Source organism: Orbicella franksi, chromosome 13 (assembly GCF_964199315.1).
Source record: "Orbicella franksi chromosome 13, jaOrbFran1.1, whole genome shotgun sequence".
NCBI lineage: Eukaryota > Metazoa > Cnidaria > Anthozoa > Scleractinia > Merulinidae > Orbicella > Orbicella franksi.
The window spans coordinates 21799108-21871196 of NC_138157.1; the positions used below are offsets into that span (position 1 = coordinate 21799108).

Here is a 72089-nt window from a genome sequence, read left to right on the forward strand (position 1 = left end):
TTTAATGTGAGGGGAACACATTTTGAAAACGGAGCTTTTCGAAAACTTTCAAGTGTGCACATAGACGTTTCTGTCGCCGTTGATTTTTGCGCGCGTTTTCAAATTTCTCCGGCGTAGCGTGGAAGGCAAATATTTGTTGCGTCAGTTTCACAGTGAAAAAGCCTTTTTCTCTAATTTCTCCGGCGTAGTATGGCCGGGCCTTATATCCACCCTACGATGAAAAAAAGAAAGTCAAGAAAATAAACAGTGGGAAGATTTCCCCGAAAGCTAAAATCTTCTTGTCCGACAATATAAATAGATGCAGCTAATATGACCAGCCTTGACTTTTTAAATTTGCTATGTATTTAGTGATTTAAATTCTAAATGCCGACTCAAACCCACAGGGTAGAAAACCCAAGAAAACAGCTTGAATAGACAATGTTTTAATGGATTTTCCTTCAAAAGTTAGTCTAGACAGCAATTTTTCAAAGACGGTGTTTTTCAAATCTAGAGTCAACATTCGAGATGTTTCTTCATCGGTCAAGGGCACTCAACAATGGTTTTCTTTCAAAAACTTTAAAACGCTGTTTTGGGCTATCGGGATTGCTTTCAATGCTCTGAAGACTAATTTTGGGCTGTACTATAAAATGTTTATCTGTTTGGTCATTCTGCAGGGCATACTTGGGTCTTCTCAAATTTATTAGGGCCTCAGTTGTCTTTAGTTTTCCGAAAACCTTGCCTCTTATGTTACACTTTTTGCCTTTCCGAAAATCATAGCTGACCTTTTTTCGGTACCCAAAATGACGTCCTTATCAATCCGAGGCATAAATTTTCCAGTCGATAGATTTTTCTTTTAATTTTTTACTGCAGTCAAATAATGAGTTACTTGTGTCAGAAATGCGTACGCGCCAACGAGCAATACGTACCGCTAGCCATGATAACTATGAGAAAATCAACTCATGGGTTTCCTTTTCTTTCCTATATGAGTATGAGGCTCCGCTTGGCGGCCCGTGATTGCTTGAATAGATATCCGCAACTAAAGTAAAATATGTGAGTAAAAATATGTGAGACGTGTTGCGTAAATGGACGCCACAGGAAGAACATTTTAAATATCAAAAAAGCCTTTCACACTTTTGTTTGTCCGTCCGTTTCTCTTCTTATTTGACCCAAATAAATAATTGCTTTAAGGACGGTGTTTTTGTCAGTGCACACACGTTCTACGAGTTGCGCAAGTCATGGTTTAAGCGCCACGCCCGCGCTGGGGTTGACATTGACGCAATCAACTACGCTACCAACTACACAACTAAAATGAAGGCGAAATTTTTCTGCTGTGACCAAATAAACCTGTACTTAAACCAGGAACACCAGAATAGCAGTATATCGCTAACCACTAACTGTTAACGTCTTCTAGCTGAAAACCTAGCTGTTATCTGCCAAAAATTATACTGAAATCCAACTGTAAACATGTACCTGCAGATGGCGTAGTGCGCACGCAAAACAAGTGCGAGATATACAAATGTGTTACTTACTAGGGAGGTCCCAGGGAAAAATGTAATGGGCACCGTGGGAGTTTTCAAAAAAGATCAATAACTTTAAAAAAACGTGTGGTTACCCCAACATTTTATGTTATCAAATAGAAGTGGCAAGACTATTCAACACGAGATTAGTTTCTGGTTGTGAGCAAAAGATATTTAGACTGTATTTTAGCTGAACCAGAGGAAGGCTGTCAGAGACGCTAAAAGCGCTGCTGCAACGATTTTGTTATTAAAAACATACCAAAAATGGTTTTTATGTTACCGCTTACCATGCAGTTTTAAGATCTTTTTAAGTGTGTTTGTTTTTCCGTACGTAAAGGCAAATTCTAAGGAAATCTATGAAGAAATATCCTTTCCTTTTTTTTTTCAGAAAAATGCTGATGTCAGCATTTTTGTTGAGATACAAGGCTAATTGTCTCAAGAAAAAATGCGCGGCTACCCCTATTTTTCTTTGTGGATTCCAATAGCCCTTGCAAAGATCTCCATTTTCCTCATGGTCCTAACCTGGTGCAAAGACCTTTGTATTAAGCAGACACCGTCCTTAAATCCCTAAGGATGGCTGTTCAGTCTCATTAGCTATTAAGGTTATTTCGGGCAGCCATGTACTCTTTTTATTTTAACTTATTTTTGTTCATTTCATTTCTAGCTGAGTACAATTAAAGTTGTTGTTGTTGTTTTTGTTGTTCCTAGAATGTTTTGGTCAAATTTCAAGAAAATCCGTCAACGTCATAACGTTGCTATGATAACTCAGATCTTTATAAAACGTACCTCATTTGAAACTTAATGATGACGTTTCTTCCAATGAGCGCGCAGATAGTTGACGGGTAATGACAACGTTCCATCCAGTAATGGCCGAACGTAGGTAACGAAGGTAGTCAGGCCTGTGATATAGTGACGTAGTTCGAAAGTTGAACGGAGTCATGGGCAATGATGATGTATACAGGACACTTGATCTCGTGAAGTATATATGAAATAATTCATATTTGAACTGCGGTAGTAGATGAAAGTGAAGTATGATCATCGCAGTAAATTTTCCAATTTAAGCAACTGGAAAGAAGAAGCCTGAAAAAAATCAGGGAAAAAAATTCGCATGAATTATTTCATATATACTTCACATCATTTCACTGACGGGGAGATATGAACTCAATTAATTGACCTCGCTCCCAATGTGTGGCTTCATAGCTCAGTTGGTAGAGCATCGCACCGGTATCGCGGAGGTCACGGGTTCGAATCCCGTTGAAGCCCTGATTTTTTTCAGGCTTCTTCTTTCCAGTTGCTTAAATTGGAAAATTTACTGCGATGATCATACTTCACTTTCATACACTTGATCTCATTGGTTAATGTCCACGTATCGCTGTTGAGGCATTTGCCAAACCTTGCGACCAACGAGAGCATATGGGTTCCCGAGGTAAGTAACTTTTGATGTTTTAAGTTCTTTTTTGCATCATAATTGCTGGTGTTATCTTGAAAAATAACTGATAGAACGAAATCCGTGAAAAATTCGACATGGTTTTAGACTGATCAGTTCCACACTACGATTTGTCAGACGCAGATCACTTCCATTGAGTGGAAGACTGTCTAGACTCAAGCTTTGGTGAGACTTGAAGACGCAAGCTTTGGTGGTCTAGGCTAAATTCAAACATTCACCACTTCCAACGACCGAAAGACTCAGTAAACTAACAAGCTTTGGCAGTCCATCGTTGGTTGACAACCGAGCAAAGAAATCGATTTATACCGCTTAACAGTCACGTACCTAAAAGAATAAATTGAGTCATGGCGTTGCTGAGAAAAGCTTCAAAGAATCGAAGCGGACGTATGAGAAGGAGCTAGAAATTACGTTTTTTATCGTTTCAAGAATTTCTCGCATGTTGCAAACATTCGAATCGTTTCATCGTTTCATCGTTAAGTTGGAGTGCATTCTATAATTGCTCCTGAGGTAAATTGTGGTATCTCATAATTTCAGATAGCAAGGCCAAGGGAGTAGACTGTTTGAAGTATCAAAGAGTGATCTTCTTGAAATGAGAAAGACGTTGTTTTCGCCTCCTAAAGGAGAAAATTTAAAACATTAGCGGTAAGCTTAAGCTTATTACTGCGAATTTCATGAATCAGTTCTGTCTTTCATTGTTTTCTGGAGGTTTTAAGATATTTGTATCTTCAACTGATTTTTTTTGTCGAGACGATCTACAAGGAATATATTTTGTGAGCTTTTGTATCCAATGCTCTCTCGAAATTAATCTTTTTAGGTTTTTAATAGAGGGGGTAGTTGCAGTGTCAACTATTCCTAGCCGATTTGGTAACAAAAGAAAAAGGATAAAGTAACTTCACCCTTGGCTACCTCACAATCTGATACGCGTCGCGTGTAGGATCAGCTTAAGGCGTGCTCTTAAGTCAAACATAATAGCGCAAACTCTAGACCATGATGCGCTGCTTCCCCAAAGCGTAACGTGACTGAAATAATCGATTAAGTTTAAAAAAAATTGTCATGACCATGTCCATTAAGGTGTCTGGATACCGCTGATAACAATCATTTTCAATCAGCTTTTCGCCAGTCTTCCCTTATTCGGATCGATATTAAAATTACACCAGTAATTAATATTTGAAATGGGTTGACGTTTGCTGTGATGAATAGGCAATCGATATTTTCCATTAATTTTAGACAAAAAAATCGGTCACGAATTTTGTACGAAACGGAGGTAAGTAAAATATAGACCAATACAAAGAATGAAACACTTCTCAGTGTATATCATTTCAAGTAAATCGCAGGAATATTTCAAATTATACTTTCTGCATAGATAAATCTATGCAAAACAGACAGAGAGAACAGATAACAGTCCTCATTTGGGCGGTGTTTGAATCTGTAATCATTTCTTCAGATGACGAAAATGCACAGGTGACGAATAGCTGCCACCCATAACACGTTGCACGTCTGTACGTGTAGCTGTATATAAATAACTCAGTGGCTTATGGACTGCTCGTCAGAAAGCCAAAGGACATGCTGGAGGAAGTTACATTAACATTGGAGAAGTCAAACTCCCAATTCAATATCCCAATGGTTTTATTTGTAACAAATGAGTACTGTATTGTTAATTAACCAAAAACTCAGCATCTACCTTTCTTTGTTAATTGCGTGCAATTATTGATAGCCGTTGACGTAGTTAGTTGTAAACTGACTTGAAATATGCTTTTTATCATTTCTGTATTAACTTATTGTGATAGCTGGCTGTCTTGTCCAAACTTTAAATGTCTTCCGTAGTCAGCCGAAACGGCGCCTCGTTCAGCAGCTGCCTCCCGCAGCCGAAACGTTCTCTTCCCAGCTCTAAATTTGCTTAATTTTACTACATTTAATCGTATTTATAGTAATCTAAATGATAATTTTTTAGAGAGAATTGTCAAAATAGGTCTGAAACTTTAGTTAGCTATAGCTGTTCTTATATTTCCAAGAATAGAAATAGCCAGAAAGTTTATTAGTGTAGGCGTTTAACTCCGGCTAGGGACAGTCTCTAAATCTGATGCTCAAACTGTCAGGTTGTCTCTAGCATTTCATTCGGGATGCCCAGCCGTTACCATTTTACGAGGCACCAAATTACATTTATGACACGCAAAAGTATTTCTTGCATCTCTCTTCACATTGTCATGACTTAAAGGGATGGTTTCGCTGCTCGGCGCCTACCTTAGCCTGGGATTTGACTGATTCCACTGTTTATGAAACAATCAAAATTAAGCTGATAATTTTTGCGAGAAATGTTTCTTTAAAATTTCGTGGTCAGTCGCGAAAAAGCTGCGATAGAGATGATATTCCTCATTAGAAATTCCTTTTGTATGTACCGACTTCAAGCACCACTCAACAATATTGTTTATGAACCAATCGGATGCGAGCAGGTAACTCTTGCGTGAATCTAGAATAAATCCTTCTGCCCGAATAAGAAATTCAATGTTCAATTCTAAATTCGAGGCTGGTATTTAAATCCGTCTGCTTTCCTTAATTATAGCCTACATATGGTTCAGTCAAAAAGACAAAACGTTAGTTTATTATTCTCCTTTAATTCCGCGTCAATTTATGATTGCATGTTTGCCGTCTGACTGTTGGCAGGGCCTAAAAAACAAGTAATTATCCCTACCAATGAGCAGAAAATCGCCGAAACGTCTAATCGCTTTGTGTCAAAAGTTATACCGACCAAAACTTTTACTTTTCAAGAGAAAATAACGTTCTTAAACGTTGTTAATTAAGGCGGAGTATACGGAAGTGTAGTCATAATATGTTCATGATTAATTCATGATCTTCTTGTTGTCGCTTGGCTATATTTGGGTTCTAAATTTATTAACAAATCAGTTGCAGCCGGAGATCTCCCTGATGTTTCAGAAAATGATGGAGTCTATGTTTCTATTGCTCGTTATTTTTCCTCTAACATGGGTAAGTATAACTTTCGTCTCCAGTGTATGATCTTAAATCTGTCCTTCAAAACGCCGCCGGACACAAAACAGAAAAACAAAATGCTCTCTTACAGATCTCAAGTTTCCCCCTGCGTGATAGCAAACGTGGAGAGGTTTATACAGGTAGGCCGCTGTTTATTTCTTTTACTCATCATCTTTTGCCTTGAACGTATCTTGATGTATTTATTATTTAGAACATATATACCATAGGTAGCGAGACGAAACTGGTATTTTAATAAAGATTCAACAAAACTCTACACTTGATTTTAAATAAACGATTTGTATTTTCATTTGTAATTCATTAAAATCATAAGGTGATATTGGTTCAGCTTAGAGGTCGTACAAAACAAACTAAACCTTTCGATTTCTAGCTTACAAAATGTTGAAGGAAATTTAGAACAGTGAATTTTTATCCATTTTCGCTTTTAAGACGTCGAAGCATAGAGCCTACACAAGAAATAAATTGCGCGGTGTATGAACATTTTCAGGCGGTTTATTACTTACAGTTTTTAAATATTTACCTAGCGGTTTTTCTCTGTTGAAAACTCAAAGCTCGGCGACTTGACTGGCAAGTTTTACGGCTTCTTATACAATGCGGTTCTGCACGTTTAACAACCAGGTCTGGGAAAAAATAATAAGATTTTCCTAGGGTATAAACAAAGCAAGTAACATCAGTGTATGGTGAACTGATAATAGTCGTGATATCAGTCCTGCCGGCTTTCGTCATCCCTAGTCAATCTATTATGTAGACGCATTGACAAACATGAGCAAAACAATGATAGAGTTTTACAGATAACGAAATGAATCCCTCGGAATCAATAATAAGAAATGGTGCTAAAACCAAGTCAAGAATACAAGTACCAGCAATTTCTTTGTTTAAGGGATACAACGTTTTTCAAATCTCCGCTTAGTATTGGAGACAAGGTTCTCTAATAACACAAGTCAACTAATGTCACGGTGTCTTGGTGGTTCAGTTTTATTCAAGTAGTTTAAGACCAGCACTTCCAGACGAAGAAAACAACAAATGGTTCTGTCTTCATTCTTTAATTACAACTCCTCTACACTCACGTTAGCAATCATCTGTCAGTAACAGGAAAAAGTCCAAATGTCAATCACCATGACCTCTTTCTCCTGCGCAATTAATATAGTGTTTGGAGAATAGCGCAGATGTTTGCAGGTGCTCCATTTGCTGTAGCCGTAATAAGTTTTTGCTGTATTATTGGACTTCGACTGTGCATCAAAAATCAATTACGCGGATCGAATAAAATGTGTCCCCTGCCCTCAAAAAGTGCAGCTGAGACAAGATAAAGACCAAGAAAACCACAACAGTTTTCGATCCCTAGTGATGGGTTTCAAATAGATATTCATGTCTATGCAGTAATTTGTTAACAAAAACACTGCGTGTGTTCTAATCAGTTTCTTGTCAGTTTCCGTTGTCTGTTAGTTACGTGACTGAATGGAACCGAGAGAACGATGCCATTGCTTCAGTTGCGTGACATGTAGCGGGCGCATCTTAGTGTACAGTGTAAGTTCTTTCGGCGAAACTTAACAAAGCGTATCCACGCACCTCTATGGGGGTGAAGAAATATGCCTCCAGCTTGATTTACCCCACCACCTGCAGGATGAAACCTTGTAAGTTTACGCTAAGCTTTGCTGAGGAAATTTGGCCTTAATTTGAAATCACTCAGCGTTAAACTCACTTCTGAAATACGATTTTCTGTTTATTTTTCAACAAATTCAGCTCAATAGTTATCTGTTTAGTCAGTGGTGTTAGCAGACGTCAAAATTGTTCTTAACACTTCGGAGACCGCCTAAATTTCATCTCACGTGACCAGAGTCACGTGGACAAGACAGTATGGAGACCTTGCAGCATCTAAGAATTCTTCGCATTCCTAATGTAAAATTCCACATGATCTGTACTTCTTTAGCCTAAACGGGTCTAAGCCTGCATGCCCGCTTGGGATGAAGGCCCAGATTAACCAGTAATAACGCTTTCCCTGTCATTTTGAAAGCAATAGACCAGCTCCCAGTTGTCTTGATAGCTCAGTTGGTACTGAGAGCACTGCACCGGTATCGTAGAGGTCGTGGGTTCGAATCCCGTTCAAGCCGGAATTTCTTCCAGGCTTTAATTTCACAGCTGCTCTAGTTGGTATGTAACTGTGATAATCATTCAAGTTTCAACATCTCTTTTCGCAGTTCATACATATTCACTTACATTATAAGCTTAAAGAAAGCAGTAGGCAAGAAAATTAGAATTGATTAGGACCAAATGCTCCGCCCCAAAATTTGTATCCGTGGAAATTACTAAGAATTATCATTTGGATGGGGCAGTAAGGAACAAAAACACTTTGATAAACACAAGGTAAATTTTTCTACTTTCAGGAATTGAACGTTTAAGTCAAAAGAGTGAAAGAAAGCGCTCAGTTGAGGTAAGTGATTATTTAACTGGACTAAAGTAGAAATTCTTCTCTAATTTCAGGGAGCCTTACATCTTAAGTAAAAAGCTTTCAAGATATTACAGCAGAGATAAAAACAAATTAGTTTTTTCCGCTTTTAAGGAAACCCCAATCCTCTCTCGGAGAAACAGATGACGACTGGTACATTTACCCATAGTTCTTAGCGCAAGAATCATTTAACAACGTTCATGAAAACGTACAGAAAAGTTCTAACAACTTCAAACGTAGTATACAATATGTCGTTAGCATAGGTACAAATGTTGCAAAAATATCGCTTTCCTATTCTATGGGCAGTGTAAGGTTTGCATGGTATTGCCGGTCCATGTGCCGTCATCATTTTCCAAAATTGAAAATTACCAATTCTTCTGAAGATTTAGTTTCAGCGAATGTAAGAACCACTAAGAAATTGACGTTTTACAACGTTTAAGCTCGACAGAGGTTTTCATTTCAAGTTTGTAACAGAGCGCATTTGAATTTCCAAGTTTATGCGTTGCGTGGCATTAAACTGGCGGCCCGAGAAGGCTCTTTCAGTTCTTGCACTAGAATAAGTATTAATTTCAATCTGTCGATGCTCAGTCTACGGTAAATTTTCGTTTCAATGGTAAAACTTGATGAGGTGTGTTTCTGCTACTTTACGACCACCCTGTTGGTGCCCCTCCGAGCTGGGCACGAACATGGGTCTCCAGAAAATTCTCTATAAATTTGGTTAAAAAACTTTTCCAAATAACGCCCAAATGAAAAACCGCAAGAACCTAAATCTTGGCGAGGGTTTTTATATACCAGTCACCTATCATAGCCCAGATTCTTCACCGTATTTATTGAATGAATACAATTTTTGTTGGGGCTTCAGCCTCCACTATGCTACCGTCTGCGGAATTTATTTCTCTACATGTCGCGTATCGCGAGGTCTTCTGGGAGGAATTGATTAGGCTTATATGACTTGATCGTTCGATACGGCGGCCATTGCTGTTTACATGTAATATTTCAGATATTTTTCGACAGTTTACCGTCGCGAGTCAAGGTAAGTTATTTTCCATTTCTAAATTGCTTTTCCTTGTTTTAGTTATATGTTATCTTTCTTCCTGCACTGCCCTCGAGAACTGTGTTCTCTTTGTTATTTCAGTTAGATCTTCGATTGTGAGAAAATTTCTTCGGCGATACAAGATTTGTTTTTTATAACAGGAAAACCGCTGGCACTAAAAACAATTAATAACCTATATACTCGTCAGGGGTTCTTACATAAACTAGTTCGCCTCTTTCACATAGTGAAAACACGATCGATCCGCTATAAGTACTTATCGATGGACACGCTGAGACCAGTGAAATCTCTTCAAAGCCATCTGAATGACCGCTCCACGGATGTTTCCATCGATTCCAGATTTGGCTCTGGTCTTCCTATAGGATTCCACGTGCGAATTAGGACTATTTAAACGCTACGGTTTCCTAGCGCGCCAATCTTTTCAACGTTTTCTATAGCTTCAAGCAGGAGCCATAATCGGGGACGGAGACCGTACGTCTTGGGATCCGCGCGCACCTATGATATGGGACAATTTTTCTATTTTTAGAACAAACTGCGCCATCCTGACGTCATATATCCGCGCGGATCCACGCACATGTCGGGAGCTCTCGCGTGGATGTTGTCACGTTGTCTGATCAAATGGTGAGAGTGGCAAGATTCTCTTGCAGATTTTTCACAGCGATGGCAGGGAATAAGGCAAGGAATAAGATCCAGGGCTCTAACATGTAGTTTTATGCTCTGAGCTAATGGAAAAGGTGAGTTTTTCAGGGTCGAAAGCAAGACTTCAATTTCGCGCTGTGAATGAATAATATCTGCTCGCGCGAGTTGTACGCGTAAGCTTTTGCGTTTGTCACGGTTCTGTAAAGAAAAGTTATGTAAGAAAACTCTTTACTCTGGTATCGAATTAATTTGTGAGTTTCCCAAACAATGCTTAATCATAACCAAACCCTGTTTTTGATAGTTTCTTATTGTTTCTGTTTGTTTGGCGAGTTTGCAAAAGTTTTTGAAAGGAAAGTCTCATTTGCATAGTGCAGCGCGTGCACTTTCAAATCCGAGTCGGTGTTTTCAATTGTCAACAAAGCTTGACAAAGATTTCTTTCGTTGTCTTTTGTGCCGAGATGCAGCAACAATTTTCACCAACGCCAAAAGGCTACTAACATCATGTGTGTTTCTACAACATAGTGAAATTTTACACCGCGAAAATAAAATAGACAAGGAGTTTTGATAATTCAACCAACAAAATCGAAATCGTTATGTGAGTTGATTAAGAAAGCGTCATCGTAATTTTGCTGATTATTTCTGCTGTATTCACCTATTTTCAGCTAAGCTTTTAATATGTTCTCAAACATTTATCAACCTTAAATATGTTTAAAAACTAGAGATATTATATGAGTTCGATGTACCTTTTCACACGAAAGTGGGGAAGTCCAGTTTGTCATGTTTTACTGACTGTACAAAACACGCATCGGCGGGCGCTCTCATTCATCGACAACAGGCAATTCATTGGATTTTTACACAAACAAAACTAAGCAGCATCTACAGACATAAACTTAATTGTCACTTACTGGGCCTTGAAAAAACAGCGTTGCTTACAATTCAGCGAAACTCAAACTTGCAATTATCATTATTATTTTTTTGCTTTTCGTTCGTGATAGACTCTAGGGCGAAATCCTCGCAAGCGTGTGGCAAGAGGAGGGAAACTTTGAAGTCCTAAAACGCTGCTGTATCCAAATATATCTAACTAGTTTTTTTGCTGGGGTTTGGAAAAGCTGTTAATCTTCAACATATGTGAAACTTGGAGTGGAGTAAGGTGGAGCTCTTGTAAAAGAAGCAGCGGAACACAACTTGGTCACAGTGATCTAAAGCGGCACATAACTAAATCCGACACTGGCTTACTTCACTCAAACTGGAGCAGCTTACGACGAAAATACTGACATCCCAGTAAAATTCCAACAGACATGAACGCATTAAGTTGTGGGCCAAAAGCATCAAACATCTGGGGAATTTCGGACGCCATTTTCCCACGCTACATCCGCAAAAATCCTCGCAGCATGTCCGCACGTGTGCCTCACGGGATGGCGCAATTTGTTCTAAAAATAGAACAATTGTCCCATATCATGGGGACAACCCCAATACTAGAAATGGCGCGCGCTTACGATCTCCGTCCCCGATTATGGTTCCTGCTTCAAGTTAATATTGTTGCGGAATCTATACTCTACCTAGCTTCACCATCATCGCTACAGTCAGGAAACAATTGTTAGTCTTTATATTCTGTCCTGTATTTTTCTTATCGCTCGGCTCTTCTTCACATGTATTTTTATTTATTTTTCTAGTCGAACCTCGCTCGATCTTTCAATACTCAAGGGGCTCCTCGAGTCTCTTCAACAGAGCGTGAGTTCGAAATCTCTAGGCGTAGCGTCAACAAGAACTGTAAGCTACACTTCCCTCAAGAACAGAAGATTGCCATCACAAATAAAGCAAATAAATAAAGAAATGAAATAATATAAGATTTTAACCGACGGAATGTACTAGCACAAGCTCAGTGTGCTTTCATTTTGGTATTCACTGAGAAGAAACCAAATTCAGCATATATTTCAGATGATATTTCAGATGTTTCTTCAAAAACAATAATTCATTGCAGGCTTAAAATCATAGGAATATACTCTCCTCCCATCGCTTCGGTGGGTTTGGCACTTAGGTGGAAGCCACCTTTCTGAGCGATTGTAAACAGTCACGGTAAGTCTACCACCTGTACGTTTAAGTGCCAACCTGCAACCTGTAACCTGCAACCTGCGCCCTGCAAAATTTTCCTGCCGCATCAATTGAACAATACCGGTCGAGGAAGCGAAGGATGCCTTATTACATGTTCAACGGGGATGGATTCTTACCATGTCTTAGCTAAATGTGTTTTACTTGACAACATTGAAACAAATTCTGGACATGTACAGAAATGATGGGCTACATTTTGTCTACATTCCGTTGCTTGTAAGGGGAAGTGAATGATGTGGAGAACAATCCAGGCCCTGCAGTATATAATAACACTAATCCAACAACCATTCTGTCTGCTGGCCAAAAGTCAAGGAACTGACAAAAGCACACTTTGGTGAAAACGTCGGTAAGCAGTGTGTTGCAAATTATGTTCACTTGATTATGGTTAAAATTTACAATCAAATAGAAGACACTGTACTCAGAATGTGCTTATTGGATCGAGCCTATACAGTTCTACAAGATATAAATTCTGTACAAAAAGTGCGTATTTGCCGTTAATTGTTACAATGAGGTTAACTAATATTCCAGGAAGAGTTTCGGTTTTTGCGAGAATGTACATTAAATGCAACGTAATGCAATTTAATACATTGTTAATTATTTTTACTCTTGACATCAAACAATGCCCAATATATGTCTCCTAAAAATTCACTTGCAGAAGCATTTTCAAATAATTTTCTCGAACCACAAAGCTTTTGATCTTCCTGAGATTTTACTTAAATGATGTATAAGAGCAGCTGAAAACTAATATTCATACAAATTTTCGCTCCGAATGGGTTCTTGGTTTTGTGATACACTACGCTTGAATTTCTAAGCTTTTGCGTGACGCGGCATTTACATGACGGCCTGGAGGGCTGTCGTGATGGTCAAAAAAGTGACTTATTTCGGGGAATTTGGCTATCTGAACAGTTCGTGTCTTAGAAAAAGTATTATTTTAATGTTTTAGAGTTCCTCGAGGGATAAATTCACGCTTTTGTAGCAAAACTCAGAGACAGATGTTTCTGTTGGTTTCCGGCCGCCATGTTGGTGCCCATATGGATGTGCACCAGCATGGCGTCTCCATACAAATCTCTATAAATTTAGGTAAAAAATTTCTCCGCATATCTCGCATAAGAAAAATTGCTGTGACCAGAATTTTGGCGAGAGTCTTTGGATATTTACCCTCTTTCATTTCCCAGATTCTGGACTTTATCTATTGACCGGTTTTGATTTTTATTTTGATCTATTTTGAATCACGTGACACTGAAAACCAGCAACAGTGTGTCAAACACCGAAGACCACATTCCATCACATTTCCAACACCTCAAATTTTGTCAAAAATTCTCAGCTGTGTGTTATATCTTTAAAACTCTTCTCCATAATTGCAAATGTGGTTAAACACGGTCTTTCATGCTTGAAGTATTACATCATTGTTTCTACAATTGTTGTTTGTTACAGTTTTAAAGACGTCGAAGCACAGCTTTGACATATTTTTAATTTAACTTCGAGGATTTGCATAGGATACCCCTTTCATTTGGGAGATGCACTTTGGTCAGCGTTGAAGAGCTTAAAAACCGATTATATTTGCAATTGTCTTGCTCACAAACATGGACTGGTCCTTTCAAACTGAAAGGTGTACTGCACATGTCTTAATTTGTGGTTGTCGAACTGATAAGCAACACTGAGTTCAACACGACCAGGATTCTGATTACAGTGAATGAATGTGTGCACAAGAAATTCTCCTAAAAAAGCTGATAACAGTTGTATCGTGTTCTTCAAATAACATTTAATTAACTAACTTCCCCTGCGAATAGCATGATAAAAAATATTTTATTATCTTATTGTATTTTAAAACAGATCCAACCGATCAAAGTAGTATTAGGTTTGACAAAACAATTATAACACCTACAATGAGAGACATCTGTACCAGGTCATGTGAGCATAAGAACCTAGTAAACCAGAGTGAAACACACTGAGCAATGTGGAACACAGTTCCTTTAGACATAATTTTTATGTTTGTTGTGTAGCATTTGACTTTTCATCAAGTTTCAGCTGATAAACCTGTACTGTATACTTTTCATGTGAGTCGCTGGAATCCCTTAATTACACAACTCTTTATACAGCTGTATGTTATCAGCCACTTGAAAAATAATATTGAATCCAGAAACAAAAATGGACGCACTCTTCCATCCAGAAATTATTATGCAAACTACTCGTCAATCATCAACATGTACTTTTAACATCCCAAGGATCTTCATGTATCAAAAGAGGCATGCAAACTATATGAAGAATATGTTTTTTATAGTGTTTTTACTGCATTTACAGTAAAATTTTACCACATTTTGCTTCATATTAAAGCTAGCAATCAACAAAAGAACCTGCTTCGTGTATGCAAATTGATTATTGTTATTCCATGTGACATCATTTCTTTCCAGTCATGACAAAACCTGTTCAGAACTTCAGTGGAATCGACACCATTGACAAGGTGTCTATTTGGGACCAACTGTTGAATTCTCAGTTGCTGACGTTAGTAGGTAACTGGCTTAGATATTGCAGCAAACCCTCTTGACAGTACATGAGCAAGTTAATTTGATATCTGTAAACAGTCTTCAATAAAATAAATAACAACTCACCTATGTTGATACCAAATAATCAATATTACTTTATTTATTTAAATTTATACCTTTATCTTTCTAGTGATGGCCTATTCACTTGTATTACTTTAACTCCCGAATACTAACGTTTAAAACTCGCACTCCAACTGAATGGAATAAAAGTAAATATAAGCCCACACGAGTACGCACACACATAGAGACTACTGGTTCTGTGACAGATGTGTAAACAGAACTGATTTCAGCTCCTGAAACGACTCCTATCGTGAAAACCCACCCACCCACCCCCCATTTTAACGGTGGGAGTCGTTTCAGGAGCTGAAATCAGTTCTGTTTACACATGCTGTGCACAGAACCAGTAGTCTCTATGTGTGTGTGACACAACATGAAAAGAAGGGTCACGCGTATAATACAAAGTGTCACAGAAACCGAAGCATAGGAGCGCATTTTTTTTTTATCGACAACCAATTTTTCGACAACCATTTTTGGAGAAAGGACACATCTTTTGGTTGCAAAAAGTACAAGGTCTAGGATCTGCGGACAAATACCGTTTTGTAGATAGCTATTTTTACCTCGCAAGCTTGGTTGTCGAAAGTGCACCCAATACTAGGAGTGCATTTTTTTTCAACAACCAAATTTTCGACAGCCAATTTTCGACAAGGACACAGTTTTTGGTTGCAAAAAAAGTACAAGGTCTTGGATCTGCGAACAAATTTTCGGTTGTCGAAAGGACGCACAATTACACAATACATGCAAAAACAGAACAAACATGGTTTTGCAAGAAAAACTTCTGGATTTCGACAACCAAACAATAGTTCTCCAACCTTCCAATGTTGTTGCTCTATTTTTCCCAAGAGCCAAAGACGCAGCAGAAGCAGTCGAAGACGACGATGCAGCAGCAGACAAAAGCCCAGCAAATACAGCGACAAAACAAGCCTTCGAAAGCGAAGACGCAGCAAAACAAACCTTTGGAAACGCGGACACAGCAGCAGACGAAGACGCGGCAAAACAAACCTTCGGAAGCGCGGACACAGCAGCAGACGAAGACGCGGCAAAACAAAACTTTGGAAGTGCGGACACAGCGGCAGGCGAAGACACAGCAAAACAAGCTTTTGGAAGCGTACACACGGCAAATGCAGCTACAAAACAAACATTCCGAAGCGCAGACACAACAGCAGACGAAGCCGCAGCAGCCACAGCAAATACAGCGACAAAACAAACCTTCCGAAGCATGGGCCTCCGGTGCGAAAAATCCGTCGCAACGCACCTTCTTCTGGAAAACGCGTACCAAAGCAACCTGTTGTCCGACATTTCCAAGGTAGACTATCTGGAAGGGAACCTCGGTAGCACAAATTTGCGCCCGCTGGAGGGTCTGCCGGCATTCGTAGACGACATATTTGTCTTTGTCTACGTTTCTCGAGAGGAGTGCGTCTTCCAGAGAGGAAAACTCCATTGCACAAGTGGGGAGAAGGGGGTCGCAAAACTAGTGGTGGCGAACATCGCGAACGCTTTGGAAAGAGCCCTGGGGAAAAGGGGCTACCTGCAGACGTCCCTCGTGCACACGGTCGTGGTCGGAGAAGCTGCAACCAGCACAATCCGCGCAACAATTGCGAGAATCGAGAAAGACACACTCTACAAGGCGAAAGGAAAATGGAAAGAAATCCACCCGAAAAAAGAGATTGCCGGGTATTTCGTGGCGAAATGCGATGTTTCCGAAATCCCTCTGGAGGATATCCACAGCAGTCTGCGTGTTTTCGAAAAATGTCTGGAGGGCCATGGCTACGGAATCTACAGCATAGACTACACGCAGGATTTTTCAGGAGTTCTGGATCGCGAAGCGCTTGTGGCCCACCTTGATTTTCGAAAGGCGGAGGATTTCTGCACTGCAATCGCCAAAGAACAGCCGACGATTCTAGAAAACACAAAAACCGTCGGGAAGCACGTCTGCACCTGGATAGCCGCAACCGCAGAAGGGCGCACAGCACGCACAAAAATATACAACAAAGTCGTGTCGAATTTCGAGGCAGGAGAAATCCGCGAACCTGTGTGCGGCCATCTGGCAGACTACGCCGACTGCCCCAACCTGCACCTCCGCCAAACCTTCTAACACCCGGACGTGCAAGCCCGAGGGTGCACACGCATCGAAGTCTCTCTGTACGCGCCCCCACTGTACGAACTTTCGAGCAAGAAAGCCACAGAGTACATCGGGAAAGTCTTGGAGCAAGTTTCCACCGAAGACGAGGAGGACGGCGTATTCGTGGTCCAACCACCCAGCAAACAGTGGCAAAACCTTGCCAAAAACCTGGATCGGTGTCTGGTTCTCGCGGACAGACCGCAAGGAAATATCTTTGTTGGCTGGTATGCGCACACAGGAACAGGAAGAATTTCGGGGATCCACGTGCGCCCCACATCAGCGAAAGTGCGAGACCAAGAAAAGTGGGAAAAAGCTGTCTTGTGGGCGGCGGGGGACTTTGGCTTTCGGAAATGTCCAATTTTTCGGGTAGACATCCTGTCCGCAGACGAAGAAGGGGTGGAGCTAGGCCCGCTCCGTTGCTACACGAAAGACGAAAACGCTCGCACAATACTCGCCGCGAGCAAAAAACCAACACAGCTCCACCCAAACGAGGGCGACCCGTCGAAGCCTCTACCGCCAACAGACAAAGTTGTGTGGGAATGGTGGGACAAAAAATGCCACGCAATCGGCAACGATTCTTCGAAATACGAGCTCCAAGAAATACAAGAAATCGCAGAACAGCGCAAAATATCCGCACTTTCGACAAGAAACAGAGAAAAAGTTCTTGCAGAGATTTGGCACGCCCGCACAGCCGAGGAGTGGAGACGAGAGATTTGGCAAAGAGAAGAAAAACAGCGAAAAAAAGAGGAGGAAGCGGCAAAGGCTCGAGTAGCGGAAATTGCCAACCTGCGAAAGTACGCCGAGGCGAAGAAAAAAATCGAAGCAAAAAGCATGGAGATTCGTGCAAAAGTTGTTCGAACTCTGTCTGGGGGGGGGGGGGGGGGGCAAAAAAAGTTTCGGAATTGCTAGCAGGCAGAAAATGGGATGTACTAGGCTTTCGAGGCAAAGACGGCAAATACCGAGTTGTATTGCGGCATGGGGAAGAAGAGGCAGTTGCTGTTTGGGCGCCAAAAGGTTCGCAAAAAATCCTTCTAGAATGTGTGGACAGCTTCCGTTCGGCCGAGGAAGACAACACTGGTCGGAAGCTTTTCTGACTAGTGGCTTTCTCCGGTGTCGAAAAATTTGGAGGGTTGGAGTTGGAAATCGAACCATCTAGAACTTTCAAAAACAGGGAAGGAAAAACCATCGTGTGGAACCCCATACAAGTGCTATCCGCGCCAGACAGCGGAAGACTTGCACTCTTGCAGGCTCTAGGATCAAAATGCGAGGAGTACGAAGCCCTTCGTGTGGAATTGGCCAAAAACTGTCTGCAGAAAATCCCCGCGCCGGGAAACAAAACGACGAAAAAAACAACAGACTTGCCGGAAGGGGAGTACATATGCAAACGTTTCGCTACTACAACCTTTCGAAACGCCTTGCGGACCATTCTGTTCTTGCTCCCGCTCGGAGAAGATGGGGAACCGGCAACAGACGAAGAAACTCCAACACACGGAGTCTTTCTGGAAAAAGAGATAGCGGCGATGGGCGGCATCGAAGCGCTAGAAAAAAGAAAAACCCCATTGCGTTGCTGGCTTGGCGAGGAGAAGACAACACCGAGCAAGAGAAAGTGCCGCAGGGTTGCGATAGCGTAGCCTTCTACACGGGAACAATAGTTCCACCTTCGAAGCAGAAAACAAAGTCTCCATCGCAAGCAACAACAAAGAGTTCTCCAAGATTCCAGTCCAACCATTTTTTCGCTGTCTCCGAGTCGATATGGCCTACAATGTTCACAGATTTGTTTTCCAACGAAGAGACATACTTGCAAAGAGCGGACCAATCCTTCCAACAAACCTTTTCTTCTTCCAGCTGCTGGTATTTTTTCTCGCATGCACGGAATTGTTCGAAGCGGAAACGTGGAAGCTGTCCTTCTTTTCGAACAAGTTCCATTGCGTATATACTTGTGTTGCTTCTCTCCAAACCCCGCGACACTTTCTATTCTACAACATTGCACGAACTTTTCTGGTGGAAGGTACTTTTTTTCGGGTGGCGTGTCGCTCTGTGCAGCCTTCCACTTTTCCAGTTTTTGAGATCCACATAGCCACAGAAGAAGGGCAACACCACCAAGCCCCAAAACAAGTCCAACCACTTCCACGACACCAAAAAACAGCAGACATTGTCGCATTGGCTGCACCAACAATTCTATCGGTTTTTTCGCGCACAGCGTTGCTATTTTTCTCTATGCTCTGCAGGATTCCATCTTTCGTTTCTTCCACACCCACTTCCAACCCACGCAAATCTGCACCGATGTCTTCCACATCTTCGAAATGGCTCTCTTGCAACCCCAACAAAAGATCCATATTTTTTTGCAAGTCGTGCACATTGTCCAAGATCTGGTACAAAAGCTCGCTAGTTTACTCTGTTTTTGTTTCCGCAGCTTGTTTCGGTTCTATTGCAGCGGCTTGTTTCGGAGCGATTGCAGCGGCTTCTTTCCAAATTCTGTATAGCTTTGTTGTGCCAATCCCGAAGCGCTCCCAGATCGATGCGGGCGACTCCTTTCCCCGCGCGGCAACGATTTCTCGAATTTCTTCGGCAGAAAGCTTTTTTGCAGGAGGCATGTTTGCAAATATAGCAGTATGTGCAGAATCCCAAATGGAAACAACTAGTGTCTTGTTTGTGCAGAATTCCAAATGGAAACAACTGGTGTCTTGTTTGTGCAGCAATTCCCCCAATTTTTTTTCTTTGCATTTGCACAGTATTTGCACAGTATTTTCTTAGCATTGCACAACATTTGTATACTAGATGGGGAATTGCTGCACAAACAAGACACCAGTTGTTTCCATTTGGAATTCTGCACAAACAAGACACTAGTTGTTTCCATTTTGGGATTCTGCACATTTTGCTATATTTGCAAACATGCCTCCTGCAAAAAAGCTTTCTGCCGAAGAAATTCGAGAAATCGTTGCCGCGCGGGGAAAGGAGTCGCCCGCATCGATCCGGGAGCGCTTCGAGATTGGCACAACAAAGCTATACAGAATTTGGAAAGAAGCCGCTGCAATCGCTCCGAAACAAGCCGCTGCAATAGAACCGAAACAAGCTGCGGAAACAAAAACAGAGTAAACTAGCGAGCTTTTGTACCAGATCTTGGACAATGTGCACGACTTGCAAAAAAATATGGATCTTTTGTTGAGGTTACAAGAGAGCCATTTCGAAGATGTGGAAGACATCGGTGCAGATTTGCGTGGGTTGGAAGTGGGTGTGGAAGAAACGAAAGATGGAATCCTGCAGAGCATAGAGAAAAATAGCAACGCTGTGCGCGAAAAAACCGATAGAATTGTTGGTGCAGCCAATGCGACAATGTCTGCTGTTTTTTGGTGTTGTGGAAGTGGTTGGACTTGTTTTGGGGCTTGGTGGTGTTGCCCTTCTTCTGTGGCTATGTGGATCTCAAAAACTGGAAAAGTGGAAGGCTGCACAGAGCGACACGCCACCCGAAAAAAAGTACCTTCCACCAGAAAAGTTCGTGCAATGTTGTAGAATAGAAAGTGTCGCGGGGTTTGGAGAGAAGCAACACAAGTATATACGCAATGGAACTTGTTCGAAAAGAAGGACAGCTTCCACGTTTCCGCTTCGAACAATTCCGTGCATGCGAGAAAAAATACCAGCAGCTGGAAGAAGAAAAGGTTTGTTGGAAGGATTGGTCCGCTCTTTGCAAGTATGTCTCTTCGTTGGAAAACAAATCTGTGAACATTGTAGGCCATATCGACTCGGAGACAGCGAAAAAATGGTTGGACTGGAATCTTGGAGAACTCTTTGTTGTTGCTTGCGATGGAGACTTTGTTTTCTGCTTCGAAGGTGGAACTATTGTTCCCGTGTAGAAGGCTACGCTATCGCAACCCTGCGGCACTTTCTCTTGCTCGGTGTTGTCTTCTCCTCGCCAAGCCAGCAACGCAATGGGGTTTTTCTTTTTTCTAGCGCTTCGATGCCGCCCATCGCCGCTATCTCTTTTTCCAGAAAGACTCCGTGTGTTGGAGTTTCTTCGTCTGTTGCCGGTTCCCCATCTTCTCCGAGCGGGAGCAAGAACAGAATGGTCCGCAAGGCGTTTCGAAAGGTTGTAGTAGCGAAACGTTTGCATATGTACTCCCCTTCCGGCAAGTCTGTTGTTTTTTTCGTCGTTTTGTTTCCCGGCGCGGGGATTTTCTGCAGACAGTTTTTGGCCAATTCCACACGAAGGGCTTCGTACTCCTCGCATTTTGATCCTAGAGCCTGCAAGAGTGCAAGTCTTCCGCTGTCTGGCGCGGATAGCACTTGTATGGGGTTCCACACGATGGTTTTTCCTTCCCTGTTTTTGAAAGTTCTAGATGGTTCGATTTCCAACTCCAACCCTCCAAATTTTTCGACACCGGAGAAAGCCACTAGTCAGAAAAGCTTCCGACCAGTGTTGTCTTCCTCGGCCGAACGGAAGCTGTCCACACATTCTAGAAGGATTTTTTGCGAACCTTTTGGCGCCCAAACAGCAACTGCCTCTTCTTCCCCATGCCGCAATACAACTCGGTATTTGCCGTCTTTGCCTCGAAAGCCTAGTACATCCCATTTTCTGCCTGCTAGCAATTCCGAAACTTTTTTTGCCCCCCCCCCCCCCCCCAGACAGAGTTCGAACAACTTTTGCACGAATCTCCATGCTTTTTGCTTCGATTTTTTTCTTCGCCTCGGCGTACTTTCGCAGGTTGGCAATTTCCGCTACTCGAGCCTTTGCCGCTTCCTCCTCTTTTTTTCGCTGTTTTTCTTCTCTTTGCCAAATCTCTCGTCTCCACTCCTCGGCTGTGCGGGCGTGCCAAATCTCTGCAAGAACTTTTTCTCTGTTTCTTGTCGAAAGTGCGGATATTTTGCGCTGTTCTGCGATTTCTTGTATTTCTTGGAGCTCGTATTTCGAAGAATCGTTGCCGATTGCGTGGCATTTTTTGTCCCACCATTCCCACACAACTTTGTCTGTTGGCGGTAGAGGCTTCGACGGGTCGCCCTCGTTTGGGTGGAGCTGTGTTGGTTTTTTGCTCGCGGCGAGTATTGTGCGAGCGTTTTCGTCTTTCGTGTAGCAACGGAGCGGGCCTAGCTCCACCCCTTCTTCGTCTGCGGACAGGATGTCTACCCGAAAAATTGGACATTTCCGAAAGCCAAAGTCCCCCGCCGCCCACAAGACAGCTTTTTCCCACTTTTCTTGGTCTCGCACTTTCGCTGATGTGGGGCGCACGTGGATCCCCGAAATTCTTCCTGTTCCTGTGTGCGCATACCAGCCAACAAAGATATTTCCTTGCGGTCTGTCCGCGAGAACCAGACACCGATCCAGGTTTTTGGCAAGGTTTTGCCACTGTTTGCTGGGTGGTTGGACCACGAATACGCCGTCCTCCTCGTCTTCGGTGGAAACTTGCTCCAAGACTTTCCCGATGTACTCTGTGGCTTTCTTGCTCGAAAGTTCGTACAGTGGGGGCGCGTACAGAGAGACTTCGATGCGTGTGCACCCTCGGGCTTGCACGTCCGGGTGTTAGAAGGTTTGGCGGAGGTGCGGGTTGGGGCAGTCGGCGTAGTCTGCCAGATGGCCGCACACAGGTTCGCGGATTTCTCCTGCCTCGAAATTCGACACGACTTTGTTGTATATTTTTGTGCGTGCTGTGCGCCCTTCTGCGGTTGCGGCTATCCAGGTGCAGACGTGCTTCCCGACGGTTTTTGTGTTTTCTAGAATCGTCGGCTGTTCTTTGGCGATTGCAGTGCAGAAATCCTCCGCCTTTCGAAAATCAAGGTGGGCCACAAGCGCTTCGCGATCCAGAACTCCTGAAAAATCCTGCGTGTAGTCTATGCTGTAGATTCCGTAGCCATGGCCCTCCAGACATTTTTCGAAAACACGCAGACTGCTGTGGATATCCTCCAGAGGGATTTCGGAAACATCGCATTTCGCCACGAAATACCCGGCAATCTCTTTTTTCGGGTGGATTTCTTTCCATTTTCCTTTCGCCTTGTAGAGTGTGTCTTTCTCGATTCTCGCAATTGTTGCGCGGATTGTGCTGGTTGCAGCTTCTCCGACCACGACCGTGTGCACGAGGGACGTCTGCATGTAGCCCCTTTTCCCCAGGGCTCTTTCCAAAGCGTTCGCGATGCTCGCCACCACTAGTTTTGCGACCCCCTTCTCCCCACTTGTGCAATGGAGTTTTCCTCTCTGGAAGACGCACTCCTCTCGAGAAACGTAGACAAAGACAAATATGTCGTCTACGAATGCCGGCAGACCCTCCAGCGGGCGCAAATTTGTGCTACCGAGGTTCCCTTCCAGATAGTCTACCTTGGAAATGTCGGACAACAGGTTGCTTTGGTACGCGTTTTCCAGAAGAAGGTGCGTTGCGACGGATTTTTCGCACCGGAGGCCCATGCTTCGGAAGGTTTGTTTTGTCGCTGTATTTGCTGTGGCTGCTGCGGCTTCGTCTGCTGTTGTGTCTGCGCTTCGGAATGTTTGTTTTGTAGCTGCATTTGCCGTGTGTACGCTTCCAAAAGCTTGTTTTGCTGTGTCTTCGCCTGCCGCTGTGTCCGCACTTCCAAAGTTTTGTTTTGCCGCGTCTTCGTCTGCTGCTGTGTCCGCGCTTCCGAAGGTTTGTTTTGCCGCGTCTTCGTCTGCTGCTGTGTCCGCGTTTCCAAAGGTTTGTTTTGCTGCGTCTTCGCTTTCGAAGGCTTGTTTTGTCGCTGTATTTGCTGGGCTTTTGTCTGCTGCTGCATCGTCGTCTTCGACTGCTTCTGCTGCGTCTTTGGCTCTTGGGAAAAATAGAGCAACAACATTGGAAGGTTGGCATGACGAGCTTTGCTCAGGAAAAAAATCTATGCAAATTAGGTTAATAATAAGCCATGGGTGTGTTGAATCCACCCATGGCTTATTATTAACTGTAACTGAAGATCGAAGTTCGCAAGTTTTGTACGATCGAGGTGTTATTTGTCACATTTACGGTAACACATAATGACACTAATTTAGTTACAAAGCCCATCCAGCGGCATTATTTTTCTCATGCGGTCCGCAGCTTTGTATATTGTCACGTTTCATGAAATGGCCGTAATAATATCTATTAAAATGTCCTGAAATCTCAAGTTAACATATAAGACTGAGGTAAGATATTTCCAAACTTTCGTGTTCGCGGAACAAATACCGCTAGCAGACCAGTTCCCTATGGAGAAAGAAAAAAAGAGGCAGATATTATGTTAAGCACGAAGATGATTCCTGTCTCAAAATATTGAAACAACTCAAAATACGGACCTCTCAAAGAAGGCAAGAAATGCTGGGGTGCAAGCAAGTGAAATAAATAAAGCAGAAAAGGTTAGCATTATTATTCTGCTCGACAGATAACAACAGTTCAATCAAGAACTGACTACCCAAGTAAGACGGAATTAGCTAAAGTGCGAGGTTAATATTCTGCCCACAGATAACAACAGCTCAGTAAGAACTGACTACCCAAGTAAGACAGAATAAGCTGGCGCGCGAGGTTAATATTCTGCTCGACAGATAACAACAGCTCAATAAGAACTGACTACCCAAGCAAGACAGAATGAGCTAGTGCGTCAGGTTTATATTCTGCTCGACAGATAACAACAGCTCAATAAAGAACTGACTACCCAAGCAAGACAGAACAAGTTAAGCCGAGTTAAGCATGTATTTGGCGCAAAGTGAATCAGATAATTCGCTTCATTGCGACATATGACAACCGTTCTCTACAGAACTCTTTTCTCTGGTTTAGGCTAGATAGGTACGCAAATATGAGAGCTCTCTGATCTGATATCAGCATATTTAATAATTTCAGTGCAACTTACCACTGCAGTCTTTTCCTTGTTCCATGGCATCGTGGATCGGAGGATTGATGGCAATGCCGTGCGGAAATTTCCCGCCAAAAATAATTTAGTCCGACATGAACAATGATCATCGAGACACAAAAACACCAAATGCATGCCTCGTTGTCTTAACCCAAGAAGACGTCATTTATTCCAAGACCTGGCTTTGAGGATTCGCACTCGTCTATACTAGCTATATAGCTAGAAAAAATAATATTGCAAGGTAAACTGCGATATCTTGACATCATTCTAACATAAGAATGTGGCTCAAACAAAACATAGAATGTACTCGAAGTCGTAGTCATCAATCGAAAGTGCCGTGCGCCATGTATCCCCATTTCGCTATGCCAAAATTAAGACTAACGATATAGTAATTACTGATTTCAATCTTGTTCGGCATTCATACATATGTTACCACAGTAGATTTCTACTGGCGGCTTTCGCCATAATTGTTCATAATTATTTTGGTACAAACCGGCTTCCCTTGACGCGACGGTGTTGGCAATGTTTCCACACAGAAAAATGTCATAAAATTATAACCATCTCTTTTAAGCCCCACAGTGAGCTATTCTGGCGGTTTAGCAAGGAAAGTACCGTAACAAAGATGCGACAAACGCATCACTGGCTTCAAGCATGTTCGCAAAGGCAAAACTGCGTGATAAATAAAAGCAAGTATCGGGTCCTGTTTCATGTTACATTTCCTGGCGTGCGATGATAAGTCGTGTACAAGATTAAAAGACCTCCTGGACAGAATTTTTTTAGAGGGTAAAGCTCCTCATGAACTATTGTTTAGTTGTCGAAATCCAGAAGTTTTTCTTGCAAAACCATGTTTGTTCTGTTTTTGTATCTATTGTCTAATTGTGCGTCCTTTCGACAACCGAAAATTTGTTCGCAGATCCAAGACCTTGTACTTTTTTTGCAACCAAAAACTGTGTCCTTGTCGAAAATTGGTTGTCGAAAATTTGGTTGTCGAAAAAAATGCACTCCTAGTATTGGGTGCACTTTCGACAACCAAGCTTGCGAGGTAAAAATAGCTATCTACAAAACGGTATTTGTCCGCAGATCCTAGACCTTGTACTTTTTGCAACCAAAAGATGTGTCCTTTCTCCAAAAATGGTTGTCGAAAAATTGGTTGTCGATAAAAAAAAAAATGCGCTCCTATGCTTCGGTTTCTGTGACACTTTGTATTATACGCGTGACCCTTCTTTTCATGTTGTGTCACACACACATAGAGACTACTGGTTCTGTGCACAGCATGTGTAAACAGAACTGATTTCAGCTCCTGAAACGACTCCCACCGTTAAAATGGGGGGTGGGTGGGTGGGTTTTAACGGTGGGAGTCGTTTCAGGAGCTGAAATCAGTTCTGTTTACACATCTGTCACAGAACCAGTAGTCTTTATGTGTGTTACGCTCTGCCGACCTATTTTTATTTTTGACACTGAAAACCAGCGATTGTGTAAAATGAACACCCGGCATTTCAGCTTTCTTACGGAAGATTCACGTTCGCATTTCTGGTTCTAATACATGTTAAGTATCCGTTTTGAATCAAACAAAGAGCTTTGCGCAAAGATCATGAAATTGATTTTTTGTCGTTTTTGGGCCGTAAAAAATATTATGCGCAATTAGATTTTCAGCTGCTGAAGAATGAGACCAAGAGTGACTTAATTTAAAGCATTTTGATCAAAACAATACAACTAGACAACATAAAGCACGTACTTTGCAAATTAGTGCACTTTAGCGACACAAAAACAAACCGGCGGTTTGGAGTAATTAAAAACTCACTAACCTTCCTGTCAACACTCTCATCAAGTCTTTTAACAATGAATAGCCTGCAAAGGTGAATCAATGCTCCCGGAACTTTGCAAAAAATCAGAAATCAAAATTGCCTGTTATTGGTCAAACAAACGTTTTGAGCTTTTGTTGTGCAAATAACGCAAAGTCGCTAACTGTAATTTCGTAAGCAAGCACAGGACAGCGAATAATGTCGGCGGTCTTTTCAGAAACTTGTACTATTTATTTATTCATTCCTGATGGTGGACGGCGGCTGTTCAAATTATCACGCGGACGTTCCCTCTCATCTATCCACGAGTAGAAAAAAGAGGGAATCTTTCGTCTTGCAGCATAGTTCATTTGCTTGCAAAATGAAAGTCAGCATCAAGCAATCCACTATCAGTTTAACCAAACTGCGCGAATTGAGGGCTTTTGGGCCGCGGCGATAGATATGATTATGGGTGCAGTTAAGTTGCCCTCGAAGGAAATTTAAAATAATCGGCAGCAAGATGTCAATTCCAAATTTTCGTATCAAAAACATTCAAAGGAAAACACAGTTCTATTCTCATCATAAAGAAAGCAAATTAGGCCAAAATGTTCATATCACTAATTGAGAAAAGAGTTCCTTTGTCAGTGAGGTGTGAATGAATCTCGTAGAAGTGTCAATGAATTCTCTTTATAAATGAAAGATAAATTTCAAGAATTCGCATGTATGCCAACAAAAATCCACCTCACGTTGATTTTTATTCTAGGGACATCATCTTGCTGAAAGCTGGCTGGAAGTACTTGCCGTAACTTCATGATTACAGAAGATGCACCCGGCACGCTTAATTCTGACTTGGGCCTGACGGCTAAATTATCGTGCGGGATATTTTTCCACATTCTACGAATATAAAATTAACCACTGGATACGTCGATGATGAAAAGCTAGTTTGTTAATCAAGGATCATCTGTGTTCGTTTTTACCCTCTAAATATAAATGCAGCTACTTTACTCGTATAAAAACGCGGATCAAAGGCGAATCGAGGGCTTTGGTCGCCGCGAAAGTTATTTTACAAATGTGAATTATGAGTGAAGTTGGGTCATAATATAATATTCCACAATGTTTATTAATATAGCAACAATAATGAGCATTTTATCTTAATTGTTATCGGAAATGACAAAGTCTAACTTTGAAAGCTAAATTCTCAGACGTGTTAAACTTCTGTTTCCTTTAATTTAGAAAGATCGACAGCCTATAAACTTATAATTTTAAAACTGCAAGGTTTTCAACCTCATCTGATCGGCATGAACAATTCATTCAATTGTCACAGCAATTTACTTGTCATATATTCTGCGCATTAACTAGGTAAACAAAACATAAGATTAGAATGGACCAGCTCATGAATGCATAAATTGTTGAATGCTCTGACAGATGTTAAGTTCTTTTAAAAATCTGAATTAAAATGTGTCTCGCCACGGGAAGCGTTTATTAGTGCTTTTTCGTATGGCGAGGAGGAGCGTTTCCATTCCTGTATTTGGGACGAAATGAGCCTCGACATCGAAGTAAACGTTTCACTGGCTCTTTTCGTGTTGCTAGGAGTTAAGGTAGACGTCCTGACACGCTTTCTTGATATTTTCATTTTTCCCTTGGTTGTAATTCCAATATTCTTTTTCAGATTTCAGGTTCACAGGAATGCTCATTAGCCACAGGTAAGGTTTTTACCGGAATATAAAAGACAAACACATTTTTCACTGTTGTTTCCTTTCGATATCTGCATGGAGGCAATTTAACAAACGTAAACAAAAGGCAATATTTCTGCAAGCGTATGCATGAGTTTTCTATAGTCATCGTCTGCAAATATACAACGAAGATTGCCGAAAATTGAACTTCTACTTGCCGCGAATTGAAACGAACAAATAACGTGAGTTGGTTAACGATTGCATTCGGTATATAATAATATATAGAAATATCTAATTTTGTATTTTTATTGCAGATATCTATTTTGACTTGCATGGTCTCCTATTTTGTTATTTTACTTTTTGCCGGAAAGCTCGAGGGGGGTACGAAAGGCGCTTTCTTGTTGTCAAATTTTCATCATAACAAGTTATTTTACCGCACAAGGATCTTAATTTGTTTTCTTTGAAAGACGTGACGAAAACACAATATCAAGAGTAGTTGAAAATTCAGCAGCTGTTACCAGACTTTTTAAGTGAAGCAATACCTGAATTTTTTTCTGTAGCCACAGTAAAGATTAATAAAATTACGTGAAATGAAAAAAGAAAAATGTTCGCATTCAGTCGTTGACTCAGGATCAATGGTCCCTGCATGAGCAGCGACATACTGATGCTTATTTATCATCGTCACTGAATGGGGAAATTCTTCACATAAACTGACAGTTTTCCACATTTGCATATACACAATTTCATCCGTCATTCTGTAGAAAGAGCCAGAATTTTCATTCCGCGGTCCATAATAACATCCACTTATATGAGCACGTGCATAAAATACTTAACAGTTAGTGTGCCAATATGGTGAGTTCAAATTAAACAGCAAGTATAATTAGAATAACAAATTACCAGCGTATGTCTTGTCATTTCACATCCCGAGAAATAATAATCAGCATCTTTTGAACAAGTGTTCAACATCCCTTGAATATCTTTTATTACGAAGGAAATAGTTTCTTTTTTAAAAAAAAAAAAGAAAGAAAGAAAATTTTTTGTTTGGTCGAGAATCTCCTAGAAAAAAGTTTACCATTGTTAGATTGACAGGAAATGTTTCTTTTTTCCTCAATAGATAACCGCTTTGACTGACACTAGTATGGTTCAGTAATGTGATATTCTATTATTAACACTCTAATGCGGAAAGCCAGCTATGAATGAAAGTTAATCCTCCGTATGAAAAAAGATGGTGACTGGTACATTTATCCATAGTTCTTAGCGAACGGAAACCTTAACAACGTTCATAAAAATGTACAGAAAAGTTATAAAATCTTCAAACTTAGGCTACACAATGTCCTTAGTACAGGGACAAATATTGTAAAAATTTGGTTTCCTTTGTGCCTCGTAGGCTGTGTTAGGTTCGCAAGGTATTGTGGTAAAATGTACAGCCGCCATCTTTTTTCCTACGGTGGATTACATTCTCATAATCTCTCTCCACATGGCCTAAGCACCAGGTAAACAGCTTGAACTGGTCGGCATTTCCGTAGATTTTAATATGTAAACAGTCCATGTTAAGGAAGTTCGAGACCAAAATGTTCCCACATACAGGTAGTAAGATAAAGATCAACTTTTGCCGAAAAGTAAAAAAACAAAATGGGGGATCACCGCGCTCGTTTTCGAAATAGGACGCATTGCAGACCATGCGTTATTAGAAGTTTTTATTTCAAGACGATCTTAGCGTACGACTATCAGCAATAAAAAAGTTACATTAATGACATTCAGATCAGGTAAACGGACTCAGTTCAACACAACTAAGCCATAGCAGTACGCCTGGAAAATGAATTCATATAAGCCTTGCCGTCCACTTTCGAAGAAAACTTTGATCACAGGAGAACAGAAATGGCGAAATATTTGTAACTTCTCACGTAGATAGTTTGTCTGTTTTATTTTAAAATGGAGAAAATCAGGGAAAGAAGTGATCTATGAAAAGAAAAGAGGACACCTATCATTTAAAAAAGTAAATTGCGTGCAAAGTTAGCGCACCCAGTGCCAAGCATATACTTGCTTATATTTCTTCCTTAGCACGCGCACTTGATGTATTATAACGAGGCGTGACGTTGCGACATGAATTACGTGCGCAGTAAGGATGCGCAGAAACGATGGGCGCGAACGTGCAGCTTCGTGACGAAAAGTTGTAGGATCGAAGTGTCAAGCATACGGGCGCGACGAAACCGAATGGGAGTCTGGCAATTGATTGGAATTTGCTCATTGATAGAAAATTGATATAGCGACGAAGGCAATACATTTGCATTCGGCAACGTTACGACGACGAACAAGAATGGCATACCGGAATGCCAGGCTTTCCTGGCATTCCGGTGGAAGTGTGAAGACTGGTTTGTCATTTTTTTTGTCGTTATTTTGGCCCGGTCAAAAAAGTATAAAGGTAATTTTATTTGATCTCATCCATCGTTTACAACACGGCTGTGTAAATCTAGGGTACACGTTTTTGAATTCTTGTGTAAAAAGACTTCCTACCAGACAATTTAGCTTTTTGATGTAAAAGCTGATTTTAAACTGTCAAAACAGTTTTTGAAATTTTGAATAGCGGTTTGAAATAACGTGAGTCACGATCAGCCTTACGTACATATTGTCTGTAAACTTTAAACCCGGCGTGATATACTATCGACGCTTTTCCTGCCACTGCTCTTGTAAGCGGCCAGCTCCAGTTACGACCACCTTTGTTAAAGATGATTTCCAGTCCGTACTGCGCACTCTCGAGAGTTTGTTTGCTTTTTAGGTTTTGTCTCATGTAAGACATCACAAAATGTAAACATTTCGCAACTACTTACATGAAATAAATTCAAAGTTTCAAAACAATCGCCATTATGGATGCGATGCGGCCGAAGCTTTATGCTTCGTTCTTTCTCATATCACTTGATAAAACAACTTCGCAGCTGTAAAAATCAATGAAGCTGTTGGAAAAACAATTTGGAAGGCCTCAAAGATAAGGTATGTGCTTTGTAACGAATATCGCATTCCATTGAGTGAGCCGTTTATAATGTTTATAAACATTAGGGTGCTGAGACTGCGCAGTACGGACTGGAAATCATCTTTAAACTATGTTTGCACTCTCATTCAAGCTCTGTAAAGAAAAGCTCTCGTGAGCGATCGTTCCCTTGAGTGACCGCGTCCAATTTTGGAAATTACCAACTTGCCGTTTAATTTACTTTTTTTAAGCTCTCGCAAGCGACCATTCCAAGAGTCTGATATATTGACTTATGAGACACAGTACTGAATATGTGATTCCGGGAGGTTTTCAATCCTTGTGGATTAAATGGCTGTACATTTGTGAAATAAAGTGATATTCAATATTAGAGCTACTAGACTATTATTATAACAACTATTTACATTTCGCTTGCTTTATGCTAACTGTACTCGTAAAACAGCTCTCGTCGGTACGACCACTTTTTCGAATTCTCGAGGTAGTCGCTGCTTACGAGAGCTTCGACTGTATTACCCAAACCGAACGTTATCAATTGTATGCTGCCACTAGATAGTTTTTACCTAATAATATTCATTTAACTTTCCCATCTAACAGTAATGTGTACTGAAAACAACAAACTTCGGACCACCAACAGTTTCGAGCTACTCCATGGCAACTTCTCCTGGAAATGCACTCGTCGTTCTCTACAAATTGATTTGAGCTGCAAAGCATCGCAACAAAAGAATGCAACCCGAATGTGCTGTGAAGTTTCTATCCAAAACAAAAACAACACACTCACAAGAAGACCAGGTATTCCTTTTTGTGCTCGTATGTTTATTTGTTTGTTTGACTGCGTCTGAGATTCGGATTCATTCTGCACATATCACTATTGAAGGACATTTTCTGACCATTACTTTGATTTACATTTGTACGATTTCGAGATTTTATTATATACTGGGAGCATACGCTGTGGATGTTTCTAAACATAGTAATAAGCCATTTTCTCACCTATCCATTTCATAACTGAAGACAGGACAATAGCTGTAGGAAAGTGAGAAAACACATATATAGCACAAGAATGGAGACAAGCAACATACTCGGCTGGTGTTTCGTGTTCTACTAACCGTGGGCAAAGCTTGCTATGAACTTGCTTCATTATCGTGCAATGGAAAGGAAAATCCAAAAAGTGTTGAAGGCGAAGAAACATCAGCTAAAAAAAAAAAAAGTTAAAATATTCAAAGTTTTACCAGAACCGAAATTTTAACTTCTTGACATCTTGTCACCAAATCAAATTCAGATTTGATGAACTGCAACCCCCTCCCATCCTCTTAATCCTGTACGTCTTCCTAAAAATAATTGTTTTACTTTGCTTTGAAGAATCTTTTCAATTTATCCCTTATATTTGGTGTCATGCGGCACTAAAATATAGCAATTTCTTTAATCAACCGGGACATTGTCCCTTTAAATGCTAAAACGTTTGTTTGATCGGAATCACCCTACGACTGAAATAGATATAAGATTGGGACACTACTGCAGCGTTTCCAGTAACAGGCATAAATGAAACTCTTGTTTATTTTAATAGCTTCCTGCAAAGGGATTGTTAGAACGAAGAAATTCAACACAGACCACAATCCAGAGGTTCGAATCTTCAATTGTGAATGGGAATGGTCTTCTCTTAACATATCGCTACATATCAACGTCTCACGGAAACATGGCATATATTACCCTTGCACTGCACCGCATAACAATACATATCTTCAAACTTGCCACAGTAAGTTATTGGTTTTGCTTTATTAATTTACCCTTGGCAGCAAAAATCATGATCATGCAATTCTGTATATAAACATCTCCTGTCTTCCTTCACGGTTCTGACCAAATAATCGTCAGAAAGCTTCAGAAGCTGGTAAACAGTTACTAAGAAGTACATATCTCTTGATTAACAACCTTTAATTATAATGGCAGAAGCGTCGCACTTCTCAGCGTTTTTTCTGTAAATTCTATTTTTTTTTTTTTTGTTTGTTTTGTTTTTTTGCTTTCTTGTAGAAAGTAAATTTGACTATTTGGTTAAATGCGTGGGTTTTTCTCATTTTCAGTGACACTAAGCACAACAGCAACTACCTTGACTACTGGTTAGTACGCCCGAAAAAGGGAATAATTTCCTTCACCTTTCTTTTCTAAGCCACGTTTACCTGAGTCAGTTTGCTACAAGTATCAAATAAAGGTTGTTTTCTATCTTGAGGAAGGAATACTGTTCAGGCCTCAATTGATCGAAAAATCTTTATTTGCTTACTTCCAGTGACCCGGAGCACTACAACAAGCTATTTGCCTTCCGGTAAATACACAAGTTGAATGTTTTAAGACATTGGCACAGGTGGTCACAAATTCAAACCACTAATAGATGAAACATAGCTTTAGAGTCATGATTAAGACTCTGAGCTAAAATCCAGTCATCTATATCTACAATTTTGACTTGCAGTCAGGATCAGCCTGAAAACTTCCTGATGGTGAGGTTGTCTCCTGGCTAAAGATATTTTATTATTAGTCATCCATCTGGCCGGACATATACTGGAACCTGGCCTCCGTAACGCTCTATCATACATCTAGTATTTCTGCAACCATAAAAATTCACGCAATATGTGACAATTAGAGCGGCTTAAAATTATTGCTCGAAAACAAACTCTGTGGGTTTTAATTTTCAGAGACACCAAATACCATAAGCTTTTTGTCCTCCCCCGTAAGTAGATAATTGACGTATGGTGAGATGTGCGTCCCTATGGCTTTAATTAATTTGCATCTACGTGCCCGCTGAGCCCACTTAATCTTTCATGAACTGAAGGTTTATTGCCAACGCTAAAAGTTCTGATCGAACGATAATTAGTTACTTGTAAGATTTGTCAGTTTCTTCCCTAGCACCATATTGTTATTTAGAAACTTAACAAAGACAGTCGATGTCATGCATTTGGGGAAGGGATGACGAAGTTAAAGGACATAAATACTGTACATGTTTGCCGTAACAATTATCTTTTCATTCGACAGCTAAACGGACAACTGGTTCCTCTGCCATCAACGAGACATTGACTTCTGTTGTAAGTCCACATTATTTTTGGTTCTTCACTAGTAGTGCAATATCATGTCACATGTTGTCACACGGGCCACAAAGGAGCATGGGATTTTTTGCCAGTAATAAGAAACTTTTTCCATCCTATTTTAATACAACTTGTTTTATTCAGCGGTTTGATATTTGACAAGATTGCGAAGGATTCAGGGGTTTGTGTTATGCTCTCATTGCCGGATGCTTTTCTATTATTTCAATATTTCACCCGACGTCGACATGATTTTCGATGCACTGACGATGCAAGTGTATTTAGACCCATCGAAATATATGAATTCCGCATTTTCTGGGACCGTGTGAACAGCATGTCCGGATTTTGGAGGTGTTTGAAAACAGCGGTTCTATGGCAGCCTCAATTCAAAAATTATCATAGTTTTAGAACCCAAGCTATTACTTTGTGCTTGCCAGGGAAAAACCTTGACCAAATCCGTTCACGGCGAAACAAGTAGGAATTGTTCAGCTACTTTGGTAAGTGGTAACGATGGAGTCCTTCATTAGCTGATTTTCCTTATATAATTATTGTATTGTTAATAATCAGGTATCTTTTTGTTGTTGTTGATTTTAGCTGTTGAAGATTAAATATAGTTAAAGTCAATAGTTCGTTTGTTAATTGTTTTATTACTTTGCTTATCATTTTGAAAATTTCTATGATTTCAAAATTCCTGACCAACGGGAAAACTAAATGCGATTCCAACTTTATTCGCCAGATTCAAGAGTTACTTATGAAAATAGAGGAGACAGTCCGTCTATTCCTGAGTAGAATTCTCAATACTCCTGCTACTGTGCTACCATCATTCGTCGACAGGTTCATAGGTAACAGTGTTCCAACTTTTATGTTTTGTTTTAAAACACCATATATCACTTCATTTCTGAGAGACTATGCGCTCTTCAGTTGCTACCATATACATTTAGGTGCATGTCTCGCGTTCAAGCGATGTAGCACGTCCGGTTTAAACTGTAGATACCTGAACTCCCGTACCATATTAAACCTTATCGGGTTTGCTATTAAACTAAATCAAGAACTTTGAAATAAAACTGATCAATTGTCGAATTTCTCACGATTTCTGAGGTCCGTTCCAAACGCCGCTCCATTCATGCGCCGAACCTAACTTATGAGTTAAGTACGGCAAGAAGAGCGGCGTTTGAATCATTTTCGTTCGGTAGGTTAGGTTTGGTGCAGCAAACAACGTTAAATTCGGCAGGGTCTGTCGCACTATGCGACTTTGGAACGGCAGCTGATTCATACGGCGTTCTCCTCATGTGTCGCACCTAATGCATAAATTACTGTAATGTATTTTTCATATAACGGGATTCGTGATTGGCTCAAAATTGAGTGGCGTGACCAGTCATGCATGAAGCTTGAAGTCGTCGCTAAAAATATTAGGGACCTTAAGGGCCTGATTACATGGCGAATTTCAGCCCGGCTAGGGGGCTGAAATTTTGTTGCGATTACATAACGAATTTCAGCCCGGGCTGAAATATTAGCTTCGGCGCCAAATATGAAATTGTGTGCGAAAAGTCTCCAGAGAATCAAAATGGCGCCGAGAACACGAATCGTGAAAATAGGCGCATTGCTTCTCTCGTAGTTTGACCTTTTGTTGGCGCTCAGTTTTTAACTTTTTGGGATAGTAACACCCTACAATGATGATGGAACTGAAACGAAACCTTAGCCAGAAAGACGTACTTGCGTAGAAAGAAAATATGTCCTCAAGCTTGCCGAGTTCATGTCCTCCCTGACGGCCTCGTGCTGTTTAACCTTGTCTCGATGTTCTTATATTCCATCTAAGCTTTAAAATTAGAGAGATTCTCTATTTTATCGCCTTTATTCTACTGAGATCGCTTCTCCTTCGTAGCGGGCGCCATCTTATTTCCTGCTTTTCAGCCCGGGCTGAAATTCCGTTTCGATTACATGGGATTTATTCAGACTTTTTAGCCCGTTTGCCCGGGCTGAAAATCCTAGCCCGGTTTGTAAAACCGGGCTAGGATTTTCAGCCCGGGCTGAATTGCGGCCCGGGTTGAATCCTTCTCCATGTAATCGCCAATTTGATTTCATGAGAATTTGTTTCAGAAGCCGGGCTGAAATTTCAGCCCGGCTAACCAGGCTGAAATTCCAGCCCGGGCTGAAATTCGCCATGTAATCAGGCCCTAAGATACGAGGACGGGAAGGCCAGGACGGCAACGGCAGTGGACGCGGGAAACTTTCGCGGGTCCCGTCGTGTCGCCAAGAACAAAATGCTTAAGATGTGTACTTTCGCAAAGGACGGCGACGTCAATAATTCGAACTTCGTACAAGCTATTCACAGAAGCAGTGACATCCTTTAGACTATAAAAGAGGTGGTAGAAATCTTGTCTTATTAAGCTTACTTTAAACTATAGTGAACAGCGATGCTGAATTTCTTTTCCTTTATAAGCGAAGCAAACATCGGTCAATATTTTAATAGAGAAACCAGAATTTCCGTATCAAAAAATTAAACGAACAATCTGATCGACCTGCTTCAGATTGCTTGTTACCACCACAGCAATTGAGAATTCTGTCGCCGAAGAACCCTGACTTTTGGTGAACGTTTCAATTTCCATCTGTAATTGCTACAAGCATTAAAAAAATAAAACAAACGCTGCACGAAGTTCCGGGTAGTATGAAAAAACAACAACTAAACGTCAATTTGAAAATGTGTATTTTATTTGCTCGATAGATGCTCCATGGCATTCATTCTTACAACATTTTATCAACTGTACTTACACGGATGTATTCCCAATGAATACAGTTTGTATTGAGCTTGCACACTCTTGATAGCGACGGAACAGTGACTGCAGAAACACAAACGAACAGACGAGGAATATTTTTATTCACATTTTCGTATCTCAACGAGGTATTCTAGACTACAATCACGAAAAATGTGAACCTTATAAACATTCCTATCAATATAACTGAAAATAAGGTCCATTGGAACAGTTATCGGGGCAAAACAAGTGCAAAATACTCACGTTTTTGATACGACGGCTAGTCGAACGAAATTGCGTCCTCGACGAGACGAGGACGGCAGAGGGATGAATCGAGAGTTCTCTGGCGCATGCCCAGTTGAGTTAATTTACTTCCGGTAACCGTCCTAGCTCGTCCCGTCCTGGTATCTTAAGGTGCCTAATAACGACAACAAAATATGCCTTCGATTCATGAGAAACGGGACTGTATAAGCGAGTTTCTTTAGCGCAAATTCATCTTTTGCTTTTTCTTCGTGAGAATAGCCCAGCTTATGAGATTTCCCTTAAACAAGTCGAATTAACCGGGACAAAACCTGTCTAAATACAAATCCTGAACCTTGAATTTGAATTTGCTTCCCTAAATATTGCTATAGCAGCGAAATGTTAGTCACAGCTTTTCTATTTGAACAGAGTTCTTGAATTCAGAAGGCATATTTTCTCGTCGAAAATAGTTACCACCGGCTTCCCGAATTAAGTTCGACGCAAGTACGACGTCTGAAGTAGCCGTCGCTCCAAAGTCGAACTTAATCAAGTTTGGTTCGGCGCGTGAGTGGAGCGGCGTTTGGACCGGGACGATCACTCCACATTTTTGTTTCGTTTCCTCAGAAACGAAACGGTACTGTTTTCAGTTCAGGGGTGACTTTTAATATCCAATCAGAGTAAAGTTCGTAATTGTTAATGTAAATACGGTGGAAATTCGGTCATCGCAACAAAATGTGGCGTTCCGAACATTTCAATTGCTGCTTTATTCGAAAATGGGAAATTACGACTGAAAATCTTGTTTCTCGTTATTAAAATACACAAGGAAACTACACACTTGACTTCTATTCGGATAGTAATAGTGAAAAGGAAGTTTATTTTGGAGGTAGAGAGACCGCCAGACCACGCGATTTGTCAACTAATGCGATGGTCTAAGCCGATCTTTTAAGCCGAGCTGGTTTCCATGAAAACACCGATAGCATTTGTATTTTAACTTCATAATATTCAAGCGAAAGTAGAGGAATAATTGCACAACTATTGTCACACATGAGGCGTCCTTTTTGAAAAGAAAAATATATCGCGTCACTGACAACGAAACGTAGAGTGCCGCATCCATTCGAATCAAGGACTGCCCGGCACAGAAATGAAAAAATTATGCGTCAAATGCTTTTGCCTCTTAACTTTGTTTACCCTCACACACAATACTTTGAATTTCTGAAAAATTTGGCGGGGCTGTGCGGCTCGCTTCCCAAAGCACTTACCCTATTTAAGACCAAAGTCTGCGATTTTTCTAACCTATTTATGGCCTGACCCTTAAATTAATACCCTGTTTCAGACCTGCCGTAGTTTTCTAGTTCAGAATGATGTAAAGGTATTGTGCATGGCTTTAGTTGCTGGTCTTATCGATAATGATGAAAAAAGTTGCTTCTTCTAAAAAACATACCTAATTCAAGACTAGAGTACAAAAACCATACCCAGTTTGAGACCAAAATGAGCAAAATCGATACTCTACTTCTGAATAAAATGTCTTAAAAGAACATGTCCCTCTGAAGCTGGACATACCTATATAGCCGATATAAGGGAGCACCCCCTCCCCTAGGGCAGAGACAAAGTGAAGTATCACAAGTAAATACATTTCGAAGCGCGTTGACTGTAATAACTGATACATGTGTAGACAACTTGAATTAAGTAGCCCTTGTTCTTTTACAATAGGTTAAGTACTAAACCTCACCTGGACGAAAAACCCCAAGCTCCGGCAACTGGGCAGATCAGTGCAGTGCAAAGCGGCGCATTAGCACATCTCCACCTCACCCCAGCACTTCTCATGCACAAGATATCAAAACCCCAGCCTTTCTCGACTTTGAATATCTTTCCGGAAACGAAACACTATTTCTTTCTGAGAAATAGCTTCTTGTCTAAGATATCAGTATACCCCAAAGTTGACCATTTGTCAAAAAAAATGTTTTTCGCTTTTTCAGATAGTTCAAATGTTCAAAATGTTCAAATGTTGTTGTTTATAGTGGTCAATGCGCTTAGCTACACCTAGCTAGTTCACAGGCATGCTACTTTAAATGAAAGAAACAAATATATCAACTAAACGTATTTGGCTTAAAAATCCCAACTGGCGGAAGGCAGACCAGTTGGCTATTTACAAGAATGACCGAGGAGTTGAACTAGGGTCTACCGAGAAACAACCCCAGCTAAGTGGTCAGAGTGGAACTTGAACCCGCGACCTCCGGATTTCAAGTCCGGCGCCCTAACCACTCCGCCACGCTGCCTCCAAAACCTAGTTACTAGTTCTTATTACGATGATGATCTTTCATTTCAAAAGCATTTGTATGAAAAAATATTGATTCTATGCAAAGTTATAAATGAAAAACGTTTCTTTGCATTTATAACTGTCGACGGGTTGTCACGATAAGTAAACTTGCATTAAAAGTTGCGTGACAGATAGCAGCGTATTAACGAATGCCAAAGTTTGTTTGGTATTGTCGATGAGCTAGTCTGGGTGTTCTCCTTTTGTAGATTGTTGATTTAAGGTGGCTGAACACAGTTTTTGATACCTGTGTTTCATTCGACTTTTTCTCTAAAACCCTTGATGTCTCGGTCGCCAAAATGGCAGCAAGCACTGAAGTTAACAACACAAACTTTGGTTTTTCGAAGGTTTAGCTAACGTATGTGCCGTTGCCATGGCAACATGAATAAAAAGAAACAGGCCTTTAAAATCGGTTTTGTTTATTTGTAGAAAATCTGGTCATTAGATTTTCTTTATAATTTGCATGCAACAAGCTTGTAACGATTCTCACAAGTTAACACCTTTTTGTTAATAATTTAACAGAGAGATTTTTAATTATCCCTTGTTGAAGGTTCACTGGAATATCTAGAATTTCCTTTGTTAAAGTTCAATTAGTTTCAATACTCCAGCTACTTATTTCCTGAAAAATTTTCGTGCCAAATTTCGTGAAATTCTAACGAGCGGTTCTCGAGAAATAGGCGTATTTCCGAGTGCAAATTTTCATTCAATCGCAACGTTTTGACTTTACTACGCATGCGCTGCATTTAACTGGGTTCTTTCGGTAACGAAGAAAAAGCTGAGAATTGCCGGGGTTTTGCATCGTTACCCTTTCTAACATATCTCTGTGATAAAAGACTAAAGCCATCAATACACTGCGTTCAGTTATAGAGAAAAATAGCACAGATAGTGTGGGTGTTGAGTAAATAACATGATCGCTCTATTGACGGCGTGTTTGTCTTTTGCAATCCATGTGCGCGCTTCGAATTACCTCAGCAAAAGCGCGCGCGAAAACTGTGTTAGGTCACCTTAAGCTTAAATATGTCGTTGAAGAAACGCAAAAGTTCGTGTCCATTTGCAAGCACGAAGAAAGTATCACAGAAGAAATAGTCGGTGAAAAAGGTTTAAAAAACATTCGATCAGAATTGGGCTGATGCGTTAGCTGCTAGCGACAAAGGTCCCTGCTTCGAGCAGGAGAAGTTGCTTGCACTGGACGAGGAAGACGTTTGACATTTTCTAAGCATTACTTCCCTGGCGCTTTCGCCGTTCGAAGCGGTAAAAGTAATAAACGTAAACATCTCAACTCGTGGGTTTCCTTCTAAGCTAAGGCGTTTTAGTTTAAAATCGACAAGAAGAAGAAACAGAAGCGAAAATTATTTTCTTACTAGCCTGGGCGCACAAGCGGTGGAATTCAGATCTATTGTTGACGTAAAATGAGCCTTCACTTGGTCGATCAACGCTCATTATTTTCACTTGTTTTGTGTAAATCTCTTTACACCGGAAGAACGCCCCAAAGTACTTTCCTTCATATCTGGAAACGAAAATTTCAGTGAGTGAAGCGAACATTTTGAGTTCGTTTCCGGCGAGTTTTCAACGTTTGTCGCTGAAAGTTCAAGAGAATGTTGCCTGATAATCAGGCAAAGAAACAGTGTCGGGAAATTTTTAGTTTTTGCTTCTTTCAAAAGTTACGACTATTGTAGTGAAAAGAATGCATGTTTTATCAAAACTCAAAGTTGAACTACGTGTCATAAACAAACCAGAGAAGTAATCAAAATTTCCCGACACCGCTTTTATAAACCAAGGTGATTAGTGTACCTCCGTACTTTGGGAAATAGGGCGCTATATTCGGAAACCTTAACCTTTTTTATTTTAATAAATATACCTTCGTAATCAACAATTCTTAAGCTTTCAGAAAATGCATACTTTACAGGGGTTTGTGTCAAACGTCCGACTGTAAAGTGGCCCCAACAAATGATGGTCATTTGGGGTACACTGATACCTTAATCTATTTGGAAAATGCTCTACACCTCAGTTCCACCGCAAATATATATGGCAAAAACGTAGGTACATTTGTTTTTTAGCGCTTTGGGTCTTGAAACTGTTCTCTGCCTTTTTCCAATTCAAACACCCATAGGCCAAGGGGAACCTCAGATTCCCTCTTTTTCTAGTGGGTTTTTTCTATTTCCCCTTGATTTATTTTCGGTAGTCGCCATGAATAATCAGCATTTAAGTTCCATATCTAGTGTTTACAAAGGAAACAAGCAAATGGGCTATATTCAGTATAATCGTATCTCTAACACAATTCTCGATCGTGATTGGTTCTCCGCGCGCGATCACGTGGGTGTCCAAATACAGGTATCCGGGGTATCCAATTTGAACTTTTTGTAATTGGATACCTACAATTGGATATCCACGTGATTTTCACGTCAATTACGCTTGCTTTAATGGCTTTCTTCGCAATGTTTCCTACAGTTTTCAAAACTCATGAAAAGCGCTACAGACGTTTTCGCTCAAAAGAACCTCCCAAAAGACATTATAAATTCAGAAATTTATTATAGATAAAATTAATTAGTAGTTGGACCTCGTGTCGTACAATTCAGGGAGTAATCGTGCTCTTATTTTCAAATCTCGCGATTACTCCCTGAATTGTACTCAATTCGGTCCAATTACTATTACAAATTGTTTACGACTTCTTGGAAAGAACAATCTACTTTAGAAACCTGACTGTGTTCGTGTCAACCAATGATACTTCTTCATTAAGAGCATATGTGTACAGTGTGACAATGTTTTATAATCATGTATACATATTTTATTACGTTCCAAAACAGAATTACATGGAATTATTACAACCAACGCCAATGATTCATTGATGGTTCCAGATCCCTTGGAGGAAAAAGAATCACAGGGAACATTTAGTTTACAGCGCGGCTCCATAGATATCGGTAGAGGTTAGGGCGATAACACTGGTGTAACATTTATCTCACACGTTTCTAGTTGAAATTAAACTGTTTTGTTTTTAGCAATTTAGAAACGGAAATATTTCACCTCTCAGTTTTGTGTACTTTGTATTTGGTAGGTCGACTTGGAATAGTAACAGTTGTATTTAAATTCAGCGCGCTTTGCAATGATACACGAGATTTGGGATTGGATTCAGCAGATACAAATAGGCAAGTTGATGGCACTGATTCAACATATCAATAAATTGTTCAAGATACAAATTCTCTCTGCTTGTCTTCATGCATTTCTTGTAGCAGAATCACAGGAAATTTTGTCCTTTGATTGTCCATTAGCGTATCAGTTTCTTCAGCTCTCTTTTAATTTCTGTCCTTTGCGCCCCTCGTGATATTTAATATTTTCATGTGGCTTACACTTTGGATTGAAATAAAGCATTAAAATAGAGCACCGACGAACCATTTTGTTAAAAAGCAAGAGATTTTAGAAGATTGTCATATGTTTTTAATTCCTTACTTCTGTCTTTGGTAAAAACAAAACCACCGTTTCAAGAACTCAAAAGGAACGCCAATGCTGAGATTAACTCAACAAAATTTTTTGTTTTTACAGATCTTCATTATTACAATCTCCGATAGTTTCAGTGTTGGCAATGACTCAGAATGGCAGCGTAGGTGCGCTTCAAAGAAACGCCACTCTCAGGTTTAAGATTAAGGTGAATTAGTGATGAAAGTTTTTGTTATTATAGTTATAAGGTCTTAATAAATCGATTTGTAAGTGCAAATGGTTATGCTGATAATTTAACGAGTGGGGAAATTTCTTATAAATCTGCTGCATTTCAACCATATGCTAGTTGCCGTTTAATATTGTTAATACAATGCCTGCTTTAACTTATTCTTTCCTTTCTCCCTGCCCTTCTGTTTGCTACATTTGCACATTACCTCTTTTACTTAGCTTGGTCCTTTGCATGCTCAAGCAAGTTGTAGAAATAATTATAGTGTGGAATGGTTACTTTCAGAGAACGGAAGGATCGTCTATACGATGCATGTTCCTGAACCATACTTCCACGTAAGATCCTATGTTTTTATGTATCTTTTCTCTAAAAAGCAAACAAAATAAGGAAGGTGTGTCGAGCCTCCCTTGTCATGAAAACAAAAGAACAACAGACAGGCGAAATGGTTAGTATTCCACATAATTACCTTCTTAATCAATCTCTGGAAGATTTACTTAATGCTAGTGCTGTATAATGACTAAAAAAAAAGTCATGGATTTATACGTTAAATATATTATTACAAATATAGTTCATTTTAACGAAAATATTTCATGTTAATCGTTGTTGCTTTCTTTTTTACGTAGCTCTAACAAGTCTTTCTGGTCTGATAACGGTATGACATTTGTAGACAACAGTGAAGACAACTTCACAACATGCTTGACGGATCACCTCACCAGTTTTGCTGTTCTTATTGATTATAACAACGACGACGAGAAAATACAGGTATGAAAGGTACTTGATATGGAACAAACTGCACGAGTATTACATGCAAGATCGGAGCCTGTGTTACATTTTGTAGTTAGCAAAAGGTCGGTCAGATACACATTGCAAGATAAAGGAGACTCTACTAATTAGGGAACTGAAACCTACCCTAAACGATAATGTTCGCAACGAAAAGCTTTATCTTTATTAGTTTGCATCTTTTAACATACAAATTTTTCTCAGCTTCTGTCACTGTTATTGTTAATTAGTTACTTGTCTGAAATTGAAAATTTAATTGTTACTTCTATTCCAAACGGTCACTTCTGAAGATGTATGTCGAAACATACAAAACGTCAACTTAAATGACTTTCGTTTTCCAAGATGCGTGTTATTGTCATGTTTGTCACTGCAGTTTGTGTGTTTTTTCTTATAAAGCTACCAGGCCGAAGAAAAAGAATATTTATGAATTACGGTAGCACTGTATGTAGAAAAAGTCTTTGCGCATCATTTAGATTGACCAGTGAATACTAACTGTCTTTAAATAAATTGTTGCTGTTGTTGTTGTTGTTATTGCTGTTGTTGTTGTTTTGTTGTTATAGCTTATTTGTCGTTGTCATTTTGACAAGCAATAGGGCAATGGTCCAAGTTGATGTCAATTATTTTTTCTCTCTCTTAGCTCAGCGACACAGAAAAACAAGTGTTGGATCTGATCACAAAAACTGGTTCTGGTTTTGCCATTTTTTGTCTCCTTGCATGTATTTTTACTTTCGCTCGTGTCAGGTTTGTAGAATGCTTGTTTATAGTATATTTTCACTTGCTCTATAGAGTTGCACATTGTTCTGCATTATCTCTCACAACGGCACAGAAACGTTTATACCAAGAATAATTAATCTTCCGTGGTTATCTTTCTCACAATTTTCCACTTCGATTTCATATTTTGGATTCAGTAAAATCACAGCACCTTCACTATGATGTGTTCCATAACTACAGAAAAAAATCTCTCACAATGTAAGAGAAACAAAGAATTTTAAAATTCTCTTATTTTTCTCACAACGACTCCTACTTCTTTTTACAGAGGCTTATCAGATATGCGATACCGAATTCATCTCAATCTTTGTGCTGCCTTAGCCGCTGCGCAGTTGGTATTTGTCACTGGTATTGATGCTACTAAAATTAAAGTAGGTGAACCCTTAAAGTTATGCCTAACTGATACAACAAACGGTGGAACAGTTGTCAAACCAACAAAAGAAAAGAAAATGATGAAGAAAGGGGAAGAAAACTGTCTTTTGTTTCTGTATCTTAAGTTCAAAAGACATGAAATATCCAGGGTCCAGTGCAGGCATTAATAATGTTGGTGAATGTTGCGTTGAGATACAAAGTTTCTCCATGCGTTAGCGACTTTAAAGTTGACTGCAGGTTTTCTATTAAGATCTGTAAGGGCGGTGTAGCACACAAGGAACGACATAACTGCGCCATCGAGATTGATCAATTGATAGAGTGAGAGATATTTTCTTTTGCTTTTGCACAGGGTGTCTGTGTTGCTGTCGCTGTTATGCTCCATTACTTTTTCACGGCATCATTTACCTGGATGTTTGTTGAGGCTGTCCACCTGTTCCTAAAAATCGTCTCAGTTTTCAACATACGAATCACTCGCATGCGTTACTACGTGGCAATAGGATGGGGTAAGTTTCGAGATACGTTCTGTTGTGATTTTCACATATATATAATCAAATTGCTTGAATAAACGCAAACGAACAGAGAAGAATCAGATTAGAGTAAATATGGCATGTGACGCCACTTGGTTAATTAACTGAGTGGATAATATCAAGACAAGGGCAAACTCCATGGAATTTCAATTTAGACACTTGATAAAAGCTCTGCTTATCTTAATTCACGTCTCTTTCTTCTCCTCATGGGCATTGTTCTGATCGCAGCAGAAGAACAGCATCTTCGCGATAACCATTAAAGTTAATGATCCCTTGATCTAAATAGAATCTCCTTGCACTCAACCTATGTCTTCATGGCATTTAAAAAGCTAGTCAGATTCCTTCTGACAGACAGTCCCTCTATTCTATCTTTCTAACATATTTCGTAGCATTCTTTTCTGGTTTGTTATTCCAGGTATACCAGTCCTCATAGTTGCAATCTCCGTAAGTGTATATCATGAAGGGTACGGCACATCAAAGCTGTAAGTACAAAGATTCAACTTCACCTCAACGTTTATGATACGTTGTTGTGTAATCTGTCTGTTTGTTTGTTGAATTTTCAATTCTTTACTTTCCACTCAAGAACAGCTTTAATGTACTACTAACATGAACTGTATTCAGATTTAATGTTACATTTTAATGCACTTTGTGACATTTCTACGTTTCTTACAAGTAAACAGCCCCATGTACTTTTTTAGTGAAATAATAAGCATTCTTTTGATCATTAATGTTATACTGTCAGTTAAGGTGTTTCACTGATTGCTTCTCTGATTCTTCTTTTTGTAGTTGTTGGCTAAGCCTTGATGGAGGCTTTATTTGGGCATTTCTCATCCCAGTCGTAATTATTGTATCGGTAAGCAGAGTTTCAATACCATATAAAGTTGCTGTAGCTACCCTGGTCCGTTCTATTTTATACATTTATTTTCTTTCATTCGCAACTCCTGTTAGTTTAGGTAATTATTGTATTCAGTAATTTATGCTGGTAACTTACCCCGATTGCACACCTACACGCACATGCAAATATTATATTAAAACGTTTCCGTCTACGGCTGCAGATCAGTGATTTTCTAACGGACTTCCTTTTATTTAGGTTGGTCGTCTCGAATAAGTAAAGTTAACAACATCTTTATACACTGCAGCAGAGGGTTGACTTAAATACAAAAATTACGTGTGATATTTACCTTTTTTTTTCTTCTTTTAGATAAACGTTTTTGTTTTGGTCGCTATCATAGTTGTTCGTGTCTCCTTAAAAGGCAATCCTTTGTCACCGGGTGAAAATAAAAGATTTGCGTAAGTAAAACAAGCTAAGCGAGAGTACATTTTAATTATTGTTCCGACCCGTAAGGTCGCGCGCGATACTTATGTTTCAGAAGCAAATGTTTCCCGACATGTTATTGTTTCAGAGAGAGAACGATTTGCTTTGCGCAACTACACAACGAACGTTGTTTCACAATGACGTTTCCTTGCTAAGCATGAAAGGCCATAACGCTAACGAGGGACTGGACGAGGATTTTGAATCTCAGTTATCACTTCACTGTTCCGTTATTTCTCAGCTATCGATCAGTAGATTTTGCAGATCTCAGCTGTCGGTTAAAGAACGCGTCATCTCTCACCTGACGACTAAAATTTGACCAATTTTCAGCTTTCAGTTTAATAAACCCAAACAGCCCCTCCATAAAGACAATTTCAGCAGCTGAGGCTTATTTTTATTCTATATCCTGCTTAAATTAAACGTATTTCACGCTAGCAACATTTTGACTAGATTCATATAAAGAACATAATCACAGACTCATATAAAAGTAGAACTGGACGTGAAAGTGGTGAAAGTGGAATTGAAGCACAAAAGATGAACTTCTGACCTATTTATACTAATTGCGCAAAAATTTACTCAATGACCTATATTATTGTTTTGCTTACATCTCGCTCACTTTTTTATTTGCTTTTTCACTTTTTTGTTTCGACTTTTTTTTCTCTTCTTTTTTCATGTTTCAGTGCCGCTCTCAAGACAGTAATAGTACTGTTTCCACTCCTCGGCCTTTGCTGGTTCTTTGGTATTGTTGGAGTAATGACAAATAGCCGCCCATTTATTTATGCTTTCGTAGTCCTATCTTCTCTCCAGGTTTGTGATTCATTACGCATTCATTTGTGTTTATGCATTCATTCTCAAAGGCACCGTTGCGAATTTTTAAAAATAGGCACACTGGCCACGGGTAACTTTTCCAACCAACTGTAGACTATTCACAACCATTTCTTGATACGCCAATATTGCAACAAGCACTGACTGTCATAAGCACATTTGGTAAAAGAAACACAATTGCCATCTTGTTGGAACTTTCAGACACGAGTGTTTGACCGGAGGTGAATTCTAGGTAAACTTTAGTATTCTTGTTCTTATTATTGCAATCAGACATACTGGTACTGTGAGCTGAGATTTAAGTACATCATATTGATTTCTTTGTAGGGATTTTTTATTCTTGTGTTTCACTGCATCGGAAACACCGAGGTGAGGAACTTGTGTAATACCATGACAATTACGATAACGATAATGATACTGATACTGATAAGATTATCGATAATAATAATGACAATGATTATAACATTAATAATGACCATAAAGATAATAACGCAGAAAATGAAAATGATAAAGCAATTAACCTGCCGAGATATTCCCTTTGGAGGAACCATCACCATTTGTGCGCGCAAAATACAAACTTTGTCTTGCGCGCGCGGATACGATAGCTTGTAAGAAAATATCTCAAAATTAGCTACAGGTTACTCAGTTTGCAGGTCAAGCTTTCTGTTCTAAAACTATTAGTCTAGCATGTCTATAAGTAAGAGCATAACCTTTAACCTCGAGTAAATGCTTTAAACAACCTTTGCAAAACGGAAGGGCAATATTAGTTTGAAGGCGTCAAATGCAGCGTGCCCACTTTTTTACCACTATTGACAGCTGTGTTGAGGATGTATTAACAAACCCTGGGGCCTGTTTCTCGAAAGACCCGGTAAATTATCGGGCCTGGTAAGTCACCCGGTAAGTCCCCGTAAGCGTTTCGGGTGTTTCTCGAAGCTCCCGTTAATTTCGATCCCGTTAATTTTTCCGGTAACTTGCCCGGTAATTTACGGGAGGTCGTGACCTCCCGTAAAGTTACCGGGAAGTCACAAATGTTGCAAAACCAAACAAAATGGCGGCCGGGGGCGGACTTTTTTGTTTCAACGACGCCCCTTTCTAGCCGATATGGCTGACTGGGTAGTCATTGAACGATTTCGGCTCTCACGAGCAAGAGTAGAGTGGCTCGTTGAGGAGCTAAAGGAGGAATTGGAGAGAAACAAGGCGAGAAGCTGCCCGCTGACTCCGGAAACCCAAGTAAATACAATTGTTGTTGTTGTTTTTTTTTTTTACAGTTTGAAGGCGTTTGCATGGAAGCGCTATATAACTGTGGGGTTCTATTTTATTGTTTTTCAAAACCAACAAACGACGGGAAAAAAATTAATGAATAGATAAACACTGTCATGTAAACGTCGATCACTCGCCGCGCGTTTTCGAAATGGCTTCTTTGTATGAACATCAAAATGGGTTCCTGTCACGCAAACCTGATCTTACTGCAAGCCAAACCTGTCTCCTGTGTTTAAATTGCAGATTTTGTTTTTTACTATTTTTGGAGAAGGAAGTTAGAAAACAGACATTCTACAAAAACTAAACATAATAGAACGATCTCGAAGAGTCGCATTAGGCGCGGTGCACAAATGCTGACAAATGTTGGTTATAGCATTTCAAGCTAGATGAAACACGAAGAAGCGTACTGTACTCACGATAGATAAACGAGAATAAGGAACATTAAAATTATTCTCCCCAATCACATAATTGTTTCAGTCGCATTTCTATTGATCTTGGCTTGCTTTATGCTAGAACAGTCGATTTGGGATCATTGAAAATTACGCTTGATGTTTGCCGGAGAAAACGGTTAAATCACGCCTAAAAATTTTAGTAAGATCCTTCCTTATTCCAAATATTCTTAACACTTACTTAAGCGAAATTCCTATCAGTATAAATTGCTGAAATAAGTGTTTGTAGCTAAATTTCAAGTTCTCAAGTTCACACTGTTTCCTCGGCGGTCGGCAGATCTTGTTTGATTGCTCAGCGGAACATTTTGAATTAGAATGAATCACGGAAAAAGACAACACTCCTAGAAAAGAGCGAGATTGTCGATCGAAGTCTTCGAATCGAGCTACAATAGGCAATTGATCATCACTTTCAAATAACATGACCATGCAAAATGACGATCTCTCTCAGTTGCTCTCCTTTGACACAACGATAACTTCGAAGTTAAACTTCGCACTGTTCTTCAAAAAGCATCACAGTCACAACGACAACAGAATCGATCAGAATCGAATGTGTACGTATAGTCCCAAGTGTTTCTCCTTCTCTCGCGAACGAGCGTGAAGCGCGCGCTAGAGATTGGTAACAACCCGCTATTTTATCGGGCCCGGTAAGTACCGGGAAAATTTACGGGTGCTTCGAGAAACGCTATTTCGGGCCCGGTAAAGTTTCCCGTTAACCGGCCCGGTAAGTTATCGGGCCCGGTATTTACGGGAGCTTTCGAGAAACAGGCCCCTGGGTGGTGTCTTTCCGTTTCTCCCACACTCTCCGTATCTCTCTTGACTAACTGGTCTTTCCTTACATACGAAAGTCGCTCATGACGTTTTTATAGCGACTAAGTGTCTAAACTGCCGAGCATGCGCAATTACGTCGATTCTCAGATTTCTGACACAATCAGACTTCACTCTGATCAACCAAAAATTGAGAAGATCTGGGCACGACATTAGCTACCTACATTAAAGTAAAACACTTTTGAAAGATGGAATCCCATAAAATTTACACATTTGTCGTTTGTAGATTCTTGAAAACACGGGCTCAAATTGTAGACATCTGTTATGATTTGTCATTTCCAGGTACGGGGATCACTAAAAGCACTCAAAGACCGTCATTCATTAGAGTCAAGCATTAGGCAAGAACAGGTTTGTTAAGATCTTAGCTTCTTGTTTTCTAGTTACGAAAACTTTGCTGCAACTTTATGCCGCATTTTTTTCTTTTAGAAAAAGAGATTGCGGGAATCCCGGACAGAACAGAAGATCAGCAGTTCAATGAGAGCCAATCCAGCCGGGAAAAAGAATTTAATCAAACAAGTTTCAGGACTAAAGCAAAGCAGAAAGAAAAGAGAAAAAGCTACCAACGTGTAACAGGCCGTAAAGCAAAGTTTAAAGAATAGAATAGACGTTTCATATCTGTGCTCTCCTATGGGATGAGCGCCCTAGAAATTCAAAACTTTAACATTTTCCCGATACAAATTTCTGCTTCAGAAACTCTCATGTTTAGTGACCTGCAGCCAATACGTAAACAAAATATTATCCAACATTGATGTTTCAAAAAAACTTCTGTCGAATCTTTCCTTTCTGGGGTACGCCGTGGTACGAAGTACTTCAAACTTTGCAGGAAATTTCACACCGGAAAAGCAATTTTGGAGAACTTAACTGGTGAACTAAATGCAACTAACCGTGATAAAGTAGTTCGAAATAAATCTGCATGTTCTGTAGACGGCGCGAAAGCCGATTAAATGACAAAGTTGAGTAAACAAACCCACTTGTAAGCCAATTTACTGCAGGAAGAAAAGGCTCAGAGTCAGTCCGTATAGTGAAAAACTGTGACCTCAAGCTTGAAAATGCTGCCCGGGGTTGCAGGGCGAGGGCAGCATTTTCAAGACATCGGTCACTGTTTTTCACTAAACGGACCGACCAGCCGACCAATAACAAATATAGCTTCAGGTGGTGAAATAAAGAAACCAGCCAGGGTGACTTCTCCCATTATCATATCCTTTTATCCTCGTGCAGAACGTTGCAAAAAATAAAAAGTGGATATCGATAATAGCCGCTGAAAAATTTATTCCACATTACAAAAAGTTAATGTAAAAAAAAATTCAATTTCCCATTTTCAATTTCCCATGCCCCATACGCCATGCCCCATACCCCATGCCCCATTAGGGACTTTCATACCGGGAAGCCTGGGTACTAGTTTCGCGGTTTGTAGGGACAAAATTTTCGCGGGAAAAATTGTAAATATGGCGGTCCTTCATGAATTGTCATAGTTTTAAACACTTTTCATCAGAAATTCGTCTTTGGAGGTAGAAAACCCTATATAAAAGTTAAGTTGTTGGCCATGCAGAAAGAAATTCAAGAAACATGGAGAAAAGTGCATAGTTTGACAAAGAAAATTGCGTGAAGTGGTTGGCAGATATCGGAGTCTCTACATCTGGTATAAAAAAAGAACTAACAATGAGGAGAAATCGATTATCAAGATATCCAGGACTAGTTCAGAAACTCAAGGCAAAGTCAGAAAAAGCTTACGTATTTCCGTGTAGTCTTGATTCCGCGGATATTCCACCGGCCACAGCCAAGTGGAGGGCAGCCAACGACGATTTGCCCAAGATCAACAATGAAATGTTTACTCAGTATGTTTCCATGAAACGGGAAGGTAGTGCTGGTCAGCAGAAGAAAGCGTTACAAATGTTTACAAGTAGAAAAATTGTCAATGTCAAAACTCTTGTCAACGAGCGAGTAGTTTACGTGAAGGCTATGACAAAAAAGTCTTACGGGTCCATGCAACGCCCCACAGTTATTATGTTTGAAAATGGAATACCAACCAAAGTTCACTGTAGTTGCCCAGTAGGACTAAGTGGAATCTGTTGCCATGTATTAGCATTGCTTCTCTTCTTGAAACACTATCATGAAACTGGAGAGAAAATACAAGCCTTAACATGTACAGAACAACTCCAGAAATGGCATAGGTCTTCACACAAGAGTTCTATATACCAATGGTACCACTGAGGGAGTCAAAAGTTAAATCTGCCGTAAGAGTTGAAAACAAAGGAGGTACCATTCAAGTGGCTAATCCCCAAAATAGCACGATGAAACGTGATGTTCAAAACATGAGAGATGAAATGAAAAGTGGAATCATTAAAATTGAGGACACCTTTAAACTGTTTGAACATCATGTGTACACAGTACTGGTTGAATCAACTGAACAACCCCTGACTTTTCAGTGATACAGTTATCTGATATAGAACCTGGGTAGATATCACTGAAAGAAAAAAAAAGACTCATCCCATTTGATGCAATTCCAATGAAGGCTTTGCCTGTTATGATGTTCTTGTAGTTAGAAAACATGAGAGAATTTAAATCAAGATTTGATACATGCTGAAATTTGAATTCAGTGCAATCGAGGATCATGTCTGTGAGTCCATGGCCAGTCTTAATGAAAATATCTGGCATCATCTTTAGTAAAAAACCAGCTTCTGGCTTAAGGTTAATACAAGTAAAGATTGTCTCAAGGAAAACTATCCAACTAACAAATATGCACTGAATTGTGCTCTCTCCTACATTTTGCATAAATGCCATCACACCCTGATGGAGAGAATGTCCACAGATTGTAAGCACTGCAAAGAGTTCTGGTGGTTTATCTAAAGATCTCTTCCCAGTACCTTTACAATCAGTATAGATGATGACATCACTGTAAGGCTGCACACAATTCCAGAGAATGAATGAATTAATACCTTTATTTAAGTGTCAAACTAAAATAGCAGTAAATAACCACTTAATGGGGACACTATAAATAAAATAAAATTAATAAAACTATTTACAATTGATAAAACGAGTATGAAATTAATGAGATTATTTACCTGCGCATGATTGTTGAGTGTGGCTTAGAACTATTTACAAATACGTATAGACTTTATAAAATACTAAAGTGTCTATTAAGTACGACATAAAATACAATCAGAACAATGAGCATCAGCCAGTAAGGAATTTAAATCAAGCTTTCTAATATTCTGCTTAAATACAGATAATGCAGAAAGGTCTTATATTTTTGGGTATTAGACTCCATAACTTTAGGCCAATGTATCTGATGGAATGCTTGCCATATCTAGTCGTGTTAAATCTTTGCATGGCAAACTCCTTGTTTCTCGGTGAATATTTGGTGTCTGTAATATGGAGGAGGTCTGCAATATATTTCGGACAAATGCGTTTGTCATACTTTGCATGCGGTTTTCCTACGTGCGCGCATGCGCATCAGTGTCATGCATGTTGCTCGCTCGCTCGAATAAAAGTTGTTGCCTTGATTACTTTGAATCGTCTTGAATCTCTACCATCCTGACCCGAAAACACAACATGGCGTCAGAGGTGGGATCATTTCTGTGAGTACACAACTTAAACTGTGATTTTCATCGCGAGTTTGGGCACCAGGCCGGTGCATATCCACGTCTTTGATCGACATTCAAAACAACAAACATGGCGGAGCTAGCCGGATTACCAATTCCCCACATGGACTGGTCCTCATCGGACGCACCGCAAGCTCTCAGAAAATTCAAAAATCTCTGCCAGCTGTACTTCTCCGGCCCGTTAAAGGAAAAGAGCGAGCCAGAACAGATAAGTTTCCTGCTCATTTGGGCGGGCGATGAAGGTCGAGAACTAGCCTCCACGTGGACGTTGACAGCTGACGAAAAGAAGAAACTCAACACGTACTGGGAAAAATGTGAAGACTATGTGGCACCGAGAAGTAATTTCAGACTCGCCCGATACAAACTTCGCACCATCAAGCAAGAACCGAGCGAAGCGGTCGATTCCTTCCTCAAGAAAGCACGTATCTTAGTGAAAGAATGTAAGTACACAAGTCCTGACGAACATATCATTGACGCCCTAATCTTTGGATCAAACAACCCGCGTGTGCAGTCAAAACTTCTTGAACATGATGAAACCTTGACACTTGACAAAGCAATAAACATTGCGAGAACCCAAGAAGCTACAAGTAACCAGTTGCAGGACATCAGAGGCAGTCAAACTACAACGGTCAATGCCCTGAGGCAGGGTCCACACACGGGACAGCCCCCAACACAGGGAACCCAGGCTAAAGACGACAAATGTGGAAATTGTGGAAATTTTCATGATCTAGCTCGGAGATCATTGTGCCCAGCATATGGAACAAAGTGTGAAGCCTGTGGCAGATACAACCACTGGAAAGCTGTGTGCCGCTCTCGGCAAAGAGTAAAACAGCAAGACCATAGGCAACCCAGAGACCGATGGCAAAAGAAAAAGGAGAACATTCATGCACTTGACACAGCTGACCAAAGTGCTGAAGCTCCACCACCAGAGAACACACCACACATGCTGGACATTCCACAACACAACACTCCACAACTGTACTTTCACTCCTTGTACATAAACGGTGTCTCTGAGAACGACACACAAGCTTTACTACAGCTACAAGTGGACTCAGGTCAAGTAACAGCACCCCTATTATGCAAACTTGACACTGGAGCAGAGGGGAACGTCATACCCATGGATATATACAAACGTCTGTGCCCACAGTCAAGCTACAGCCCAGAAGGCACACCGCTTGGACTAACTCCCTCAAGTACAATGATTACTGCCTTTGGGGGTCACACCATACCACACTATGGCATCTGTGAGCTCACCTTGTCACATCATGGCCACTCTAAATCGTATGCCTTCCATTTAGTGAACACTGTAGGCCCAACAATCCTGGGCCTCCCGACCTGTCGTGATATGAAGTTTGTAACCCCACCACACAGACCGAGGAAGTACCTATGCCAAACCCACAGGGCTGCCCAGATGCAAAGTCAGAGCTTCTTTGCCAGTATCAGGATTGCTTCCAGGGAATTGGATGCTTCCAGGGGGAGTTTCATATCACCCTAGACCCCACGGTTCCCCCAGTCATCCACCCACCACGACGAGTACCTGAAGCGCTACGTGAGCCTCTTAAGAGAGAACTTGATGCACTTGTTGAACAAGGCATCATAGCAAAAGTACATGAGCTCACCGACTGGGTGAACGCACTAGTCTGCGTGACCAAGGCCAATGGTACGCTTCGATTGTGCTTAGACCCAAAAGACCTCAATCGTGCCATCAAGCGCCCACATCACTGCACCCCAACATTGGACGATGTATTTCCAAAGCTAAACGGAGCCAAATACTTCAGTATCGTAGATGCCCGAAGCGGATATTGGAACATTAAACTTGATCATGCCAGCTCTTTGTACACAACATTCAAGTCACCTCATGGCAGATATAGGTTCCTGCGGCTTCCCTTCGGTCTGATCTGTGCCCAGGACATCTTTCAGAAGAAAGTTGACGAAACTTTTGGAGATCTGCCTGGTGTAACTGGCATCGCTGATGACATCGTCATCTATGGATGCGACCTCGCTGACCATGATACAAACCTGAAAGTAGTTATGGAACGTGCTCGTGAAACCGGTCTCCGTTTCAATGCAGACAAATGCAAGATAAGATGCACAGAAATACCATTCTTTGGCCACGTCATCAGCTCAAACGGCCTCAGACCAGACCCACAGAAGGTGGAAGCAGTTAACAACATGGACCTCTCCACGAGTCTTGCTGACCTACAAACCTTTCTTGGCATGACACAGTTCCTCAGACGTTACCTGCCCAACCTGGCAGCACACTCAGCCACCCTTTGGGACCTCACCAAGAGAAGCAGTGAGTTCCAGTGGCAGCCCCAGCACCAGCTAGCTGTAGATAAGATTAAGAAAGCCATCACATCAGCCGATTCGTTACAGTACTTTGACAGTACAAAACCAGTGACCATCCAAGTTGACGTATCCTCGCGTGGCCTTGGTGCAACCCTGCTCCAAGACAAGGGCCCCATCGAGTATAGAAGCAAGCTCTTGACAGAGACAGAATCACGCTATTCAAACATCCAGAGAGAAATGCTAGCCGTGGTACATGGTCTTGAGAAGTTCAACTACTATGTATATGGAAGAGGCGTCACTGTTGAGACAGACCACAAGCCGTTAGAGGCGATTTTCAAGAAACACCTTGCAACAGCTCCTCCACGCATCGCAAGGATGATGCTCAGGATCCAGAAGTACGATGTAGACATCAAGTATGTCCAAGGAAAGAACGTCCCATTGGCTGATGCACTGTCCAGGATCAGCCCCTGCCCTGGTGATACAACTGAAGGGCTGGACGTATCTGTCCATGAACTGCACCTCCACCTGAATGCAAGCCCAACAAGGATTGCTCAGATTAAAGAAGAAACAGCCAAGGATGAGGTACTCCTCTCACTTCGCTCAACCATTACCCAAGGATGGCCCGACAGAAGATCAGATTGCCCAGCACTCCTTCATGCATTCTGGAATTATCGTGACGAATTAACCGTCGCAGATGGAGTAATCCTGAAGGGTACACGCATTCTCATTCCGAAGAGCCTACAGGCAGACGTATTGCAGCAATTACACTATGCACATCAAGGAGCAGAAAAATGCAAACTGCGTGCTAAGGGTTCAGTGTTCTGGGTCAACATAAACCGCGACATAGAAGAGATGGTCAAATCCTGCGCTCCATGTCAACACAATCAAAATATGAACTTAAAGGAGCCCCTCATGCCTCATGACATCCCACAGAAACCATGGCACACACTTGGATGTGACCTATTCTTTTGGAACAACTCACCCTATTTGTTGTTATCTGACTATTACAGCAAGTTCTCACTAGTGCGAAAGTTGAACAACATCCGGTCAGACACAACAATAGCACACCTGAAATCCATTTTTGAAGAACATGGGATCCCAAATAAACTTGTCACTGGCAATGACACTCAGTTCACCTCTGCATTATTCCAAGAATTCTGCAGCACTTATGGTTTCACCCAGGTGACAACAAGTCCGTACTATCCACAAGCCAATGGTTTCATCGAGAGAGCCGTACAGACTGTAAAGAACCTCCTCCAGAAATGCAAAGAATCTGGTGCAGATCCTCATCTTGCCATGTTATGCCTTCGCAGCACCCCTCTTGACCACAAGATCGCATCACCAGCAGAGCTCTTAAACTCAAGAGTATACCAAGGAAACCTCCCTTCTGTATCCAAACCAGGCCTGTCCTTATCTGCAGATGGAGACGTAAACACCAAGCTCCAAGCGCGGCAAGATCAGCATAAATCATAGTATGGCAGGTCTTCCAAGCCCCTTCCTGCCATACACCCTGATGACCCAGTGCGTGTACTTAGCCCACACAATCACAAATGGGAACCTGGTATTGTCAAGTGTAGCACACAGGCCCCCCGTTCATATATGGTCACCATGGCAGATGGTAGTACCCTCAGACGAAACCGCAGTCATCTTCGCCCAACAGGAGAGAAAATTTGTATCCAGAGCAACAACCCCAGTGATGAACCATCGACACCCCTGAATGAAGTCTATAGCACCGCGCCCAGCACCTTACCAAGTGAGAGTTTCCCTACGTGTGAACAGACCACACCGGCACCTGCCAGTACACCACAGTTGAGAGGTCCAGCTCCAGAACCCCCACTCCGCAGATCCTCAAGGCTTGTCAAGCCCCCTGACAGATTGGACTTATAAACTGAACAAAACTCATTGCTAATTTTTGTTGTTGTTGTTACTGTTGCCATATCTCCGTCAGAAGGAGGGGGATGTCATAGTTTGCATGCGGTTTTCCTACATGCGCGCATGCGCATCAGTGTCATGCATGTTGCTCGCCCGCTCGAATAAAAGTTGTTGCCTTGATTACTTTGAATCGTCTTGAATCTCTACGATCCTGACCCGAAAACACAACAGTATTTTTTTGTCTTGTACATAAAAACAGCCATATCCTGTAACCGTCTATTACGCAGGGTGCACAGATTAACCATACTCAGTAATTTATCATTTTGAACTGTTCAACAGATAATCCACACAAGTACTCAAATGTATTTGGCTTCTTAATGAGATTGGAGTAGCTAGATTGCTCTTGTTGTAGCCTTTTTACAGCAATCTTCAGTCCCTCATTTTTTTATTACTATTTTGCTGGGTTTGTTCAATGTTTCGCAATTTAATTTTTAAACTGAGATTTTCAGTCCTCAGTTTTTTAACTACGTCTTGAGCATTGGTCAGCTGCTCGGTCAATAGCTGCTTATCTTCGTCCAACGCACCCAAACGAGTAGATAACTGTCGTTTAGATAACTTCCTTGACCTTTCAGTAGTTGGCTGATCTCTTTCTGTTAGAGTTTCTCTGTTTTTAGATCCAGAAACGACAGAACACCGCCTGTTTCCTACTTACTTTTCGTTTGGCAGGCTTTGTTGCTTTTCTCTCTAATTAAGCTTTCGCCTGTTTAAGCTTTTTTTTCCAGTGTCACTAATTGAGAGGCTGGGGCAGGGATGTCAGGAAAATCAGCACTCGTGTTCTCTCAATATCCACGGCTCCAATGTTCCGCACAAATATGGCCAGAATGCCAGGTTATACCCGTCTTTTGAAGAATCCTGGTGTAGGCAGCTTGAACCTCAGGGTCACGGGACAAACGATAAAACTTGTTCGATTCCCCTTGAGGATTTCGCGTTCGTAAATTGTTGGTACAGAATGCTGAACAACAAAACCACTTCACCATCCTTTCTTGTCACACTGCCGCGATATTTTTTATTGTCCCTACAAACCGCGAGACTAGTACCCAGGCTTCCCGGTATGAAAGTCCCTAATGCCCCATGCCCCATGCCCCATGCCCCATGCCCCATGCCCCATACCCCATGCCTCATGCCCCATGCCCCACGACCCACGACCCACGCCCGATGCCCCATGCCCCATGCCCCATGCCCCATGCCCCATGCCTTATGCCCCATGCCCCATGCCCCATGCCCCATGCCCCATGCCCCATGCCCCATGCCCCATGCCCCATGCCCCATGCCCCATACCCCATGCCTCATGCCCCACGACCCACGACCCACGACCCACGCCCCACGCCCCACGCCCGATGCCCCATGCCCCATGCCCCATGCCCCATGCCCCATGCCCCATGCCTTATGCCCCATGCCCCATGCCCCATGCCCCATGCCCCATGCCCCATGCCCCATGCCCCATGCCCCATGCCCCATGCCCCATGCCCCATGCCCCATGCCCCATGCCCCGTTTTAGTAACATCCATTTAGTGGATAAAGTCACGGAATTATGATGTATATAGGAGATTAATAAAGTTGTGCGTTTTTCCAAACCTCAGATATTCGTCGAAATATTTTGCACAAATTTACAGAGCCCAGTATGGAGCCGCCATGTCCTCCGCAGTACACCAACATTGCGGCCGGAAAATAGTGTACACATCCGAACTTACTTTGGCTATCTAGGCGAGTGATTATCTGTACTGAACAAACAATTTTACATAAGCACTTTTCCTCGTACTTTAACTTCCTAATGGGCTAAAAAACACAAGATAAGTATATGTTTTTCGACAAACGCGTTCGTAGCTCTATGTCACGCACCGCCATAACTCTGAAATTCAAAATGTCTCGCTTGCTTGAGAAACGCAGAAAAACAACAACAACAACAACTAAACCGACAAAGGCTAAGGAAACTGGACTGAAACGTTTATAGGTTGATATAAAGACCTTGACTCATTCTACGCCCTAAAGGCCTGCAAACGAGTAATAAGCTATTAATCGATTCCATGAATAGCTTGAGCACATCGACTCCATTGAATTTCGTACGACTTCAAATGCAGAACATTTAGCTCAATTGCAATGTGGCTAGTGCTTCTCAGTATAACGACTGCCTGGGTACACACAGCAAGGCGTCTAGTTTACAAAAATGATCCGACTTTAAACACTCAAGCAGACTTCATCCCAGCGAAACTGTTACTTACTTATGTGCATTCTTTTGTTTTCCACACCTAGTTTTATGCTAAAGTAATTTCACAATTTCATTTCTCTATATAGCGTTACCAATCTTGTAAAATTTGCATTTGATCATGTGACATTCGTCAATTTTCTTAGGATACTTTTATATTAACATGCTTTATAAGCAAATCAAACAAGGAATATGGCAGATCTAAAACTGTGTAGGAACCGTGAATACTCGCATGCTCTGATTGGTCGGTTTTCTACTATTAGTACTTTCTGCTACTTGCTGAAAAGGAGAATCTTTGTTTACGATATTTACCTCAGCATAAGTGATACAGTTTCTAATGGAACTACAAAAACATGAGTTCTGATATTGAAAGGGCACACAGTACTATTAACTGTCTCAACGAATTTGAGCCCGATGTAATGAATACTTTTTTGCGCGGGGCGGGTTTAAAAACTCAAAGTTTTACAAAAAATGTATGAACTCATTGGCGCTTTTGCCACCCAGAAATTTTGCAGTCTTTGAAAGCCAATTTCTCCTCGAATTTTTCACCCAAAGAGCCAAACATGTAATTCATTACTAAGTTTCACAAACTCTTGAAATGTTTGTAGTCAATTCGTGCCTGGCGTGATTCCTTATTTACGATGACCTCCGCAAAGATCCTCCTATATTTTAAAATTAGAATAGATAATTCAATAAAGGGTACAGCAGGCACTGAAGTGAAAACAAAATGTCCTTAATTCCCTTGGAATACCAGTGGAAAATACATTTTTTAGCTTTGGACCATTATTAGTTAACAGAACACTATCCGGTACTCGAATAAGAAGCGATGTTTCTAAACATTTAACTATAAAAAATTGCGATAAAATATTTCTAAGCGTATTGAGAAAGTTAAAAATTTTGTTATCCAGTACTACCTGAAAACCAACTGTCATGTATCTGTCAATTAAAATAGTATCCAGTTTATTTAAGAGCCAGTGCCCATAACTATGGACCAAACAACGGCACAAGTCGAAAAATCGATTTTGCTCATTTTTTGCCCATAGATTGGCCCTAGCTAGTAAACAAACGGACCATAGTTAGTTTCCGCTAATGCAGCTTTTTTGGGGAGAAATTTGCGAAAAACGATTTTGCCCCGATTGAGCTCAAAATCTACTTCCTGTTATGCTAAATTTTCTGAAAATTTGATTGCTTTGCGCGTCGCACAGCAGCTACTTGAGAATCTTTCAATGGTCTTTACATTCAGCTCAGGTCTTCATGGTATGACTGAGCGAAAAATAAAGTAAATCGAGGTTTCTTTTGAGCCCGAAACGAGATCGAACAGAAACGCAAAATATTACGATGTGTTGCAAACGAATTATAGCACTAAAAAATCGCCATATTTTTCAATGGGCTATAACTTTAAATGCCATGAAAACACTTTCTACGGGTTAACTGTACACCCACCTGTTTGAAAATCAAAAAATATCTCTGGGCAAATGGTTTTAAGTCGCCCGCCTTGGCCTGTGCTTCTCATAGATTTTTCTCTGAACCGCCATGAGAATGTAAACAATTGCGTGACGCGGGCGGTCACCGTGAATACATAATTCGTTTCCAACAAACCGCAGATGGCTATCTTAGAACATTTGGGTGAAAAAAGAAACACATAATGGACCACTTTTAACTTTAATATTTTGAAAGTCATCGCTTTGGAAATTTCGTTAATTAAAAACGTCAATTAAAAGCAATTTACTTGGAGTTCGGGTGTTACTGCTATGTCGTTTTAAGCTGTCGTTCTTTCCTTGATCATTTTAATTACAAGAGCGAGTTCTAGAAAGAAAATCGTTCTAAGTTCATTTGTTAAGCGTAATGACAAGTTGATATTGTTGGTTTGTATTGTTGCCTTACGTGATCTGAATGAACGCTACAGTGATTAAATTTGTATTTGTTGATTGATTTCGACGGATCGATTTTCGGTTAAACCTTTTTATTTGTACCAACACATTTAGTGCCTTTTCTCCTGCTAAAAAGTCGGAAAAAGTAAAGTAAACAAATCCTAAAAGTTTAAATCATAAATTAGAGGCATCGACAGTGCGAGTGTCTCGGTAAGCTGTTAATTTGAACAATTACTGTGCTGGACGGATTGCTTTCCAGGTTACGCACGTACTATACATATAGTTCATTGTGCGCGAATGTTTCTGTTTCAAACAACTGAAATGCTCAATGCTTTTTTTTTCTTTTTTTCTTCAGTCTTAAAACTTAAGGTTAGAGTTAGGCTAAACCCTAAACTGTTTTGGCGGCCAACCTATTTTTGGCTAATTGCTTAATCAAATTATATATATATTTCATTGAAATTCGCTCTTCCGTGACCGACTTCCGCGAACAAAACAAGATGGATGTTCGCTGTTCATTTAAGACTACAATCCTGGTCAAAAGTGTTGGCACAGTTACGGCAGATGACTTCACAGGCAGCCTCTCTTAAGACCAAAACCGCGCAAGCCCGCCTACCCCCCTCCCCCTGTCAATGTTGATAAAAATCTTGAAGAAAAAAAATCCTTGACAATAGCTTCAGAATAGCCACGTTTGAAGAATTGTTCGCCTCCTAGAACAGTATTCTCGAACTAAAGAGACGAGAAGATAGATATTCACGTCTTATTCCAATAATAGCGATTTTTCAGCAATCGCGTTTGGTTCCAACACAACTGTCTAACCACTTTCTATTGTCCCTTTTTCCTTTTTTCCCACATCCGATCTAGTCTTTAGAATAGCTTCGTTTTCATACAACATTGCTAGGGGGGAGGGGGGTCAATTGTACTTGCTTCTATTCATCTTTTGTTCTAAAACGTTAAGGACGTAATTGAAATCGAGGGTTTTAGCGCGCAAAAGGGGGAGGTGTCCCAACAACTTATGGCCAGGATTGTAGGTTTACACGAGAGGAAATTGTTCCGGATTCGTGATGAATTCGGAACGTTTCAGTGCCGGATTGATTTTGCCGTTTACATAAAAGTGGACGAATCTGAAAAAAAAAAATCCCCGGAATTTAAAGTGGGAACTTTGAATCCGAAAACTTTTGAATCTGGAGAGTTTTGTCGTGTAAACGATTTTCTCTCGAATCCGCATATTTTTCCGCCTGTGATCTTTTGAGCTTGCGGTGGAACGAAAATGGCGGATTACATGATCCAGTCGTATACGTAGTCGAGTCTTAGGCACATTGATGGCTATTTGATGGCGGTCACTGGGTGATTACCTCGTGCTGTTTCAGGTGTAGTAATCACTTTTATAATACTGCGCAGATGACGACGATGGCACGATCGAAAACCTCGACGGTTCTAGATATTAAGTAAAGACCAGAATAACTTCCTGGAGGGACCTGACATGATGAATAACAGTACCGTGGTCAGCGAGTTGAAAGAAAACTTCAGACTGTCTCAACCTACCCCCAGCCTTATTTTCGGAGGCATTTTGTTTCTCGTTGTCGAGGCAACAAACTGCTTGTTAACCATTCCATCATGAATGTGCCCGGAGTTATCGTCGTGTGTAAACGGTTAAGAATCCGAATATCCTTTCCCTGTAAACCCCTACTAATCCGAATACTCTAAAATTGATGAATCCGGGAACCTTTACGAATCCAAAAAAACTCCTTTAGTGTAAACCTAGTCCTAGATCGACCACTGTAATGTTTATTTGTCTACCAGTGTTATGATCTGCAAATTTCGGTTAATTGATCAAACAACCAAAGTAGAAAAGATGGAGTTTTTCCCAGTATGATCGAACTTAAACGCAATTTCTTCCTGGGCTAATTCAATTCAAGAAATTCCAGGTTTTCTAGCTGAGTTTGAGCATATTGTGTAGGTACAAATTTTCTACACAGCTAGAAGAGCTGAGATGCCATCACGCAGTTGGTAGTTTATAGAAATTATGGTATTTCCACTTGACTTTATTTGTCAGTCAATGATTCAATTGCCATAAACCATAGAGGATTGGTTGTATCTCTAAAACTGCCACTATATTGTAAGTTATCAGTGAAATCAATAAAATAAACAAGTGTTAATATCATTTCCCGGAGTACTGTAGCAACGTTCTTTATCAGGGATGTCGTGGGTGTTGCAATGCAAATGAAAAAACATATATATATTTATACTAACTTAAACAAAAAAAAACATTTTCCATTATTTTATCCACACAACGTTTCAAAAATTGCTTTCATCGGATTGCTGGAAACGAATATTTTACTCGAGAGTGGCTATCCGCGTCACGCAATTGTTTACATTCCAACGGCGGATTTTGGGCAAAATCTATGAGAAACACAGGCCAAGACGGGCGACTTGAAACCATTTGCCCAGAGATGTTTTTTGATAGCCTTACAGGTGGGTGTATATTTAACCCGTAGAAAGTGTTTTTACGGTATTTAAAGTTATAGCCCATAGAAAAATATGGCGATGTTTTTAAGCAATAATTCTCTTGCCACACACTGTAAAATTTTGCGTGTCAGTTTTGTCTCTTTTCGGGCTCAAAACTAACTTTGATTTATTTTATTTTTCGCTCAGTCATACCACGAAGACCTGAAAAGAATATAAAATCCATTGAAAGATTCTCAAGTAACTGTTCTGCGGAGCGCGAAGCAATCAAATATTCGGAAAATTCAGCAAAACCGGAAGTAGATTTTGAGCCCAATCGGGTCGAAATCGTTTTTGGCGTATTTCTACCAAAGAAAGCTGTATTAGCAGAAACTAACTATGGTCCGTTTCTATTCTTACTAGGACCTATCTATGGACAAAATACAAGCGAAATCAATTTTTCGACTTGTGCCATTGATAGGCGATTTAGGTCCATTTTTGTAGGCATTCACTCTTAATTATTAAAAAACGGTCTGTAAGATTGATTTGAATGTTTCTTTTCAAACTCTGGGTCCCCTACAATGGAATCAAAGTGATTTTATTTGGTTAATTTTGTATCCTGGACTTGCTTACAGTCAACAATATTAATAGTAAGAATATTTTAGTGCTGAGCAATACTATTGGTAGAAAAAAAGAGTCTAGTCGTGTTACTTAATTAAACATTCTTTGTGTATTTTAAAAGTATTAGGCCCTCGACAAGGTAGCGAATTTGCTCCAACATCGCGAAGTAGTACAACATGCACTCTGCGCGCTCGTATAAGAATTTAGTGTGGATAAGTTTGGCCTCTAGACTGTAGAAAAACTCTGTCGAGCGAGTACTACTACTTTTCGTCGCATTGTAGTTAATTAAAGGTTAACGCAGTCAGCGAGTGAATTATCGGGATTTACCTGCAAGAGTTCACTAACAATGAACGAGAAATTTCAATACCGCACGAGGCTTTGCCGAGTGTGGTATTGAAAATTTCGAGTTTATTGTTAGTGGACGAGTACAGGTAAATCCTGATAATTCACGAGCAACAAGAAGATCTGTTAGATCTTATAACCGCGCTTTAAAAATCTAACGGTTCCCTTAGCACTACCGTCGGAACGCAGTGCACATTCCAAAGCAGTCATTGATGATTCTTTTCTTACTGTAGACATCACATCACTTGATCAACACAAACTGTATTATTGCACCATCAGTGGTAGCCGTTGACAAATCTTCGATGACGTAATGGTCTTAACCTAGAACTTTCTTCGGGATATGTATGGGCATGAACGATATGAACGACACAATAACAACACTATTAACAACAGCTTTCTTTCTTAAAAGTCATGATTAAATTTAATTGGTGTTTTCGATTTTGGTCACTCCAGTGACCACAGATTGAAAACGTGACAGAAAATTGGCGTTACTTTTGATTCTCACCAAATTTGTCATATCCCCGCCTCGGGAGAATTTTGTTAAGTTAGCTAATTTGGTATGAAAGCCACCGTAATGGCGGTCGCCGTCGGCGAAATGTTTCTTTGCTCAAAATTGGGGCCAAATCTTTCGGAGATGGAAATCAGGACATTTGTAAGGACACAGAAAGTAATTTGGGACCAGTTGCTGGCTTCTAAGGCTGAATTTGTCCAGAAGTAAGCTGTATTTTCGTTTTCGTGCCGAAAGCCACGCGATGAAATCTTATCGGTTTGTTCTGCTGTCTTGTTCTGTTTTTTCTCGTGGTCTTTTTTGTAGCCCGCCGAGGCCAGTCTTTCTTCTAAATCAGTTGAAAAAAGTTCGAAAAAGATGTTCCCATCCAAGTTTAAGCTCTCAGGCGATAATTCTGGGGAGTGAGGTCACAAAAAAAATTCTAATTAATTCTGGTTTTGTTCGATTTCGCTGAAATTTTAACACGATAAAGCTGGATTGTTAAGGAATAGATTTACTGCCTGCCAATGTGTGGTAGCTATTAACGCTTAAGTGATATATCGCTTCGAAATCAGGGTTTTGAAGAGATTTTTGTGCAACGTGTGGGTTCGGCGTGATTTTGTAATCGGAGGTTTTTGTTGACCCCGAAGGAAAAAATACCCGGAAAAGGTCATTTCATCGATGATTCAAACGAATATAAATATGTATATGTTCCGAGCGAAATTTCTGCTGAAAAAATATAATTTTTGACGAACGCTGGGTTTTTAATTTTTTTCCCGCGAAAGTCAGTATCGGAGATGAGATTTATTAATGTTTCAACAGCTTTTGGCGGGTAAACATCACAGGTTGCGTGACTCAAAATTTGGCCGAGTGAAAGCTTGGGTCTGGTCGCCTACAAATCGAAAAAAAAACCACGGGTAAACCATGAACCACGCTCGGCCCATGGCCGCGCGGTTAATGAGTGCGTTAACATTTTTACTATTCAAATTGAATACACTGCATTGAAACCACTATATTTGAGTCAGCCGAAGCCATGGTGTAATGACAGTGGTGTGTTAAATTTACACCACGGCTATTACACCACGATAATGATGTCAAGGTGGTTGTTTCGTCACAACCCAGTATCACGTGGCAAAAATCAGCCAATCAGAAAATCGGAATTCGTACAGTGTATGAAAGTTGAATAATAATCAACAATAACACCTGACTCTCCAGACTGTCGATCACCTTAACTTTGTTAAGTGTTCTACACTTTTCTATATTCGTTCACACGTTCGAAAATTAGTTTCTGTGCATCATTAATTCAGGGCGAAACTGGATAGAACTGAATGTTAGAAACATGCTAATACTTTTGAATAACTTTGACATTTGTCAGTTAGTCAGAGATCCCTCAAACGAATTAAGCAGCTGGTGTGGAAATATTTGAAAGAATATGAACAAAAGTATCTTCTCGCATTTGGCTTCACAGCTATGTAGGGATACGTTCTCTTCGTCTATCGTCTGTTTTTCAAGCTTCGCTATGAGACACCGTAGCTTCTTCAAGCCGAAAACGTCCACTGACAAATATCCGTATATATTTTGTGCGAATTTTGTTAACTAGGTATAGCAACTTACGAGTCCATGACGTCAGTCTTTTGACATTAGTATTCCACTTGATGTAAATATTTTCATTTTCAAATAATTTGACAGACATTTGAGCACCCAAATGTAAAGAAGTTAACCATATTTATTGTGAAAGTTTGTTTAACGCTCCCTCAAACAATAGGATATTTTTCCGGACATTTGTTTGCTGCTGTCTTCTTGACGTAAATTGTTGAAGTGAAGGCACCACTGATAGAAAATACACAACATTTTCGAAAATGGCGTCTGTACTGCTTTTTTCTTTTCTTTTTCTTTTTTTTTTTTTTCCTGCAGCAGGGAACTTAACCGTCAGCGTTTGCATATCTGTCAAACTGAGCGGGTTAAAGTTGCGAAATTTAAAAAAAAAAAAAAAAAAAAAACTAGATCGCTTTTCCTGGAGTTTCTTGTTCACTTCAAAATTAATTAGAAAAAACGAGAAACCTTTCAAGAGCAAATGCATTTGATCAGTGTCAAAACTGTAACTCAGGCGTAGAACTAAAATCATCAAAGGGTTATCACGAACTACATGCAATAACTCCTGGGGAAAGGATAAAGATCACGAAACTGGAACTTAGTTAACTATGCCTGAAATAAGTTACGTTTCTCGATTTTTAAGATATCAACAAGTGTACATGTACTGTGTTTATTTTCCTTCCCGAAACGTCTTAATACATTTATTTATCAGTAGTAAAACTAGCAACCTTTGTGGCATTATAGGTGTTGAAAATGGAATCCCTAAAAATAGGGTTCCCACTCCACTGATGAGAAATCAGTGGGGAAATAGGGATGTTGTGTATGTGAGGGTGGGAATGTGTGTGTATATAACAACAAAACATTTTAAGAAAATGAAATGTATATATTAATGGTTAAATTGAGGGAGTGACCTATAATGCCACAAAGGTTGCTAGTTTTACTACTGATAAATAAATATATTAAAACTATTTTCCTTCCCAAAACGTGAATATCTTCGCTAAACTCCTATACCTTGTTTTAACCCCAGCCTTAAGTTAATAACACGTTTAACAATTAAAATATCTGTTATTTTAAACTTTCTTTTCGTTTTATTGATTGTTAAACTTTATTAAATTATCAACTGAGTATTCTTAGGCCTCTATGAAAGAATGAAATGCGAGTTTACAATTGGCGCAAAATTGAAGCGTTAACAACAGCATATGAAATGTTTAGGCTAATATTAAATATTTACGCGCCTATTATTTAATCTGAAACCGATAAACTTAGGATTGATGGCATTTGTTTGGATGAACTTTCCAGAATTAGACTATTTTGCCATTCTTCTAAAAATTCTCTTGAATTTTTTTCTTAGTCAATAACTTGATCTACCCATATCGCCGAACTCATGTTTGACAAAGCGTTTCTTAATTGAAACAAGACATAATCTGCCAACATTTGCAGTACGGTATTAGTAGATGATGAAGTCATCTTTAGCAGACGCGCATATGCAAATTCAGCTGTTCGACTTAACAAACGAAAGGACTGTGCAATTACCTTGTTATGAACAGATCGGCGTATCCCTCGAATAATATTTAAACAGGAAGACCTAATTAACAACACTCCGGGTGTGGAGTAGACAATTTGAATTTGACTTCAGCAGAAGCGACTTTGCTTTGAAAATGACTGCTTTTGTTTTAATTCTTGCATTCATGAAGGTTAGAAAAATAACATTCATTCTATAGATATGAATCTTTTTCTTTTCTTCATTATATCTGGGCCATAATTGTGTTATTATTTCATGGTCTTTACTTGAACATTGTTGTTGTTTTCCTTATCGGCTAGTCTGCTGTTTTAATTCGTTTGGTGGCAAGCGTCTGCCCTGGCTCAAGTTCGGGTAAGATATAAACACAGTTCATTATCTTGAACTTTTCCATTCTTAGCATGTAAGGCGTATTTTAATTACAGTGTCGGATTAAAAATTAAATTTACGATTTGAACGCTGAAGCAACTCCCCACGATGGGTTCCCTTGCTAACTCGGGAACCTGAAGGGAAACCCTGCGCGGTTTGTTCAGTTTTGACCATTTTTAACAATATCTTAATCCGTTATTGCGAGGCACAAACGCTTGCATTTAAAGTTCTTTCCATGACCGATAAGAATTTTGATAATCGCTTTTTTCAAGAATGCAACTTAATTTCTTCTGTCCTTAAAATGCCTCTTGTTGACTTGACGACGTGCATTATTTTCTCTGGTTATATGGAATATTCTATAGCATAAGGAAAATGCAAGATGGAAAGGACGTTTCCCCAAATTTCATGGCAGAGTTAATTGCTTCTTTTACATAATCGTCCTCAGGAAGATATTTTTTACAACAGCCTATCAGCAATTTTTTTCTCCTCTGGACAACATCATCATGCTTTCTTTACTCGGACTATAATTGCTTGTTTGCTTCAAGGTTGTCACAAATTACGCATCTTTATGCTAGCTTAGGCTTTGTAGTCTTAACCAACAACATTCAGCTGCACCAATACCGATGATACGCGCAGAATCAGTAAATTTAAAATTTCATAAAACTGCTGAATCATTTTAATATTCTTACTTGACTTTTCAATAAAATAAGGAATTTAGCGCACATGAACTGTCAATCAAACATCTTGATGACATTTCCGCGACTGCCGCTGATCTCAATTTGCACGAAACAATTCAGTTCCCAATGACTTTAGGTATTAATTGCGTATATAAGATTTAGAGTGAAAAGCTACAAAAGGACAGTCTGTGATTGTGACTAGCGAGTACAAATAAGTAATTCATTTTAATTTTGGATATTTGCTTTAGCATGAGAATGATGTAACGGGATAAATTCTGGTGTAACTTCAGTCCCTCAGAAGTTGGTGCCTCAAACCAATTTTATACTCAAACCAATTTTATTCCCAGACCTTCCTCTCTCTCTCTCTCTCTCTCTTTCTCTCTCTCTCTCTCTCTCTCTCTCTCTCTCTCTCTCTCTCTCTCTCTCTCTCTCTCTCTCTTTAGAAACACGAGTAGGTATTTGCTGCTTATTTTCTCTTTACGTTTTTAATGCCTTAAATTAAATAAAAAAGCGATTTAATAGGCATTGTCCCTAACAATAACACTTTATTCTTTGACCGTTGTAGAAAGATAATAAATTTTAAGGAATAAAACATTTCTATCACGTTTCTTATACCACCTACGTAGCAATTACCTACTCTTTGATACACGGACCTAAATTTTAAAATAAAATCCAGTTTTTGGCCAAATCCGAAGGTCAATTAGATAAGGATAATTCCCTTTAAACCCCCATCAATCTGAAATATTTTTGGTCCTTTGCCAAGCTTAGTTTGAATAATATCCTGTTGTTAGCTTACAAGTAAACTCGACCTTAATCTGAACAGGTTTTTTTGAAGGTAGCCGGACCTTTTTTGCCTTTTAAAACCCTTCCCTTGGTTTTTTTACGACGTTTTTTCTGCAGAGAATGTGGGCGCTTTGAATAAAGAATTGCCTCCACCTTGTTTGACCTCAAATTTGTATGTTGAAACAAATTTATTTCAAAAAATGTAGCTTCGTTGCAAATACGCATTTCTGTAGCAAATACCACTTTCATGTTTCGCTGAAGAAATATCACGTTTTATTTTAAATACGAAAAACGGACAAAAAGTCTAACTTGAGAATATGAGAAGCGCAATTTACTTCTTTCCAAATCAGGCATCTTGGTCTATATTAAATTAAACAAACAATTAATTTTTCCGTTTTTGTGTGTTTTGAAGGGTTTTTGTGGAAAAAATCCATTTTATTTTAATCTCCCAGGGTTTTGTGCTAAGATACATCGCCTCGGAAAATTTGCAAAGGATTCAATTGCCCTGGCATGTTATCGCACTTTCTGGACCTTTTTAATTCAAAGAAATAAGTCCGGAGGAAGCAAATACTCACTTACGTAGGAAATACGCACTAAGGATGATCGTCGAAGTTTGGACTTTTTACACGGCACAAGAGCAACTATTAGAATAAGCATGACGGAAGTTAGAACGCCCTCAACACACGCATAAGCACGTTGGCATGCGCAGATTTGATAATTGCATTTTTCCGGTTCCATACCTTCTCGATACAGTAAAACAAGAAGGCGGACTTTCGCTCATACTAATGCGCGCGATCACAGCAGCAAATTCTCACTTGACATAAGCATAAGCGCAAGCACAAGAAGCATAAGAACATTTGTTCTTCTTGTGCTTACTCTTTTGCTTGTATTGTGTGCGTCTTTACTGCCACGTGCTTGCACTAATGCTTGTGTTGTGGACGCCCCTGTTACTGTTATGCTTATGCTTGTGCTTATGTTGTAGTGAAACCGGCTTTAACGTCCACTGTTTCGTTCCAAAACTAGACTTTTTCAGTTGGTCGAAGAAAACAAGAGGGAAAGTTGATCAT

General features: G+C 40.3%; 1 protein-coding gene and 1 long non-coding RNA gene across 6 annotated transcripts in view; one reads left to right on the plus strand and one right to left on the minus strand.

Moving 5' to 3' along the window:
• The first annotated feature begins 3935 nt into the window (after positions 1-3935).
• LOC145465961 (adhesion G protein-coupled receptor L3-like) lies at positions 3936-52334 on the plus strand. 5 transcript variants are annotated; one of them, XM_081449733.1, is made up of 26 exons: positions 3936-5925; positions 6020-6068; positions 8328-8374; positions 28167-28200; positions 31748-31942; positions 32715-32903; positions 33226-33261; positions 33429-33464; positions 34169-34218; positions 34653-34712; positions 34952-35057; positions 42324-42443; positions 42572-42662; positions 43057-43159; positions 43463-43512; positions 43801-43939; positions 44595-44698; positions 44994-45060; positions 45447-45600; positions 46040-46106; positions 46411-46477; positions 46826-46914; positions 47617-47743; positions 48086-48127; positions 50575-50640; positions 50719-52334. In XM_081449733.1, exons 1-26 carry the CDS (start codon positions 5788-5790, stop codon positions 50860-50862), a joined length of 2370 nt encoding a protein of 789 aa, XP_081305859.1. In that variant the 5' UTR covers positions 3936-5787; the 3' UTR covers positions 50863-52334. The 5 variants fall into 5 exon arrangements, with proteins under 5 accessions (XP_081305859.1, XP_081305857.1, XP_081305858.1 ...); XM_081449731.1 differs by having other exon boundaries at positions 3937-5925; positions 44994-45096; XM_081449732.1 differs by lacking the exon at positions 33429-33464 and having other exon boundaries at positions 3938-5925; positions 44994-45096.
• An 18412-nt stretch (positions 52335-70746) lies between these two features.
• The window catches only part of LOC145465507 (uncharacterized), a 3397-nt gene continuing 2054 nt past the window's right edge, over positions 70747-72089 (minus strand). Inside the window, exon 2 of the long non-coding RNA XR_014041623.1 lies at positions 70747-72089. This exon is cut by the window's right edge and continues 772 nt beyond it. This is a non-coding gene — a long non-coding RNA (uncharacterized LOC145465507).

Bases quoted from the DNA above. Each gene is read 5' to 3' on its own strand.
- LOC145465961 (XM_081449731.1), top strand. From the start codon at position 5,788: ATGATCTTCTTGTTGTCGCTTGGCTATATTTGGGTTCTAAATTTATTA. The intron at 42,444-42,571 runs GTTAGGGCGATA...TGTATTTGGTAG, and splicing joins CTCCATAGATATCGGTAGAG to GTCGACTTGGAATAGTAACA. The intron at 46,478-46,825 runs GTAAGCAGAGTT...TTCTTCTTTTAG, and splicing joins CAGTCGTAATTATTGTATCG to ATAAACGTTTTTGTTTTGGT.